This window comes from Carassius carassius, chromosome 16 (assembly GCF_963082965.1).
Source record: "Carassius carassius chromosome 16, fCarCar2.1, whole genome shotgun sequence".
NCBI classification, from domain to species: Eukaryota; Metazoa; Chordata; class Actinopteri; order Cypriniformes; family Cyprinidae; genus Carassius; species Carassius carassius.
In genome coordinates, this window is record NC_081770.1 from 3,824,425 (window position 1) to 3,881,943 (window position 57,519).

The window sequence follows — 57,519 nt, forward strand, 5'->3', positions numbered from 1 at the left end:
GGCGCTCACGGCCCAAGCGTGGGCCGCGGCCCTATGGTTAAGAATAGGTGGTCTACGTGATACGCCGTATACCCACTAGAAAAGACCAAGGATTTCCGTATACCCACTTAAAAAAGCGTGAGGATACGTAACAACTAGGTTTTGTGTCTGAACTTTAACACTTTCATTCATAAATTCACCCCGTCTGTGTTTGCGAAGCAATTGAATCGCGGAATCCAGTCACAAATGGAACTGGATAAAGCAGAATGTCACGGAATTTGGCTATTTTTGAATGAATACATCTACAATAGGGCTGTAAAATGAATCAAATATCGAAATGGACTAGTGCAGCGTTTCCCAAACTTTTTTTCCTGCGCACCCCCTTCTATGTCCCAACGGGGTTGGCGCACGCACCCCCAATCCCCACTTTTAAAAAAAAAAAGCAACAAAGCTTTCTTTTATCGCCATATAAAGAGTCATGTTTAATCATGCGCAAATAACCAGAACACGCATGACAATAAAAACATCAACAAAGTTTCAATATAATGCAACAAAGCTACGCACAAGCTTCCACTTTTAAGAGGACAAGTGACAGACACAGGCTCAGTAACAGAAAGCACAAAAAAGAAACATTGCTGCAATAGGCTAGGCCTATAAAGCAGCATCATCTCAACCCGTGGCTCGTCACGAATTCAAATGCGGCCCAACATGCTGAACACAATTAATGTTTTTTTTTTTTTATTTTTTTTTTTCAGTTTTAGGCTACAATTAATTTTTTTTACGTTAAATTATTTTGTGTTTCATATATTATTCTCAGACATGAGCAGACCTACTCACAGCATTTATTGAACACAAGCGCTTACTTTGGCAGAATTCAATTCAAATAGTCATCAACAGACATTAGTTCGGTAAAATTGAGCATCAGAATGGACAAATTTGTTTTTAAGGGAGAAAAAAAACAAAATGTGGAAAATGCCAGCGAATGAACACATAGAAAAAGTCAGAGTATCAGTAGTGAAGGAGAGTGTTGGATTTTCGGTTTGCCCCGCAACTAACTTGAAGAAGTTCAGGCAAATAGAAACACCATATACTACGTAGCAATCATCCTTAATTGAAGAAATGTGGCAAAACATCTCTAATATTATTAAATTTGAAAGTGCTTTCCATATTTGGATCAACATAGGCTACATTTGTGAACGCACATTTTCTGCAATGTCGCGTCAAGTCATGCTCCCGTGCGCGTCTTACAGACTGCATCTAAAGCCTATGTTAAACTTTCCGCGTCCGCGGGGATACCGTTATGGACCGCTAGGTAGGCGTGACGTAAACATCGTCATGAGAGAGTGTGTGCGGATGCTCCGAGAGGACGAACGCGTGCCTCCCATTTTTTATGACTGCACGGACAGGCGCCTGGTCAGTAGGCTTCAAAAGCACAATTGCATACGTGGAGGCAGTGTGAAGAAGCCCATTGCTACTCGAACCTGTGCAATCCGTCAATAAAAGAATGTAAAGACAACCAGATGTGCAATAATTCTGGGCAACTGTTTGTTCACATGTTTGTTGCAGAGCGGACCATCAGCGTGTGCTTTCGGAAGAATAAATGGAAGAAGTCCGCGTCCGCGCTGGCCGTGTCCGCGTCTGGATTGCTCATGCGGAAAGTATAACACAGGCTTTACAATCGCAACTTCATTGTGCTGTTTCTCCTTTCGAGCTGAATCTAGCTCCCGACAGCATCAGGTGTTGTATTTATATGGGGAGTATAATTATTTATTTATGTAAATGAATGTAATCGATTAGATATCATAATATTTATGCTATAATATTATAAATCAGGTTGGTTTGTATTGGTGACGTAATATGTAAATGATATGCGTGCGGCCCGCGAGACTTGCACTTGGACCACAGTGCGCCATGTGGAAAAAAAGGGTGAGAACCACTATAATACAACGGTTATGGAAATTAGAACGACAGTACATTGAATTAAATTGCAATGAAGTTACAAACGATTCACATCATTAAAGAGAATAAGCTCCGAAATAGATAAAATAAATAAAAACGAGGATCAATCTGAAACTTTCAAGTGCGAAAATTAAATTAGCCTACACATGATCCACAACATAATTTAGTTGCAAAGAGCATAGGCTCAAACATAAAATGAAATAAAAGAGGATGCATCTGGAACTTTTCGAGTGCAGCGCAAAAGTCGCTCAGCCTGCAGCGAGAGAGAGATTTCCTCAAGATTTTTTATTTGCTCATTTTCTTTCTCTATTCTCTTCGTCTCTGTTGCCTCCAAATCCTCACTCTCTCTTGGCCCCTCTCCTCCTGACTAACAATTTATCATAAGATGTCCCACTTGACAGTTTCCCTGATTTCAGCCAGTTAAGCATATTTATAATATATATTATGGAATAAATGAAACGAGTTGGCATGCATATAGCCTAGCCTACAGTAGTACATAAAAGAAGAACAGTTTCCATCAAAAACTAATAAATTATAGTTTTTTTATTTAAAATAAAAGTGATTACAAAGGAAATGTTTACTGTTCATGTTTTTATTGTATGGAAAAATCCCACTTAAAAAAACAGACCGCCATTACATTTTTCCTCTCGCGCACCCCCTGGTGGCAACTCCACACTTTGGGAATCCCTGGACTAGTGTATATGAATATTAAAGTTAAAAGAGACTACGATTGTTCTACGCGTCTCTGGGAATGAGCGCTCAATATATGTATTTTTGTCATTCAAATACACACGATGTTCGCTGTGTTTTCCGCTATGGTTTTCCCCCACCTCGACTCCGCCCTCGCCACGCCCCCAACTATGACTAGATGCCGACTGTATGTATAACCTCCGGGTGATATATTTTTGAAATTGTTAAATATCTTTGTCTGTGTAATATATGTTAATAAATCGTGCGTTTTTAATTTAGATGCAGTAAAAAAATGAAAAAAGATAAATAAGGGATGGCCCACTCTATCTGAAAGGTATACACGATCTCAGAATGTTTATTGGTATCAAATAATGATCAAGTCTTGCAAATAACACTTAATATGAACTGCATTTTAAATCGAAATGTTAGTGATGGATTGTAAAGTTAACAAAAGTAAAAAAGAAGAAAAAAAAACATTTAGGTATCAATAGAGTAAGGTAACCTTATAATTTAGATAGTGTAAGTGATATAGCGCGCATGCGCCGAGAGCACATCAAAACGGATGACAGGCCAAGAAAGGTTGTTTTAGTGACATTTAACATCATCTGCTCAGACCGCATCCTGTTGTTCTTCTGAAGCTCATTTAGCACATGAACCTTTTCCTGAAGACTGAGGGCAAGCTGCTGAAGCGCGCGCCTGAAAAGACTGTTATGGCCTTGAAGAGATTCGGCTGTTCCGTGTCTTAATACGTTTATAATAAATACTTTTTTTTTGAACTCATTAAAAAGCTTAAAACCACTAGATAAAAATGCGCCTCATATGCGCCATACACTGCATACCCCGCCCGTTTTTGTGCCACTAACACACACACACACAATCAATGGTGGAATAAATCTTATAACAGAGAAACATCGTATCCTTCAAAAGTAAAGTTCTTATTTACTTTATACATACATACAATGCATTAAACACAAATATAATGCATAAACAGAGCTTTAGAGCAGATCAATTCTCTCTGTGAGTCTTTGATATCATCGAAGTTGTTTGTTCGAACAGTTCGTTCAAATGAACCGATTCGATCGAGCGCAGGCGCGTTCCCGCGGCTTCTTGCGTGTTCTGTTTTTGTGCTTACTGCCATTTTCATCTAATCAGTACAATTCCGTTCTGTTGATTTAGAAGAAACAAAGGCGTTTATGTTTCCTGTGAGCAGCCGGGGACTGTTGTTCTCTTTGATGCATTTTCCTAGGTCTGTTTCCATTGTGTCAGAGTACATTAAAACAATAGGCAATAAAACAGAAAATTACAGATATTGTTTGTGTTAGAAGGTCATTATTTAAAATAAATAAAAAGCAAGAAGTAGAAAGAATAGACAAAGAACAGAAAATGCTAGTGTTAAAGGCTCTTTATCGTTTTAAATAAAATAACCAGTCAGAACAGAAACATAATGCATTAAAAAAAGCAGATACATTTGAATCATTCTAAAGAGATTTAGAAATGTACAGAGAGTGCTAATTAGAGTTAAAGGACTCAGCTGCTTGGATTTGAGTAAAAAAAAAAAGGATTTATATTTTGAAAGACAAAAAAAATCCGAAGAAAATTACATTTGTAAAATGACATTTCTTTCAACACTACAACAGAAAATTTCTTCTATACCATGAACAGACAATCCATTCAGCATAGGCCTATCTTTTGTAGCTAATAAATCCAGCACAATATGTACAAATTGAACATAGTTTATTTTCACCCCATGTAAACATTCTTAAAAGTGTGTTCAGTAGCTTTTATTTGCCTTAAACAGGTGAAGACAAAAATATTAAGAAATCAATAAATTAACAATGTTTGTATTGTGGAACACTAGTTTTAAACGGCAACAAGCAGTAAAAAAGAAAACATGAACAAGTCCCTGTACAATATTGGTGTTGCGCCAAATAGTGGTCACAGAGATAAACTATACACCATCTTCAACCACAATCTATAAACCATTTTCAAATAAATGGGACAAATTATACAAAGACGGGGCTGTCATTAATAACAACTGCTACAGACTTATAGTAATAGTCAATAGAAATGAAAACCATTTTCCTACACAACATTAATTAGCATTTGAAAATAAAGAACAAAGATTCATGCACTCATGTCTGACGTTTCAATGTTAAACTAAGAGAACTATACGGTCTAAAGTAAGAGCAGTTTTCCAATGGTTTGTGTTTACGATCTCTTGACATGTGCCAGTTTGAGGAAACTCCTTTTTTTATGCTGCATGTTCAGTCCAAGTTCTATGTTTGAGATTCATTTAAAAAAGTTGTTCGTACATGAGTCTTGGAAGCATAGGTTCCCTTCATCTGAACTTTTGACTCTCGTTCAGGATTTCTTCACAGGAAGACTGCAAGAAATGACAAGAAATGATATGAATGAATGTGAAGTACAGAGTAACGTGCAGAACAGGTTGAGATTGAATTATCAAGTTCAAATATTGCTTGTAAAATGCTAAACTTTAATTTCCAGTGTTCTCCAATAGCATCGGTCACTTGATCTTGTCAACAATGTTTTATGATATACTCAGAGATAGTTCACCCAAAAATGCTCCCAAAGGAAGCTCTCGGATTCCATCAGAAATATCTTAATTTGTGTTCTGAAGAAGAAACAAGGTCTTATGGGATTGAAACGACTTGAGGACATTGATGACAGAATTTTCATTTTCGAGTGAACCAAGACTTTGATTATTTTCAACTAAACAGCAACACAACAAAATGCTTTGTACACAGTTTCATTACATCTGTTTCTTATATTAGTATGAATTCCTGCGTATGTGTCACTCTCCGGATGTTTTGTGGAAAATTAAACAAAGACCATGTGTAGCTCGGCCACAATGGGAGAGGAAATGATAACTTCTTGAATTACAGCAATCTGGAATCACCAATAACAAAACACAAAGAACAACACATTGTAAATTCAGAAAACACCTCCAAGCATTGATTAAATCTTGCCTGATTGACTGAAAACTAACAAAGTCAACTGAACAAATTGACTTCAATTACTCTCAATTACTAATTTTTTTGGCTGTGTTGAACATCCCTAATGGTAAATAAATATGAAAGCAATGGGTAGTATTTTTTTTTACCTTTATTTAACCAAGAAGAGACTCATTGAGATTAAAAAGCTCTTTTTCAAGAGTGTCCTGGCCAAAATAGGCAGCAGTACAACCTTACATAGATACAGACACAAATACACGAAACTAATAGCTAATAAAACAACTGAAATAACAAATCCTTTTACGTCAACCAAAATCCATAACACATCAGGCCAAACATCTACAGCCAGATGTAGCTGCCTCCAACACAGTGAACATCCTTTTAAAAGCGGCCAGTGACATCATCTTATTAGGTTTTATAGTTTTCTGTAACTTGTTCCAGGAAGCAGCATTCTTAGACTGTTTTTTTCCCAGCTCATTTTTAATCTTTGGAACAGATGCAAGGAACATATCCTGGGAACGGAGATTGTAAGTCCTGATATTAATTACAGTGATGTAGGTCAGAAGGTATAGAATGGAAGAAGACCTAAAATGGTCTTGTATGTGAAGATACACCAGAGTTGAATCTCAAAATGTTTATATCTTGCAAATAACATTTCATATAAACTGCATTCAAATTGAAATGTTAGTGCTGGACCTTAAAGTTAACAAAAGTAAGGTAACCTTATAATTTACATTTTACCATACGTGTGTCCAAAATTTAGTCCAAAATGAAAATTCTGTTATATAATATACGTTTGCCATTTTCTACACTAGTTTTAATTTGCAAATTAAAAACATTTTAACACTTCATAAGTTGCAAAATGAAAATGTATTAACCAAACTGAGTAGATGCGTTTTCAGCATGCATTAAATATTGCATTTATGTATTGAAAAAATTTGTAAATTTGGTACAGAAAAACATTGCCATTTTACATATTTCATTGCCATTTTGCATATTACAATTCTAAATTAAATTTGCTACCCATATGCTTTCATAAATAAAAACTGTTAATAAATAAAACAGAATACAAACCAGTAACCTTTCAGAATTAACTTATCGTGAATGCGTGTGTGTGTTTAACATGAACAAGCCAATACAATTTCTAAACCTACCTCGTTTGGCAGAAAAGGTGTGTTATCCTTGAAGAAATCTGCGCAATGTCAGATTTTCACCTAGTCGTATCTTTTTTTTAAATAAAATAAAAAAAGTTGTAATGGTGTCTTCTTTTCTTGACAATTACTCTGCCAGCTCCAGTTGTACCGCGCTTAGGATTTAACGTTATCACAGCTGCTTAACATCACCTCAGTAACGTTAATATGCCGGATGCTTTACGACACGCTCAGTAACAAATTAATACACTTTTATTTATAAAACTGAAAGTGAGCACTGTAACACGTATCTCGAGTGACGATATGCTGAAAATGTTGAATGCGACGGCTCCGACATTTATTTGTGAAACAAGCCAAGCAGCAACTAATTAGTTAACGTTACAGTTTGTTAAATTTAACAAAACATTTTTTTTTTTCTTATAACGGAAGTGTAAGAATGGTTAACCTGTAATCAGACTTTAAAATGAAATTTTGAACGAGACTATCTGTGAATAATGGCGCCCTACTCAAGCACTGGTTTCGTGCCGATTGTCGACTGAGCTTCTTGTCCCCACAATGCAAAGTGTAATTATAAAATTATGGCAAAACACCTGTAAAAATGAAAATTTGTAAAATTCCTTAAAACGATTACGGTATATTGTACTGGACACGAAAATCGTGAGAGCAAAACACGTCACCGGTCAAAAGAAGAGGACATGTTCGGGAAAAACAGTATGTATGGTCACCCCATTTCAGCGAGTTAGATTGTTCGCTTAAACGATTCACTTTGATTCACCTTAAATTCCTCAATATAAAATTATCTGCGAATTCCCACTTGGGGAATACATAATTGTAAATGAAGCATTCACATTGAATTTTTTTAATCGAAATTTATTTGTATCAATTTGCTGCTGCGCATTGGATTGCATAGCAAACACAAGTGCCAATCTTTTCCACCAAACCAATAAACAATCGTTTGTGAATCAAATTAACGTTCGAAATCTGCGAGTCTGTTCGTTTTAAGTGATTCATTTTATTGGAACCGCACTCTCCACAAAGTGCCTGATGCATAGTTAAACAATATCTTCAGTAAAACACGATTCCTATAAATATGTTTTCAATGTTTTTGAGTTATGTAAAGTAGGTTTTTGTTGTATTAGGGCTCAAACATTTCAGCAATGTGCTCCAGTGAAATTCAAGGCGCACATCAATGCCCGTTGGAAAACAGCTTTGTTTTGGAAAACAGTAGTTAATCATTAGCAGGACCAGCCACCATGTCCACGAAAACAAATCCTACAAGGAGATCACAAGAGGACCAACGAACTCAAGACATCAGAGTAGAAATATAAACATTTATTAGTCTACTTATTGTACAGGTTTATAGTACAATCATAGTTAGCATTGTGGTTTTTTTTTAATAATGCAAAAGCCTTGTTTAATACTGTAAAATATTTTTGAGAACAGTGTATACAAAGTTCAAAAAGCAACCACATAATAAAAAAAACAGTCAAAACAAGTTTATGTAGGAGCAGTAACTGCATCCGAAACCGTGTTGTTATCACATTCACCTTTAGTATTGTTAGTGTCTTTCATGCAGCACATATTCCAAGATGTTTTGGTTGCGAAAAAATAGCAAAAGCAGTCCAAACCGCAGTTCATATTGGAGAGGAAAATAGCAATGTGCAGGAAGTTGTGCGCGACCAGTTTATAGTAACAGCTGTCATTATCTTCTAAGTTGTCATACTTGTTTTGCACGATGTATTTAACGATGTAACCCAAGTGTACGGGGAGAAAGCATACAACGAAAACAACTAAATTGGCCACGATGATAAACATGCACTGGATCTTCTCCGAACGTGTTCCGATGTCCAACTGTTTCCTTAAAGTGCAAACGACTGTAACAGAGCAGAACATCATGATGAGGAACGGCACCAGGAACCCGACGATGATCAACAACAATACGAAACGCAGCGACAATGCACTCTTGACCCTCTGGAAGCACATGGTCTTGTCGTTATCGGAGTCGGAAATGAAGTAAACCGGACTGATGGCGAGAATGGTGAACCATATGAGCGCACAAACCACCAGAGCCTTCCTGCAAGAGAAGATACTCCTGGCCTTCATGGGATACTTGATGGCCACGTACCGCACCACGCTTATGGCCGTGATCAGGAAGATACTCACATACATGTTGACGTAATAAACCCACAAAACAAAATTACACAGCCCCTTTAAATGCTTTTCCAATGGCCTGCTGTAGTAATGAATCTTAATGGGCATGGTCATCAACAGAGTACAGTCGGCGATGGCCATGTTGGTGATGTAGACGTTCATGTAGGTCCATTGGGCTCTGGGACGGCGGCAGAACATCACCAAGACGTAGATGTTCCCCAGGACCCCGAAAATGAAGGTGGGAATGGAAGTGGCTTTTTGTAGGTCCTCGACTATGGGGTTGATTTGGAGGGTGCAGTTGGACATCTTCATGAAATGAAAAAAGATTGGTTTTTCTCACTGATTTTGGTTTCACAAAGACTTAAGATTCTCGAGTAACACTGAGTTCAGAATAGAAGTCAGAATAGTGAGATACAAACTCCCTATTCTGAGGTTTTTCCTCACAACTGCAAGTTTATCTCGCAATTAAGATTTTCTTGCACTTCTGACTTTCGCCCACAATTGTGTTTATTTCTCACAACTATGATTTTCTTGCAAATCTCTCACAATTGCAAGTTTATATCTCGCAGTTATTTTTTTCCTCACAATTGCGAGATGTAAAGTCCTATTCTGAGGAAATTAAAATATTATTTTTCCAATTGAGAGCTTATATCCCACAATTCTTACTATTTTGACTTTTTTTCTCACAATTGCGAATTTATATCTTGAAACATCTTTTTTTCTCACAATTGCATGCTTATATCTTGCAATTCTGACTCTTTATTTTTGCAATTCAGATTTTTTTCTCATATTTTCATGTGCATACCTTGCAATTCTGACTTTCTCACAATTACACGTTTATATCTTGCAATTCTGACGTTTTTTTTTCACTCCATTGCAAATTGCAAGATATAAACCTGTAAAGTCCAATTCTGATTCAAATCAGAAGAGTTTATAGAGAGTTTATATTCTGCAATTCTGACTTCTCAGATTTGCACGTTTATTGTACAAAAGTCAGAACCGTTAACTCAGTAAAAAAAAGTCAGAATGACTTATGTGAAATGAAAAAGTAACTTTTTTTTTAATAGTTCACTAAAACGTTCTTTGGTGAGCCAAAAATGCCATCACTTCAAAGCATCCTTTGTATTCCAAGTCTTTGAAAAGTCATGCATCTGGCATGCATGTTTTTGCTCCATTTGTTGGCAGAGCAAAGCCAGAGCATGCAGTTTTTGAATTACATCAGCGCAGATAAATGATGTCGACGTTCTATTTTTAAATTCACTTTTCATTTAACCTTCTCACTTAACAAGCCTACAGCATATAAGAATAAGCAATGCGAATCTCCAACGACATACAAAACTCTTACCTTTTCTCCAGCACTAGAACGGTCTTTTCGTGAAGAAATCTAGAGAACTCTATTGATCTCGAGCACAGTAACTTTAAAGCTGTATTTACTCTACAGATGCCAAGTCCTAAATAACGGGTCATGCAGCGACTTGCTTTCTCAGACTCACTGAAGAGAGAAATATGACACGTTATTCAAGTTATTCCCTTAAGATGGCGATTAGATCAGCAGAGTGGGATTTTTCTGTCACGATGGGAATGAGACTCTCTTCGCGTGAACGCGCAGACAACACGTGGTTACGTGTTCTTGGTTTCCTCCAGGTCTCTTCTATTTGTGCACACCTTGCTCGGATGCCTTAAAAACCTACCAGATTAACGTCGTGCAAATCAGTTTTGAGCGTATTGAGACGTGACGGGCTCATAAAAATGAGAGATACTGACAGATTTGAACACATGCTAGGAACAAAATACATTTTCATGGAGTTGCATGTTTCTGTGCAATGCCACGGGATCAACATCAACCAAACTGACAGCGCGACCAAGTTAAAGTTGATTCCTGAACTCATGACTCGTATGAATCGGTTCTTTTTTGTGAATCCAAACAGAGCGACAGGTATAACATTTAAGATAATTCATAAATCTTACCCTTAAAATATAAGTCAGGCATTGAAGTGAATTGCGGTGTTTGTGATTCTTCTGAAAAAGACTTCATTAATTTGTTTTTAAAGCTTTTTTAGATTGTTTGACTACTCAAAAAAAGAATACAGGGGAATTGTGCATAATACATTTGTTTCCTGCTCGCTAAATTTCACATTCATTAGCAAAAGTTTGCTGGTTCTAAATTGATCCGACAAGTATCCAAAGTAAAGTTCTGTCAATCTTAAAACGATGTATTTCTGTATTCTTTGTGTCTTTGTAAGGAGTTCATTAATTTGTTTTCCTTTTGGTTGGTTTGTATGCGTCGAGTATGTCTATAATTGTAAAAAAAGAAAAGAGAAGCCAGTGAAAATTGATTCCTGAACTAATGACTCTTTTGAACCGGTTCTTTTAAAGTGAATCCAAACATATAGCGCTACCGTGAAGATTCGTTTCTGAACGAATGACTCTTTTGAACCGGTTCTTTTTAAGTGAATCCAAACATATAGCGCTACCGTGAAGATTCGTTTATGAACGAATGACTCTTTTGAACCGGTTCTTTTTAAGTGAATCCAAACATATAGCGCTACCGTGAAGATTCGTTTCTGAACGAATGACTCTTGTGAACCGGTTCTTTCAAGGGGTCCAAAACATGCGAGAAATTAACAACAGTCAACATTTAGAGACATAAAAATGTTAATATTGCATTATGCATATGCATTACACCCAATGCATTTTCACTTTCATTTCTAACTTTCACTGACTTGACTTTCCATATTTTAGAGTCGAGGGGGAAAAAAAGTGCCCATTTTATGCATTAATATGATTATGCCTGCCTGTAACAAAAGATGGACATCCTGAAAGTCACATAAACAAATTCTGTTAGTGATACATACAGATTGGGTTTACAGAGAGCCAAATAAACATCGGAAACGCTGCATTTCCTTAGCAGTTGATTTATTCAAACAATGCCAAAGCCAGTCTCACAGAGACCACTTTGAATTACACATTAGGCAATAAATATACCAAACAAGATGTTTACCAACATATTGATACAAAAACAACGACACCTCAATAGTGCAATATAAACCAATTATTAAAAGTTGGAATTCTTGCATTGTGGTTATTAGACAGTCGTTCAGGGGACTTTGAGGCCCGGCGACCGGATGAAATGTGCAAATCCATTTTAGCACGGATCAGTCACACAAGGGATCTCCATTTTAGGGAAAGCATGCATTCATTCGCACAAGATATTCCCAGGAAATCTGCAGTCCATCCATGTTTAATCCATCAGCATTTGCAGTTTAACTGAGGTGCAGCAATCCCATGATGCATTGCAAGTCAGTCCCAGCCCTGAGCGAGAGGTTCTTAGCACCATCCAATGCCCCAGACCCCCAATATAGCGCCCCCTTTAGGACTGGAGAGCGTCCCCACACTATAAAGTGCACTCGAACGGCTAAACGTCTCATCTCTTGAACATATTGCAACATATGAACACACACACACACACACACAAAATCATGCATTTTTTGGACCATGTTATTTTCGTCAAGTATCGCTATTCGTCTTGTTATGAGTCCTGAATGGAATCGCTCCATTTGGGTTTGCGCGAACATGCATGCTTGGCTTTAGCCACAAATCAGACATTTAACAATACCACATCCATCTTCTTGCACAATACAATCTTTTTTTTTTTTTTCATTTGGATTACGAAAAGACCAACATGTCGTCTACTTCGTCTCCTTTTTAGAGTATTAAAAGACAAGAAATATTACAATTATTTAAATACCTGATCTGAACATTTCTTCTGCATAGACTATACATACAGTAATACGAAGGGCTGGCTAGCTAGCTTAGCTCTTTTTTTTACCGTTAAACCAAAACCAGTAATATCGCAACCCCTTATACAACATCAATATTAGTCTCTCTTTTTTCGATGGTCGTAAATGATCAAATGAAGACGCTGCTATGAGTATGGGTTGGCTAGCTAGCTTAGCTCTTTTTTATCGTTAAAATGAAACCAGGAATATCACAAGCCCTTACACAACAAAAGAGGAAGAATGAAAACGAAAGAGGACCAAGATAAAGCAAGCCATCAAAAATAAGTTACTTGGGACAAAAGAAAATGGATGAAGGTTATTTGGGAAGTTTTTTGATGGTCAAACAAAGGTGCTGCAACAAGCAAGAGTTGGCTAGCTAGCTCTTTTTATCGTTGAACCCAAACCAGTAATATCGCAAAATCGTATTCTATATTTGCGACTATTTTTGGTGATAAAAGTGGTACAAAGGAGTAAGCGTTGTTTAGCTAGCTCAAGTTTTTTTAAATCATTAAACCGAAAACCAGTAATAGTGCAACCCTTGTACGGAAAAACGTAAAGAGAAAGGAGGAAACCGAAAGACTGATGAAAAAGACAGTCATCAAAATTACGGAAGTTAGGAAGAAAATAAAAAAGTTCTTCGCACTTTTTTTTTGGATTGTTGTAAAAGGTCAATGCAATGAGTAATAACTGACGAAATGCTTTCCCACAGAAGTAGTTAGTTTTTGTAGTCCTTTGTGAGTCCTCCGAGACAAACCGGTTGTCTTTGGTTGGTTCTGGGCGAGTTGCTGCAGAGCGAACATGAACCGAACGGCTGCGAGGGAAGACATGCCCGGGTTTAGTCAACACCAGCATCTCGTAAGCACTTGCCCTTTGGTGGTTTTCTTGGCACAGACACAGAAAAGGAAGTTCAGTTCGAGAGTTCTGGAGCTGGTGCATATGCAAATAAAGGTCCTTCCCAGCATTCCCTGCAGCGGCAGGGTTTCTTTTGGTGGTTCTTTCCAAAGCTCTGATGGATGAGATCTCTTACGTTTCTTTGTACCTGAATGGAAAAAATAATTAATATTACGTTACTTCCTGATGCTGCTTTGGGGTTCACACATGCACAAATCTTAATGTAACAAGACACCATTTACCCGCTTTGCAAGGTGAATTCGGGAAGCGCTCCGAGAGACGTCAGCTGCTCTTCTAAGGCCACGATACGAAGGCCGATATAGCCAGACGACAACAAAAGCAGAAACACCCTAAACAAGACAAAAACACGTCACTTTACACCTCAAAATGTTCTCAGCGTACAGTTAGTTTCAGGGCGTCTCATCACAACAATAGCATTCCCTTACAGCTGCAAGATGAGACTCGTTTGCCTGGCGATGACTTATATTTTGACAACTAGTCACGCTCAACTTAATCTAGCAACTGAGCTTATTATTGTCACTAATACTATGGATGAAGCAATACAGAGATTTAAGTTTGTACATGGCAGGATTGGTAATACTTGATTATTAATGCAGGAATATAACAGAAGTATATATTCGGCTTCTGTAAGAAACAAATCTAGGCAACCACTTATTTTTTTAAGAGTGCCACAGAATAAACGCGTTTTATTTACATTCAACACTAGCATTTCAGTCGTCCTGTAGTGTTTATGTTATCCGTTCGTGTGTTTAATCCAGCCTGTAGATTTCCTGGGAACTAGTGCTCTTGGGAACTAATTGTTTCTTGCAGCTCGAGGATTGTTTATGACACCGAGTCTGTGCCAATGTCATGGAGCATAATGTCAGCAGCGCTTGGCCGCCTCCTCCAAGAATCCTTTAAATACTGTCATGTGTCTTACTGAATCTTACTGTGGGAACCAAACCAAAAAACTGGTATTTTACTGGTATTGTACCCCACGAAAAGCCATTGAGCTAGTTTTGAGTAACAATCGGGCAGATTTTGTGTGTGAAAACCTGGCAACCCCGTTTGTCTTTCACACATCCAGTCTGGGTTTCTTCTTTAGTAACATTATATACAAGGTGTTGATTTCATCTCTAGCTCTTTGTATTCTCTTATGTAGACAACAGGTTCAGTAAAAGTATTAAGTAAGCTATTTTTCGGGTGTGGATGCTACTTGCAATCATCCTGATTATACTCATGTGTTTTTTTAAATACTTTTTCTAAAGTTTTGAACGTTGCCCCTAATTGCCATTTCTGGTCTCCCATCGGATTTATATATATATATATATATATATATATATATATATATATATATATATATATATATATATATATATTCACAAAGTACGTTAACGTTCTGGCCTTTGTCTCATTGAGATCTCGCAGACTAGTTTTTTTTCTACACTGGAAGTGTTTTAAATCTCCTCCCACTTTTTCATGGTTAGATGATTTACTGTCTTTTCTATTCACTGAAAACATTATGTTTGCTTTAAGAGATTCCACTGACAAATTCCTCTACCTGACACCATTTATCTTTATTTCTAATATTTATTTTTAATTGTTTCTGTTTTATTTAATGCTAGTAAATATCTACGGCGTAGTTATATATAAACTAGCCCATTCCAACTAAAAGTGTGAACACTCACAGGATTAAGTAGATGAGCAGCAGGGTGTTGAGGTTGCTGATTTCTCTTTGGATGAGGAGAGATCGCGCTCTGTCCGTCACGTTCCAGACCCACGAGCTTCCTGTGCAGAGAGGAAGCAGAAACATGGTTAGCCAATCAAACGCATCCTCACTCGGACTCATTCAGATGTGCAGTGTGTGTCGTACCGGTGTATTCCTCGCTCGAGCTCTCGTCTGGCGTCTGCGGCTGGCTTTTACTGGCAGTGTTTTCTGAAACACAGAAGCACACACGTCATCTTGTGTAAGTGCGGCAGCTGTGAGGTGTTTGAGAGCGGCGTGTACGCACCTGCAGCGAGTGGAGACGCAGACAGCTGGACGGGAGGACACAGCTCGTACGAGTCGTCCAGACTGGACTGGCTGGAGCTCTGCTGGGAGAGATGCAGGTTTAGTGTCAGCACGGATCGAGATCCAGACGAGCGCTGAGACTCACTTACCACCGGCTTGGCCTGATCGAAGCTGTTCTCGGCTGACGACAGGAGAGGGCTGCTGTTGGCACTGCCGTCCTGTCAGGAGCAGAGCGGCACGCGTCAGGAGCGAGTCAAACACATGAACACACAAGTCGAATCACACACACACACACTCACCAGCAGCTGAGGACAGACGGCTCGCAGCAGCTTATAACAGCCTTCTCTGTTCCTCAGAGACACGAACAAATACTGCAGAGGACAAACACATTCACAGACAACACTGAGGCTTCTCTTCAGTAAACGATATACTACACACACAAGGCCTTCTCAATGAAAATACACAAAATCAGATTTGAATACAAGCAAAACTCAAAATGAAAAAAAAAAAAAAAAAGTAAAAAAAAAAACCTCAAAATATAAATAAAATAATCACTCAAAATGTAAAAAAAAATGCACATTTCAATCTAAAACTTGTAATTTTTTTTTTAGGTTTTGTCCCTTATAAAAAAAAAACAATTAAATGTAACGTTCAAACTTTCACTTTGTTTTGTTTTTTGTGTGAGTTATTGCATTATTTTTTATAAAACAAATTTTATATTTATACATTTCGCAAAAATAATTACATTTTTTGCAATTATTAATCAAAATGTTTCATAAAACTATATATCATGATATGTGTGTAGACTGGTATGTTCCACTTTAAAAAAAAGTTTTTATTAATTAGCATTAATCAATGTGTATCAGAAAAAAAATTATTAATGACTAAAAATTACTGTAATACTTTAACAATTAGAATTGGTATGTTTCACAAATAAAATCTAAAATACATTTTTAGTAATTAATCAGTATGTCTTTAAAAAAAATCTGTCAATTGATACATTTTATTTATTAGCATTAATCAAAATGTATCAGTAAAATATTTTTTTTTAATCGGAATAAATCACTAAAAACATTTTTTCTCCAAATAATTAGCATTAAATCGGTATGTTTCACAAAAAAAAAAAAAAAAAAAAAAGTGTATTAATTGGCATTAATCAGCATAAAGTTTTTTTTTTTTCATTATTTTTCAGAGGACAATGTGCTCAATTGAGGCTCGGACCTTCTCTCCGTCTGTGGTCCGGACAGAGATGGCGTTTGGCACGAGCAGCGCTGTGTTCTGCTTCTTCAGGACGGTCACACTGGAGACGGGGACGATCAGCTGAAACACACACACACACACACACACACAGGGGTGTTATCCTGCGCTGAGAGGGCAGCTCTGAGCACACACACACACGAGCGAGCGGCTCCTCACCTTGGTGTCTTTGAGCAGCACAGAGGAGAAGAAGCACAGGCTGCTGTCGCTGATGTACAGACGGCCGTGGTAAGGCACTTCCTTCTGCAGCGCACAGATGTAAGCTGCACACACACACACACACGTGTGACGCCGCTGCTATCGAGTCTCACACTACACACACACACATCAATGTACAGGCTCTCACCGTGCAGCAGATCTTCAGTCTCCGGGATCTCTGGGAAGAGTTTGTGGAATGTTTTGTTGTGCTTCATAAAACTCTGAGAAGACAGACAATGAGCATTTAGAAACGTGTCATTCATGTTAGAGTTAGAGAAGAGGAATGAAAAGTCGTCTTACACTTCTTGAGTTGAGGCTGTCGCTTCTCTCTAAAGGACTGTCCACTTCCAGAGTGTGAGACCTGCCACCAAACATCCACATTTTAATACCAATAAAAAAGAAAACAAATGTTTTACTTTGTTTCTGGATTCTTTTAAAGATTTTAAAATGTATTTTAAAAGTAACTTAATTAAAAAATAGAATTTTTTCAAATAAATTCATGATGTATTTTGTAGAAATGTAATTTGTTTTGAAGTAAAACGAATACATTTTGTAATATATTTTCCTATAAAATGTATTAATTTCTCTCTTTACATAAAAAAACCCAGATACATTATTTTATATAAATATATGTATATTTAATTTGCTGTGGAGAAAATGTTTGTTTATTAGGGCTGGGACAACGCGTCGAGGTCATCGATGACGTCGACGCAAAATATGCGCATCGATTCGTCGACCTGTTTTTATTTCTCTAAAACACGTTTGCAAAACGTTTACCTTATGTGCGCTGAATATACGCGATGGCCGGATCAACATTCTGTCCAACGTTATATAACCAATCCAGGGGGTTTTCTGCATTGATCTTTTTTTTTGGCGGGTGTCAAAGCGTTATTTGATCGGTGAGTGACAGTGACAGAGCGCGTACGAGAGAGAGCCCCGGCTGCGCGCACACTCACAGTCTTCAAACAACACAAGCGCTTCTTGCTCTCTCTCTCGTGCATATTAATCAAAATCATTAAACGAGATAGAAAAAGGGCGAAACACCAAAGTTTCACTCACAGTCTTCAAACTACACGAGCGAGGAGCATTCAGAGATTTTTTTTTCTCCATGACAGGCTGCTGGCTCCCACTGTTAATTTTTATTTTTTGGAAAAGCACTCTCTGTATTAGCTTAAAGCCCTCAAGTTTACATTGGTTACTGTATTCTTTCAATTGCTCTAAACAAGTATTTTGGGTGAACTTTTTTATTGAATGCTAGACATCAAGTTGTTGTTATTTTCATCTGAAAGAAGAACTTTTTTCAGTAAGCTAGGCCCTATGTGTTCAGTAAGCTTGTTTCAGTAAGCTATGTGTTTTCAAGGCTTCAAGGTTTTATTGAATGCTGTCTCTGACTAAGAATACATTACTTTGCACTTGTATAGTCTTTTATTTTGTAATTTTAAGAGCAATAAACATATATTGCAATGTTAAGGAATTAATGTTTTTTTCATTCAGTTATGTTAATCAACATGTATAAATTGTTAGTAGTCAATTAATGGGGAGATAATCGAAATCGAATGGGCCTGGAAAAATTAATCGTTAGATTAATCGATGCATCGAAAAAATAATCGCTAGATTAATCGTTTAAAAAATAATCGTTTATCCCAGCCCTATTGTTTATATATTAGTAATCCTATATTTTAATACAAAACAATAATAATATAAACAATTTTTAAAAGAATATATTTATTCATAACTTAAAAATAATTACTTTAATAGTAAAAAATAAAATAAAAATAAAACCCAACAAAAAACTGATTTTAGATATCAATGATGACCTTTATAATCTATAAAGTATTTTTTTACTATATTTTAATGAATATTTAAAATACATTTTAGATAAAAAATTTTTTTACAAATAAATGTTTTATTTCATAAAATATTTATATTTTAATAAATATTTTAGTATTTAATTTACTGGATCTACTATTTTTAAAAACATACACTTTAAAACATTTAAAACACTTTATACAAAAAAAATAGACTAAATAAACCTTTACTTTAAATTTTTTCTTCTTGTTTAAATATTTGTATTCCTCTATATGAACACATCACAAATTTTAGCTATTGAAGCCTATTACAAAAACAGTATAAAACAAAAACAAAGTATTTTAAATTTACCCATTCATATCCAGTTTCCTAACAGTTAACAGTGTGGTATTGACCATTAGAGTAACGTATACTCTTAATTGTACTGGTTCAACACTACAGAGCGATGGCTCTCGTACCTGGGCGGGACCTGCCGGCTCAGGCTCTTGGTCTGCTGCTGAACTTCCAGCTGATTCTCCTCCAAACTCAATGCTTTCCTGCTCCCCAGCTTGCCTTTCGTCCTCCCCTTCTTGGCCTTGGCAGGAATCATCCCGGCGTCCACCGCATAGCTGCGAAAACATCCCCAAAACACTGTCAGCCTCATAACTGATGCTCACACCTCTCAACTTCACCCTTAAACAGCGGCTGGGTTTACAAGGCCATGCCAACGCTCATAAAACACGGACAGATGCCCAATACACCACACTTCGTTTCTTTAATAAGGTCAATAGCAGGAATAATGGCATCATATTAAGCAAACAGTGCAGCTTTACGAGTTTCTCTCGGTGCGATGATTCGAGTGTAATGGTTAACTCTATATTATACAACACACCAACGGCCCTTTACTCCAACCTCGATTACCCAACCACAGCTGTAAAAATTCATAAACACTACTGACTGAAAAACAACCTTCAAACGAAACCCTGCACCAATTTTAGCTTGTAAATTAAGAGTAAATTTCAAAAAGTTACACATCGAATGCAGCCTATTGAATGAAAACCTACTCCAAGGACATAAAAAGTGCGCTTCCACCATACCTGTAGATATCATTTCCATTCCTGCGAGATAATCGTAAACTGAATGATCGGTTCATCCTCAAAAGTGTACAGAATTGGCCTCAAGCCATAACACTGGAGTCGGACACTTGGCCAGAAGCAATAAGTACATTAAAATAAATCTAAGTCTAGTCATTCAACGAGTCTAAAAAACAGCTCTGGTCTACAGCCACGCTCCTGCTGCCTTCATCTGTATGCAAATGAGGGGTGGGGCTGTGGCTGAACCAATGGGAGGGGCTCCCTTCCACTGTATACAACAGAGTGGGCGGGGCTGAGGACAGAGTTCGTGTTCCAGTGGGAGCAGCTGCTTGTTCTATATGCAAATGTGAGTGGGCGGAGTCTCTGACCTCAGATGGTGTGACTGTGACTTGATGTAATGGAACACCTGCACGTCAAAACATGCTGAGAAACACAGCAGCTTATTAAAAGAAGTGAAAGCGAACAAGTTACAGTGAAATTACAGTACAGTGAAAAGAGTAAAGATTTATAGAAGCGAAAGTCAAATCGTTGGAATTCTTCACCTGAAAGGAACTCAAAGTAACCACAGTCTGCTTCCTCGTTCAGCTTCGAGGTTTGTGGGTAATCTGAGAGCCTTAAACGTCTGTTATGGTGGCTACATGCTAAGCTCAGCTACTGGAAAGCACGAGTCACCTTTCCCAGCAATCAGAGCAATTACATTTACGACTCAAGGACACAGGTGTGACTGGCTGAAATATAGGCTGAAAGACAGCATATGACATGCAATAAAAACACTCGTCATATGACCAGTGTGTATCACGCTTTCATGAATATGAATTACTTTCAAATTACTATAAATACCTTATATGTAATATTAGTTTTAGATAAAGTGTATAATTTATTATTTGTTTTACATATACAAACTCCAGATATACGTACAATATTACATATCATTATATTATAAATTATACTTCTTTAAATTTAGTTTTTTCTTTTAATTCCCTTTGGCAAAATTTATATTTTCAAACAATAATTTGTTTTAAATCTTTTTCCAAAAAAAAAAAAAAAAAAAAACATTTTTGGGTTGTATAAGAAAATACCAATATTTTAAATATTGATAAAGGCCAATAATATTTAAAATATTATAAAGAAATAAATTATTTGAATATTAATTTAATTTTAAAAAGCATGTTTATTCTTTATGAAAACAATATTAAAAGGCCAAATAAATACATTTTTAATACATGTACTTGCCACATATTTTAGACATTAGCAAAGTCTATAAAAAAATACTTACAATATCTAAATATTTATTTCAATTAACTAGGTTAAAAGACATGTCCTGTATGCCCGCTCAGTGTGTTTATTGCATGTCTTACACTAATAACTAGAGCTGAAACAACGAATCGATTTAATAGATAAAAATCGATTATTAAAATAGTTGTCAACTAATTAAGTCATCGATTCGTTGCTAAATAACTTTTATTTGCCGTAAGCGGCTCATTTCGTGCATATTTCAAATCTGCGGTGACCAAAGTGTGGCAGTAATGAGCCACCGGAGGTTTTACTCAGCCAGTACAACAGGAGAAGTAGCGAATAGCCAATAGCTGGCCTTGTTTTGTCACGTGCTTCCCGAGCAGCGTCTCTGCAGCCATAGACATCATATGATGTCTATGTCTGCAGCATTCAGCGTGATGTGGGAGTACTTTACATTGAGCCTTTAAAAAAAAGAAGAGTAACCTGTAAACTCTGCACTACTGCACTGTTTAAGGGGACGTTCACATATCGCGTCTTTTGCGCGCTCAAGTTCGTTATTTCCAACACCGCACCGAGTTAAAAACATTTAAACTTTTCAGAATGCCGCAACCGCACCGCGGGTCATGTGACAAGAACTAACCAATCAGCTTCATCCTTTCCCGTAACAACGTTAAAAGCTCAGTCAAGATGAAAGGAACAGCTGATCATAGCTGTATATGGATTTCCATTTTGAAATAAATTTAGTAGCAGAGCTACTGCAAGCGATTTATTTGAGCTGCAAATCCATTTATCCTTTGCTGAAATTTCCGCGTCTTCAAGGAGAGAGCACGTCATGGTTGCTTAGCAAAGGCAGACGCCTCAGGGGCGCTTCTGCGCGAGCGCTTTGGAAAGAAGGAGAAAGCGGTGCACCTAGCGTTTTCCACGCGTTTTTAGGCACGATATGTGAACGGCCCCTAAGACTTTTATTTGTGCAGATTCCCCAGTACAATGTTGTTTGCAAATGTTTAGTCGTAAAAGCTGATAACATTGCTTTTTAACAGTTAACATTTAAAGCTTTACAAACATGTTCTGTGATCAGTTTGTCGTTTACCAGTTCAAAATTCAGTCGTGCAGCCTAATTATGACTGAATGAGAGAGGTAAATGTAGATATTTGAAATGCACTTATTTTCTAAGTATTCACTGCTCTTTTTCACACAGCAGGTTTTTTGTGTGTGTCCTATTTTTTTTCTGGACAACCTTCTGATGGATTTTACTTTAAATTGTGAGTTCCATTCAGGTTTCATGCCATTGGCACTTTTTTTGAAGGATTGTTTACAATTTCACAGCAAAAGCTATAAAGCTGTTTCCCAGTAAATAATAAAATACAATGCACTGCAATTTTATTCTGTTTTATCCTTATTCTTCGTGAAAATATGTTCTGAAAGATTCCTTAAGCTTTGTTCAGGATGTTAAACTACTTTAGGAGCTCTAAGGACTGCCATGGTGAAAACATTATTTGAAATCTCCTTGTGAAATTTGCTAGAGTATGGGTCAGTGTTCTGATTGCAGAAGAGTTCGACAAAGGATTACTAACACAATAAAACAACTCCAGGTATATTTTTGATGAGGATATGACAGTGCAAAATGGTTACAATCTCTTAAATCTATGCTGAATGATAAAGACCATTTATTAATAATTTACTTGGGGAAAAAATGGAAAAAACTAAAATATAAGTACATAAACCGATTAATCGTAAAAATAATCGACAGATTACTCGATTATCAAAATAATCGTTAGTTGCAGCCCTACTAATAACGTCCAGCTACGATGGGCGTAACGATCACGAATGACTCAAATGTCACAGAAACATTCTGAGCTCATCTGCGGGGGAAGAGATGCTTTTACAGCATGCAAGAATACAAAAACCATTGCGACACAAGGACCTGGCAGCCACTGAAATAACATCTACAATTAGATGTTTAAGAGCTCAGCCAGCTTTTGTGAGGTTGGTTCGGTCTTCAAACTTTTGCATAAGGAAGCAAATCCATTTATGTGATATGCAAACACATTCAAATCAGATCCTTCAGATCTTTGGCACCCAATAAATGCTGATTAACGCTAAAAGAGACTTCCAAGATGTCTCATGTTGCTATAAGAAGCAGGAATGCCAGGAAATAAAGCAATCAATCTGTTCTTAATGTGATTTGCATACAATGACAAGATGGGGAAAGGTTTTTTCTGACCTTCATGAAAACATGCTACATATTCAGAATTTAATTGCGTAAGTAAACAATTAAAAATAACTTAGTTCATGTGAAACCAATGAGACTTGAACTGCTTTGGATGGATGAATTAATAAACATTACTCCATTTACTTTTCCATTCAGCCTAAAACAAGCCACACGAGACATTAAAACACTTAATATTGTAGAGCTATTTTAATACCCCTCAGATCTCATCCACACCGGCTTCACCTTTAACCACATCAATAAACCACAGCTCACACTCTCACGCTAGCAGCCAAACTACCCATCACACCAGCTGAAAGTCCTGTTTCTCGTGTCTGAGCTTGTGTATTCAAGCTAATCGCAGGATTCAGGAATCTGCCGCCAAGCTGTGGGCGTTTATAGGAAACGCAATCCAGCAAAGCCATTTGGAAAAGTCACCTGTAAACGAAAGTGCTTGCCTTAAATAAATAAAACGCACTGTTCAAACACTTTAATTCAATGCATTAGGATTTAAACAGTGTGTCAATCCGGTTTCGTAATGTTAGAACAATAAAAAAGGATCCTGAGATCCTGTTCAACAGTCTTGATCAAACCTCGCGATTTCCATTTACCCTAAAGACGCGCAGTGATTTAGAACGAAGACACCAAGCATCGAACATCCCCTGCAGAATCATCTGATGATAAAACAAAGCTCGCAAAGACACCACACAGCACAAAAGAAAGCAGATAAGCATCAAATGGTGACATGAGACGCTCCAGAAACACGCCAAACAAGGAAATGTGTCGAAGTTCAAGGCCCGTTCTCAGCGATAAACTTATCGCGCATGCCCTTGTGCTGGGAACTAAAGCTCAGTCTTCGCAAGTGAATAAACACATTTGATTAATTTGCATGAACAAAAACAAAACCAGTCAATGTTTTGCTCTTTAAAGCTGTTTGAATTCAATCTGCTAGCTATGAAAACAACCCCACCGAGCTAGCGGCCCAACAACACAATCGCAGCTGCTCACCTTCGTATATCAGAGCTAAAACGGTCGGAAACGTCTCTTACCTTCCCAAATCCTCACATGTGGCTGTATCCACATGGTTTAGGTCCTTCTCGCCATCCATCGACACGTCTTCTCAGAGCTAGCAACGGCTTAAACACTTCTGACCAGCTGAACTAGAGAACTGAGCAATGGGGTCTAAAGGTTAGCTTTACAGCTGCTCTGTTATGGAGAAAGTGAGATAGTGAGGCACAGAGAAGCCAAAGTGGGAGTCGAGGGAGGGATAAAGGATCCTCCACCGGCCCACTCCACTCACCTCCAACCGTGCCAGCTGGAGGAATCAACAATGCCCCATTTGGATGCCATTGAAGAAATGCAAACGACAGAAGACAAGACCCAAGATGTGCAAACAAAGGCCTCGCCAGTGGGCCACCTACTGTCTTTGTGGTGGGGTAGAGTGTTAACAAACACATGGGAAAACGGGAGAAAAACCACCTACAAGACCAGGACTTTTCTGCAAGGATCTGATTTGGCTTTAAGTATATCGTGAAGTTTCTGCGTGAACTGGAAAGTGCTTTCCAACAGCTTTGAGAGTGCCAAAAAATGGTTTGTTTGAAGTTAGATAAATACTACTAGAATTTAGACTCTTTTGATCAATTACAAACCCAAACACAAGACAATGTAAATACATGAAAAAATATCAATTTAAACTCAGTTTAAGCCTGTAAAAACACTAAATTCTGACGTTGAAAGCATAAAAAATGGTTAGATTGAGGTTAAATGCTATTATAATTTAAAAAAGTTTTTTTTTTTTTTTAATCGATTACAAATGCAGACAACAGATTCAAAACAAATACACAGACAAACTGGCCAAAATCCAGTATAATCTTGTAAAAACGCTAAAATCTGACTTTGAAAGTGCCCAATAATGGTTACTTTTACATCAAATAAAGAAATACTATTATTATTTACATACATTTTAATTCAATACAAATCTAAACACAATAAATGCAAAAAACAAAACAAAACAAAAACAATGGAAAACTGACCAAAATCCATTTCAAGCAAGTAAACTCTAAATTCTGACTCTGAAAGTGCCAAAAGAATGGTTACTTTTGGTTATGGTAACTAATACACAGAAAAACAAATCAAAATCAAGCTTATGCATGAAAAAAAAAAATTCTGACTTTCATTGGGTGAAAGTCAAAAAGATTACATTCTGATAATATTTGTTCATTTCACTTCTAAATCCAAACACAAATGAAAAATGAACATGACCAACTTACTTATACCCAGTTTATGTTTGAAAAGACAATGAAACACTAAAAATTACCCAGCACTACAAAAATTAATCAGTAATCAAGATCTCTGCATCTATTAATATCTAATAAGTTAAAATTTTCATCAAAACAGCTAAAACAATTTTTAATAAATTCAAACCGGTGTTATTTTCGTATCATTGAATTATTATTGTGTGGAATTAGCTTTTCACCAATTTGATTTTTTATTTTAATTTTACTTTTCTCTTTTTAATATCTATGGATTGTACTAATTTTTTCACTTTTAGTTTTAGTTATTTTAGGAAATTAAGTTAAACTACATGAGAAATCATGTAGCTGATTTTTTATTTTTTGCAGTTAACATTTACTTAGATTGCCGGTAACAAAAATTAATCAGACTTGCTTTACACAGTATATTGTTATTGCAATTATAAAAATTTTAAGAGACCTGTGACCACCTTAAGACGTGGGCAACACCAAGTTCAAGGTCAATTACCACTGAACCGTTTCTCCATCCGAACCCTGACCTCCTTGTGCCATTATAAATCGGGATGATTCATCCCTGGCCTAATGCACACTGCACATACACAAGCATTCAAGGCTGATGTCTGACAATGGAAATGCATTAGCTCATATACGTCCAGACCTGCAGTGTGAATCAGCCAAGACAGCTAAAAGATCCTTGTCCAGGCCTGAAAACATGCAGTTTATTTTTCAGGGCATTCTGTACTTCTGTTTAGAAACAAGACGCCATGTTCTAACAGAGAAGATTAAGTGTGGGTTTACTTGGTTTCATGAAGCAGACTAGCATAACATGATATGTAGAATATCAGGTCAGTTTTCATTACATAAGCATAATATTTCCACGCTCTGTAAAACACAAGGGTACTAGATCACCACTGGTTGATGGATGGGAGGAACTGTCGGCTGGAACGCATTCCAAGATCACTGCCAAGAAGCTGGCATGTAAATCAGAGATCAACAGGTTGAAATTTGCCAACGTTGCACACCAGGAAATCAAAGATCATTTTCAAGAAAGCCTCCGTAAGAGTTCACCAGCTGAGTAAGTCATGTATTTCCCAAATTGCTAAATGAATAGACTTGAGCAGAAGCACTCAAACCACACATAGAGAACAGGTCATTCATCAAACTGTGATAAATAAGCTGAGTGGGTGTTTGCTGAAAAAAGAAGGGAAATGAAAGTGATGTTAACCACATGAAAACTTGATCTTGAGCTATACCATTTAAATCAACAACAAACCACACCAAGTTGTCCTAGATCTCAAAAAAACAAAAACAAATCTAACTATAAAACTACATGAAGTCCAAAGTTCAAATCCATCTCTAAAAATATACCAAAACCTGGTCTGAAGACTTCAGGAGTTGCAAAAGAAACTAATCCAAAAACAAAGGTCAAACTCTTAAAACTTGGTGCAGCCATGAAGACAGAGTTAACGTCCACAAAGAAAGGTGTAGGACAAGGATTAGGCCTTGACATCTATCGAGCCATGATGTTAGTTCAAGAGCCAACACCAATCCATGTGGGCAAACAACAGCTTGCCACTTGTGGACTGGGGCCAACCCAATAACACAGAGGACATTTGTGCAAATCATGTGGCTTGAATGCATCAGTGTCACTTCTTCAGTCTAAACAGAAAGAGGTCTTTCTTTCCATGGACTAATAGAGTCCAAAAGTGGAAATTCCAACCAGGAATCAGATGAAACTGACATTATCTTCTTCGTTTGGCGCAGTTCTGATAGCTTAGGGGAATTTTGCTTTGGGGAAGTACATCAAGCAAGTATTGTTTTCAGTAAAGGTGCTGAAGAATGAGGGCACCAATATGTCATGGGTTCCTCAACCTGGATTTCACCAAATCAGCGTGAAATGCGGGGGACTGGAACGCTGAGACCCTTGCAGGCAACGGGTTCACAAAGATCTAAGATTGCTGATGGGAACTGATGTACTAAGAGGAAGAAAGACTTTAATCTGATAAATCTGAAAACCACATTCAAATTTACAAGGAGTGGTCCAAATGTACTCAAAATGGGAAATGACCTTCTAAACAACCTCGACTCTATCCAAACAACTTTCCATTTAAGTAGTAGCACCGCTCTAAAGCAGTTGTGCAAGACCTCAAGCATAATTTGTGTCCTTTACCGGATATCCATGGGAATGATAAGTGGTCAGGGCCCATAGTTTTCTTTACAAGGCTCGGAGAAGCGAATTCAATTCCACTGGGAAACAAAATTAGCCTAGACAGCTTGACCTAGCACACCACCTGGAACAAGCTTTTGGGATAAAAATAGATGCGGATAGATAACATGACCCATGTGTGCTGGAATACCAATACAACAGAGGGTCTATGAGATCATCTGTTTATCTGGAGAAATGCTTGACCATCTAAAGCACTTACTGGGCATTGTGATGTAACGTCGACACTTTCAAACTCGTAATCTAATTATGACACATCCCAGCTCCAAATTATGTTTAGGACCTTCACTGAAGACAAATCAATCTGGCCAAGAAAAGGTTCATTTGCATTTAAACTGCTCAAGTGAATGGAAATCTTGTACCTTGATGAAAGTTAGGAATCTGACGCATAACGGCGATGTGGATTGGTTTGTTTGTGTCACAACTGCAGATGAGGGCCGCACCATTCATGCTCCATGGGCATGAGAACAGCTGGTATATTAATGGGCATTTTCCATCAAATGGTTGAATGTAAATTAATGCAAGTCACAAGTAACCCGCTCACTGGATGCGAGTCAGGGAAATCAGCTCTAGTCTAAAACTAGCCCAGTAATTCCTTTACAATAGCATGAGTGATGTGATCCAGCTACAATACAGCCTTAATGACTTTAATAATAACAACACACAGAGCTTATATTACATTACACCGCAGGGCTGCTTTCAGGAGTTTGGAGGTTTTTAAGGTGACTTGCAATGTAAACAACAAAAAGAGAACGGTCAGATATGCATCATGCCATAGATTAACATACATATACAATATTATATATGCACCATGGTAATACCATAGGCATGGCATGCCCAAACACACACTGGTACTAGCAAATAAAAACAATATTACTATTATATACATGAAAACATGGTACAGCAATGGAAGATTGCATTTTACCACATTATTTTACTCTAAGAGTATTATCTTGTCAGACAATACCATGGTATTTTAACATGTACCATAGTAATTTATGCTAATCCAATGCTCTATCATGGTACCCATCCAAAAACACAGTGGTGTTAATTCAATGGTATTTTTTAAAATAAATAAACTGTACCACAGTAACAAAGAAGCGGTAAAAAAACATTAATAATTGGAATCATTTTATGATGTGTAAAAAACTGCGTGTAATAAAGCAATTTGTTTACTATAAAGACATATGAAGTCGTAAATAAATGATCTCTAATCTATTTGAATAAGATAAATCAATCAACAGGAAGCAATAATGTCATCACACGCGTGCACGCGCACGCATAGTAGGGTGGATTATAACTATAAAACTCCACCAATCTGACCTATATTCCACTATATTTCACAGCTCATCACAAACACTTATCAAAACCAACACACTAGCACCTTGTAATTATAATATGAACACAGCATTAACATATGTAAATGAGCTGCGTATGTGACGATCGGATGTCGACAGCTGATAGCGGTTATTCTTCTCACCTCTCCTTCATCAAATGCTTGATTCGCGATATGGCGCTCTCGTCGATCTTTCTCAGGAAGGTTTTCAGTCTCTCCCTCTTGTTTTCCAGCATTCTTCCTCAACGCAGATCGACGCACGCCGACAAACAGACGCCGTTTAACAAGGATGCGGTGATCCGGTTCCTCTTCGGCGTCTCATGAGCACGGCGTGATTAACGGAATGAGACAAGATCGGACCAAGCGCTGGTGACCAATCAGCGCGCATCTGATCAGGCGCAGTGTCCAATCGCGGCGCGGCAGGCGCGCTCGGACTCCGCCCATGCCCTTCTATGGGCAGGACGCGTGTCTGCATGCAACGTGGTGGTAGGCAGAGGAAGTCAGGGTGGAGAACTAGTGTAAAGGGCTGATTATACTCTGGGCGTTTGTGTTACAGACAGACCTTGTGTTTTCAACTCTGTTATCGCATGTTTTGATACGATCATGAGTTTGAACACGTTATGCGTGTCTAAATGTTCATTAGTGGTGGATCTGTGTGGAATAACTTACTATTATTATTACTGTCAAATATCTATGTTCAATTGATGCATAAATTAAACAGTTTGCATGCAATTTCATGATCAGACTCGTGCACTGCTGCACAAAATCCCATTTTAACACAGCTTCTCTCAGATCGTCTCATAGCTCTTGCACACATGACCACATTATCATGACCCGCTTACGCCCTTTTATGCATAAAACATTGTGTGTGTGTGCAGTCAGTGTTTGGAGGAAGGAGTTGACACAGCAGCTCGTGTTACACTCACTATCCGAACAGTGGAGCCACTGTACCAACTGAACAGGACAGATATCAGATCCACAGCCAGTTCTTCATATCTGACCTCTGAATGATCCTCATGAAGTCTTGTGTAATTTCATGAGCACAGTTTGTTCAGAAGAAATCTGAGGTTGGAAATGTGCGCTGTGGTTGATTTGTTGCTTGCAACATTGCTTCTGGTGAAAAGGAAGTGGCAAATACAGTATCTTACAACAAACACTACATTTTTATACAATAACATGCAATGCAAGCCTTCTCAAATAGCATTAATGCTTACTCTAAACTATTCTTTAGCAGCAAGCACTAATTCATCCAAAAATGAAAGTTTGATTAAAAAAACAAAAATCCTCACCTTCAGGCCATCTGAGAGGTGAAGAGTTTGTTTCTTCATCAGATTTGGAAAAATGTAGCATTCCATCATTAGCTCACCAATGGATGTGAATGGGTGCCGTCGGAATGAAAGTCCAAATAGATGATAAAGACATCACAATAATCCACAAGTAATCCATATAATCTTGTAATCCAATAAGTAATCTGATAAATCCGGTGAAGCCTAAGCAAAACTGCATTTGTGAGAAATAAATCCATTGTTAACCTGTTTTTAACTAAAATACACATCCACAATCCATAATAATGTTTCTTCCAGTGAAAAAGTGGTCTGGTCCGAATCAGGAGAGAAATCTGCACAGATCAAGCACTGTTTACAAGCCAAAACGGCTCTGGATTTTGATGTGAGAGACACCAGGAGATGGACTTTTTCACTGGAGGAAGCGTTATAATGGATAATGGATTTCTATTTTAGCCAGAAGCAAGTTTAAAACGTCTTAATGGTGGATTTGTTTCTTACAAACACGCAGCTTTCATCTTCTCCAGATGTTGACTGATGGACTGGAGTGGTGTGTATTACTTGTAATGTTTTTATCAGCGGTTTGGACTCTCATTCTGACGGCACCCATTCACATCCATTGGCGAGCAAGTGATGGTACGCTACATTTCTCCAAATCTATTGAAGAAACACATTAATCTACATCTGGGATGGCCTGAGGGTGAGCAAATTTTCAGCAAATGCTCACTTTCGGCCGAACTAATCCTTTAGATCATCTTAATATTTGATCAAACGCTGCATCTCTGGTGTGAAGAGCGTCCCCTTCGCCAGCTCTAGAGACAGATGGTCTCCAGGTCCTCGGCTTGTCGCTTCACTTCAGGTGTTCATCCTGCTCTCCAGTGTCACACATCAGATCTCTAGCTCAACTGGTTTTGGGTTTCCACTAAGCAGGGCCAGAAGCCGCTCACCTGTGCAGTGTTGCCTGGCTACCCTCATCTATAATTTAACACGGCAGACCCGACTGTAGACGGCCGCTGATGCCTTGCTCTTCACTCTGCAGGAGTCTGAGAGGACGACGATCCACCCAGAGCCCATGCAAAACGGAGAGGCCATGAGTCCAGACGCACAGGACTCCAGAGGACCGGCGGGGCACGAGGAGCACCAGGGAGCCGTCCCGTCAGCGCCGCCGCTGCCCCAGGAGCCTCAGCCGTGTCCGAGGCCCAGACTGGTGTTTCACACGCAGCTGGCACACGGGAGCCCCACGGGACGCATTCACGGCTTCACCAACGTCAGGGAGCTTTATGCCAAGATCGCAGAGGTCTTCGACATCTCCGCTTCTGAGGTACGGCGAGCCTTCAGGATTTTTTGGGTCAAAGGGGTGGTGTGTGGGTCATTTGTTTCTTGGAAAGTACACTGGAGTTTGGAGTTGAAGGTCGATAGATAATGTATCGCCATCGCATTAGTTATCTCGATTGTTACAGCTATTCAAATTGATAAAATATGTATTATATACACTATACATTTTTTTTATTTCTGTTACAAATTTATGAAAAATAATTATCTACGTGCTAGTGGCTAGCAGATGGGGGGAAATAAATAAATACAAATAATTAACATTTTCATATATGTCATTGGCTAGTAAACTACTGAAATAAATAAATAAATTAATATTTTCATATATCAGTGGCAGCTAGTAAACTCATAAAAATATATATATATATTAATTTATGCCAGTGGCCAGTTATAAAAACAAATAAATAAATAGAAGGATCATGTTTTCATATATGCTGTTGACTAGTAAATAAAATAAATAAATGTTAAGTGTCTTCATATGTGCCAGTAGCTAGGGGTACATGGGGTAAGGGAAAATTTATTATTTATTAAAAAATAATAAATAGACTATTTTTGTATAAGCCATTGGCTGGTAAGTGATAAATAAATTAAATTAACAAATTAATTATTAAAAATAATAAATATTTTTTTAATGTGCCAGTGGCTAGTAAATTTAAACAAACAAACAAATGTTCTACATCTAAAAAAATGAAAAAACATTAACATATTCCAAATGTTTTTAATATGAACATATGTTTTTAAATGTATTTGTGTAAAACATTAAATAATTTGAATTATTTATTAAAATTAAACTAAATGTATTAATTAAATCAAATAAACAAAAATGTTTTTTAGTTATGTGCCCCTGCTTGTTAATCACCAGATCAAGTTACATAACCAATCAGTTTTACCTGTAATCTTTTCTTCAGAACAACTATAAACAACTAATTGTAAAAATCACACAGCCTTCAGGAGAAAATGTCCTTCAAGAACCTGTTATCAAGACATTTTGGCCTTCTTGGAGGGGTCAAGGCTGGAAAAAATGTAGTTTTTATCTCAAACTAAACAAACATATGCTTCAGTTCGAGTCGAAAGTTCAATGTGAAGAAAGACTTCAAGGACACATGAGCTTTCAAACCGCTATAAACAATTATATCCTACTCACATTTATAGCTAAAGCTGAAAATATTTCATATTGTTTGTTTTGCTCACATGTTAAGTGTAAGTTTGTGCTAAAATTGAAAAGATTCTAGTGGAAATTAACAAGAAGACTCGTGCCCTAATTTCTAGCAAACAGGACTGTTAGCATCTGTTAGCATACTCTTATGAAAAAGAAGTTTATTCAAGTGTGCTATTAGTATACTTCTAATAAACTAAAAAAAATAGGAAAGTATGCTTTTAGTTTACTTTTTATGTACTTCTCATAAATGGGCTTTATTTACTCCTCAGAAATATACTTAAAATGACATTTAAGTATACTTGAATTATACTTACAAAAAGTCTATAAATATATTTGAGCTATACTCCTAGAATCTGTGTTTTCATTATTATACGGTAGAGGGCGCTAGTACACATCTTCTGTACAGAATTTCCCCCCAAAAAACCAACACATACTAGCACATGTAACACGATCATCTGACATGAAACCGCATCAAAACTGTAACGTTATGGAATAAAATGATGACAGATGAAGAGGTAATAATTACAGTCAAGCTTTGGGGTGTCGATCGAATCCATCTACGTTTTGATTATCATTCTAAATCCAATTCATCGTGTTTTTTCAGCTTTTTGTTCAAAATGTTATTTATTTTTTATGAAACACATTAAAGTGTTTAAAAAAGAATGCATGAAGCTAAAATAAAATGTTTTTGTTTACAAGCAGATACCCTGTTCTTTCTTTTGTTTTGTATGTTCAGATATTCATGTAGCAAAATATATACATATTAAAACCTAAATATGGACATAGTAGTATACTTAAAGTATGATGTAAAGTTGACTTAAAGAAAACTCATGAGTATACTTGCAGTATAAAACTACTAAACTAGTAGTTTACTGAGACTTTACTTCAAAGTATTTAATTAGTAAACTCTCAGTGTACCTATAAGTTCACTTTTAATATAATTGCAGTACAAACTACAAACACAGAGGTAAAATAGTTGTGTACTCAAAAGTTTGCTACTGTTATACTTAAAGTATACTTAAAAGTAGCCTACACTTTTATATACTAGAAAGTGGGCCAATTTAGTCCCAAGGAAGGAGTACTGAAACAGTACACTTACAAGTATACAACTAGAACACTGATATTTGTATACTACTTGCTACATAAAGTATACTTAAAAATATACTTGAACTTCACATAAGTATACTTAGTAAAATAAACTTGAAGTATACAACTTTTTGGTAAGGGTAGTTAAACACTGTAATATGAGTACAATTCAAGTTTTAATCAACTGTTTATACTAGCTTACCCATTTATATTCTAGCATAGTTAGCTTGAAAGTAGCCTACTAGTTGAACCCATAGACATCATGGTTGAACCACCACGGCGCCATCTTGTGTGCCGTCTTGCCGCGCTTATGATGGAAAACGGCGGGAAAGGTTCGGAGTGCGTTTTCCCTGTAGTCTGAGGCATGTTTGTGTATTTTTTCCCCGTCCAGATCCTCTTCTGCACGCTAAACTCGCACAAAGTGGACATGCAGAAGCTGCTGGGCGGTCAGATCGGTCTGGAGGACTTCATCTTCGCGCACGTGAGGGGAGAAACCAAAGAGGTGGAGGTCGTTAAAACCGAGGACGCGCTCGGCCTCACCATCACCGACAACGGCGCGGGATACGCCTTCATTAAAGTGCGCACTAGAGAGTTTCCTGGAGTGTCGCGAATCTGAACATTTCAGCCCCCAAAACGATCAATCAATGCATAAAATAAAACAACATATATAAATAAAATGAAACTACAATCCTGGAAAAAGTAAATAAATAATAAAAGTGATATTAAATAAATGGAACAATACAAATGAATAAATAAATTGAAAATAATAAATAAATGAACAAAAATAAATAACACAAGTCATGACCAGACAACTCAAAAGTCAAAGTTAAATGAACTTTATTTTATATCAAATGCATAGAAGTGCAGCATGCATTTTGCAATTAAATGTTACTTATAAATAAAAATAAAGGATGTCAATCTAAAAAAAGTATTTTTTTAAACAAAAACCTACGACCAGTTGCAAATAGTGAAATAAAAGTAATAGACATATATGCAAATGTAAAAATGTACAAAACTGGACACCAATGAAACGGTTTTATTATGCATTATTGTTTATTGTTCTACATAATTTAATACTTTATATAAATATGTATTTACATAATGTAATATAATATTGGTATTTGATATGATGTGTCTTGTTTTAGAGGATAAAGGAAGGCAGCACCATTGACCGAATCAAGACGGTGTGTGTGGGCGATCACATCGAGGCCATTAATGACCAGAGCATTGTGGGATGTCGACATTATGAAGTGGCCAAGATGCTAAAGGAGCAGCAGAGAGGAACACCATTCACCCTGCGCCTGGTCGAGCCCAAGAAAGCCTTCGGTAACATCTCATATCACATCTACACATGCTTCTGGCTTCATCAAAACCTCACACAGTAAACCGGACATCTATTAACATCAATCAACCGCCGGCTGGGTAGATTAAATATATATTTAAAATAAAAAAAATTAAATTGTAGTGGCCAATGTATTGAAGAGTAGAGCACCATCGTGTGGTAAACAGTGGTAAATTATAAAAAGCATTAATAATTTAATATATATAAAGATTAAAAATGTATATAAGACGTATTAAATATACTACATATATTTTAAAAAATATGGAATTTATTTACATATTCATACGAGTAGGATATTACTAGGCTATATATAAACTTTAGATTATTTAAATAGTTAGAAGTGTATTATTTAAATCATTGTAAATAATATATAAATAACCATAAATCCATAGTAAATTGATATTTATTAGACATTTATTTTTAATGAAATAATTAAATATTCAATTTAATTTATAATAATTTTAGCTGAGTAGCAGAATTTAAATAGCCTTTAGAATTACATCAAATCAATTCAATTCAATAGAAATGTTGATATGAAAATGCTTTGAATCAATGAATCATTGTATTGAATCCCCTTTATGATTCCTCTGAATAAACTGATTCACCGTTAGAAATATATATTTAATAATAAATGCATATTTACATATACACTGCTATGGGTAGTACATAACTAGACTTCAATATTATGTGTAAATTATGTATAATATCAATATTTATTATAAATGCATTTATTTATACATTTCTTTTACATACAAGTAAAACACACACATTCAGAAATGTTTCAGTAGCTCATGAACACAACACACAATCATTAATCAGATTCATATGATTACATTACAGTGACCTCAGACCACACACAGCATGTAGGACATAACAGTAACAAATAACTATTTTAAAGACCCACATACTCAATCATAATGCACATCTAACAAGGAATAGTGAATGAATCTTTCTCAGAAGAGACAAAAACAGCAGCTCATTTCTGTGTCTGACTTATTAGGGGCCTCTTTGCCTTAACTTTTGAACCTCAAGGCACAGAGGGAAAATAATAGTTTCCTCTGATTCATTTGCTCATGCAGTGTCAAATGGACGCAAAATTAAAAAATAAGGTTTCGGGGGGTTTTTTTGCCTTAAAACCTAATTTTTTCGAAATCATCCTAGACGGTTACTCTGAATTTTACCAAAATTGAGTCAGATCATCTTCAGAACATGCTGACAAAAAGTAATGGGATTCAAGTTGATTCGTACAACCGTTCTCGAATAATGCGTAACAAAATTCAATGAAAAGCATGCTAAATGGATCTGAGGCTATATCTCTGCAATGGCTTGTCACATTGAGACCAAACTTGGTGTATGTCATAAGAAGTATGAAAAGGTTTGGTGCTGTGCCACCTAGTGGTCAGGAGATATGAAAAATTGATATTTTTGCTTATAACTTCTGAATGGTTTGGCCGAAAATCTCTTTAGATTCATTCAGCATGCCAAGTCAAACAATGACCTATTTTTCCAGGTCAGTCATTTTGGGTGTTGGCCATTTTTTATTTTATAGTAAAATGCTATATTTTACGAACACATTGACTATTGTTAGAAAACTTGGTGTGGGTCATCAGCACTATACCCTGAAGGAGCCTGAGAAGTTTTGAGCCATTGCCACTTAGTGTTAAAATCCAATATTCACATGGTTATAACATTGGGTGTGGTCAACTTATTTTCAATGGAGCCACCTTTATAAACTCCTGAATCCTTGTCGAGTCCAGCGATACCAAATATGCCAGGTTTTGCTTTATGGTTTGTGCAACGTTGTATTTTAGTGCTTAAAAAATATTCGCCAATAACTTAGAAACCGTTACTCTGATCGACCCGAAACCAATGTAGGAAATTTAAAAACATACATGTAGCGAGCAGGCTACATGCTAATGTCCAATTGCCCAAATTTTGATAGTAAGTGGCAAAAAAATGCTGACAAAGTTGGCCATCAGTAATTTTTTTGATCATTTTTTAAAAAAAAATGATATATTTTTACCAAATTTGAAACACGCATGTATGGGCACACTCCAAGGACAGACAAAACATTTGGTTGGATTGTGCCTCTTAGTGGCGCTATAACTGAACAAAACATGAAATTCTCATTGACTACAACAGAGTATCATGATATAAAATGCTATACTTTATGAATACATTGGTGTACCATTGCCAAACTTTGTATGTACCACCGAGACCATGACTTGAAAGTACTCAAACAGTTTTAAGACAGTGCGACCTTGTGGACAAAGGTTATAATGACATTTTAAATAAATTATTTACATTTATGCATTTAGCAGACACTTTTATCCATTCAGACTATACTACTATTTTTTTTTTCTCTACCACTGAGCCACAGATAATATTTTTCTGTGAATTTTTCCTACTACAATGAGACTGGTATTAAAAGATTCCTTGAGAACAGTGATACAAATGTTGCCATGGTCAGCCAAACTTCCTGTCAGCCATTTGATTATCTTTAAAACCCTACTTTTTCGAACTCCTCCTAGACCATTGGTCTGATTTTTCCCAAAATCGAATCATACCATCTTCATATCACACCATCCTGACAAAAAGTTATGGATTTTGTGTCGATAGACAAAACCATTTACACATAGGCTACTACAGCAACGAATCTGAGGCATGATGCCAAAATGACACTTGAGGCTGTATCTCTGTAATGCTTTGGCATATTGACACCAATCTTGTGTGTGTGTGCCAATGTGATCTCACAAAGAACACACCACATCAATTTGATGAAAGTGCCACCTATTGGTCAAACGTGATAAGCCAATAAATCATATTACTAGAGGTTGCATTTATGATTTTTTCATTCCTTTTTGTCTCAGTTGGTCTTAAGCTTGCTTCTGTAGTGCTTGGCCCTGTAATTGCTGCTTGCAGCTATATTATTATTATTAAAATTACATCCATAAACTTTTTGTGAAATTTGGAGTCACTCATTAATTTTTTTGAGCTCTTTTCATATTTAAGGACAGAACTATAGTTTCCTACCAATATCCAGCGACTACGGCAATGAGATGGCAAAACAAAGCTACATCTTCGCCAGGGTTTTTCTAACGCATTATTTGAGAAAGCAGGTACAGTGCGTTTATGAACCACTGGCCTCCATAAACGAGCTGGTAATTGCCTCGTGCGCAGGGCTGAGTAATTACAGACCCAAATCAGTTAATGCTAATAATTAGCCGAGGTGCATTTTCTCTCACAGAAAAACAAACACTCATGTAAATCTCGGCCACGCTCGGCAGACTGAGCAAATGCTAAACGAGCCTCTGTTGTCTGCGACAGCCAATTACTGCCGTTAATAAACGAAAGGCCTTTGATTATCATTATAGCATTAGCTAATTGGATGTTTTAAGTGATGGATTAGTCTTTGTGAGAGAAGCTTGGGTAATTACGCTCCCGGGCGCGCGCTCAATTCCCTCATCGTGTTTAAGATCAAAGGAAAAATGGCCGCCATTGACTGCTAATGCTGTAGCTTGCTAACTAGCTACAAGTAGTTTAGCTTTTCTACTTTAGCATTGTATATTTCAAATATTATTGTCTCCTGAAGCAGCTTCAAAGCTTTTTCTTTGTAGCTTGTAGTGAGCTAACTCATGTTTTAAATATTTATCTTTTCTGTAGTTTAACTATATTGTAAATTAGAAGCTTCCCGAAAAAAACTGAGAGAACTGTATATACATACCGTGGCATGCAAACGTTTGTGAACCCCTTGCAGAATCTGTGAAAATGTGAGTAATTTTTACAAAATAAGAGAGATCATACAAAATGCATGCTATTTTTTTATTTAGTACTGTCCTGTTTACATAGAGTCCACAAGACCAAAAATCTCAAAATATCTCAAATATTATTTTTTGTTTATATATAAGTATCTAAATAAATAATATTGAAAATAGAGTAATGTTGGCCTGAGGAGGAAGATTTTAATAGAAAATGCTGAAAGTCAATGAATCATTGTTTTGAATCCCTTAATTTACTCCGCTAAATAAGTGAAGTGAGTGAAGTGACATCCAGCCAAGTATGGTGACCCATACTCAGAATTTGTGCTCTGCATTTAAGCCATCCGAAGTGCACACACACAGAGCAGTGAACACACACACACACACTGTGAGCACACACCCGGAGCAGTGGGCAGCCATTTATGCTGCGGCGCCCGGGAAGCAGTCAGGGGTTCGATGCCTTGCTCAAGGGCACCTAAGTCGTGGTATTGAGGGTGGAGTAAACTGACCATAGTATAGATTTTGTTTTTATCTCTAAATTTGTTAAAGTTTTTGTGATTTTCTTGTGTTTTTGACATTTTATTAGATTTTGTTCCTTTTAAAGTTTTTTTCTTTCAGCTTTAGTTTATTCAGCACATCAAGTTAACCTGCTATGAACAAAAAATATATATTAATAAAATATTAGGCTTACATTTACAGTAATACCAAAGTGGATATGAGTAGCACGATTTTTCTGAAGTTTCATAGCCATTAACAGGAAATCGAAGCTTGGAATTTTTTTTTCTTTAATCGCTATTGATGATTCAATCCATTTTTCTGGTTTCCCGCTGTGTCCAAATGGTCAATCCCTAATGCGCCAAAGCGGTTGAAAGGTTAAGTGTGTTTGTGTTTGTGTGTTGATCAGACATGATAGGCCAAAGGACGCGAGTGCCAAAGTCCAGCGAGGGCAAAATGGTTAGTGGGAAAGAGACGCTGCGGCTGCGCTCCAAAGGATCGGCCACACTGGAGGAAATCGTGAGTCAGGGTGCAAATCCCATGCCTTTTCAACATTAAGCTTGCTCTTTATTTCATCTCAAACCATATGTCTTCCAACAGCCCAGTGAGTTCGAAAACAAGGCCATCAAGAAGGTCGATGACCTCCTGGAGAGTTACATGGGGATTCGAGACCTCGAGCTTGGTGAGAGCCTTACCGTAAAAGGCCTGCGAGACTCAAGCAGAGCATCTGTGATTCCCAGAAATTCATGAGCATTAGAGAAAGCCCATGGGACCAACTGCTTCCAAAAAACAAATTATTGGAATAGTTCACCCAAAAATGACAATGTGCTAAAAACGAGCTCACCCTCAGGCCTTCTGAGATGTAGATGAGTTTGTTTCTTCACCAAGTTTGGAGAAATGCATCATTCCATCACTTGCTCAGCAGTGGATACTCTGCAGTGAATGGGTGCCGTTAGAATGAGAGTCCAAACAGCTGAAAAAACATAACCTTTCTGCATTGTTTTAAACTAAATGTAATATATCTATGCTGGAAACACCTCTACAGCATTTCAATGTTGATGATAATTGGATTCTATTAAAATCAACTTGTTAGGATATCTTAGATAGCATTGCCTCATTAATACCTACAAGTCATAAATTTATGATAAATCCTTGGCTAAATGATAATACAGTGTCCTCCGAAGGCAAGCAGAGAGATGTTCATTGTGATATTCTTAGAGACTCCCTATTTAGTTACCAAAACGCAGTTAGAAATGCAAAAAATACTTACTTCTCTAATATTATTAGGGCACATATTAACAATTCGAAAAAATGCATTTTTGAGCCTATTACTTCGACTATGCTGCAGGATATTATGCAAAAAATGAAGCCAACATTCTGTGCAAGTGATTTCAGACCTAGTCATTTGTTAAAGCAGACTTTTGTCTGTGTATCACTAAGTTTACCACATCTGATCAACAAAAGTTTTACTAGTGGAATATGTAGAGTTGAAACATACTGTGGTGACACCTCGGTGAAAGCGACCAAATTTAGCTTTAAGATGAAATGCATAATTATAGACCAATCTCTCAGATGTGCTTTGCCTCAAAAATTTTAGAAAAAGTTGCATTGCAACAACTACTTTCCTATCTAAGTGAAAATTATATAGGAGAAAGGTTTCAATCGAGGTCCAAAACTGAGACCGCATTATTGAAAGTGTTAAGTAATATCTTCTTGGCCTTAGACAAAGGAAATGGTGTTGCTTGATTTGAGGGCAGGTTTTGACATGATCGACCATAACGTCCTCATCTCCCGCCTTGAACATTCAGTAGGGCTAAAAAGTACAGCCCTGATATTGTTTCAGTCCTATTTGAGCGATAGATGTTTTTAAGTTAACTATAATAATAAAATCTCAGGTAAAAAACATCTTCCTTGGGGGGTTCCACAAGGCTCTGTCCTTTCTCCTGTACGGTTTTCTCCATACTTGCTCCCTCTGGGCAGCATTTTTAGAAAGTATGTAGTAAAATATGTAATACTTAGTCTTTGTGATGTAATCACAAAAAATGTAATACTTAGCCACATGTTTGTCTCGACCACACTCAGTACAAAATGTTGCGGCAAGGTTACTAAAAGGGTAATAAAATAAGAATCAATTAACTCTGTGAAAGTTTCTTTAAATCGGCTCTCGGTCCATTTTAGAATTGAATATAAACTTTTATTTTTTCATGTTCAAATCTTTAAACAACCAGGCCCCAACGTATTTGGCAAACCTTTTAATCCCAAATAATCCTCCTAGAACACTACAATCAGAGTATCAAAATCATTATATGTCGAGGTTTGTTTCCATTCTTGTACTTATGTAAAACACTTTGGTTCAACCTTGGTTGTGTTTTAAATGGTGCTATATAAATAAACAAGAACAAGAATCACTAATTCCCAGGTTATCCACACCACTCCAGTCCATCAGGTAACATCTTGAGAAGACAAAAGCAGAACCGAAACCATCATTAAGATGTTTTAAACTAAAATACAATCCATAATAGCGCTTCCTCCAGTGAAAAAAGTAATCTGGGTCGGAATCAGGAGAGAAATCTGGATTTTTTTGTGTGTGTGTGTGAGTTCTCAAGATGTGAACTGATGTACTGTAGTGGTGTGGATTATTGTGATGTTTTTATCAGCTGTTCGGACTCTCATTCTGACGGCACCCATTCACTGCAGAGCATCCATTCCTGAGCAATGAATGATTTTGTAGTGAAGTGAAGTGAAGTGACATTCAGCCAAGTACGGTGACCCATACTCAGAATTTGTGCTCTGCTTTTAACCCATCCAAAGTGCACACACACAGAGCAGTGAACACACACACACACACTGTGAACACACACCCAGAGCAGTGGGCAGCCATTTATGCTGCGGCGCCCGGGGAGCAGTTGGGGGTTCGTTGCCTTGCTCAAGGGCACCTAAGTCGTGGTATTGAAGGTGGAGAGAGAACTGTACATGCACTCCCCTCACCCACAATTCCTGCCGGCCCGAGGCTCGAACTCACAACCTTTCGATTGGGAGTCCGACTCTCTAACCATTAGGCCACGACTTCCCATCTCATTATCTCATTCATGTCCTACAGCGACTACCATCGTAGAAGCCGGGAAGAACAAGAAGAACCCGGATGATTTTGCCGAGGCACTCGACTCCGTTCTGGGTGACTTCGGTTTTCCTGATGTCTTTCTGTTTGACGTTTGGGGCGCTATGGGAGACGGGAAGAACGGACGCCTTTAAGAGGTAATGCATGGATTAAAGATATTTTATAGGGAAAAGGTCGTTACGTTTTGTCTTGTCGTCAATTTTTTTTTTTATAGCTATTACTTTGATACATTTTTATTAATACTTTTTATTTACATAGCTAAATTTAGGAATAACGTATGCTAGTTTTGCAATATACATAGTCAAATATAGAATAAAATAGGAAAATATTAAATTTTATTAATATTATTATGATATTAATACTTTTACCTTTTATATTCTATTTACACTTGTTTCCACATAGATTATGAAAACAATCTAATTACATTTTTCTGATTATACTTTAAATTATTCATTTGCATTTGATCAAAATGTGTGGCAGTTTTAATATATATTCTTGGTAATACATAGCAAATTTATTTAAAATATTAAACATTTTCAGTAACTGAGAACACAAAGCAGGTAATCTCAGGAATAGTTTATTTACGGTAGCTCTCAAACACACACACTTACAGAAAAACATTAGCAGGTGTTTCTTTCTGACCATTAGAAGCTTAACGTCAAATGCTACACGCTAACACTATCTCACACGAGCACATGCTTTTCCTGTCTGTGTTTTTCAGAGTACATCAGACATCTAAGAGACATTCAAGCTTGATTTGTGACGTCTGTCATCTGGTTTCATATACTCAATCCTCCCAATTCCCACCTTTATCCTGAGGAAGGAGAACGTCAAGGTATTAGCGGCTAATCGGCATGCTAACGCAAACAAGTGTGTAAAGCCGTATGATTAAGTAAGTCAAACTGTATTTCCCACCAATGTTTATAGTGAACTAGGATATAAACCAATCGTTTAAGTGTTTTACATGATAACTTTGACTTTTAGAAGTATTATGAACTAGTATATGTTAGCTTAGCTTAGACTAGCCTTTGCTTGATTTGATGTCTGTTGTGTTATGTATAAATACATTGTGTTACTGGTGAAATGAATGATCTTTTACGATTAATGACAGATCTTGTGACACGGTTAGCTTGTGTATATATGAATAATATTTAATAAATTCTGTGCACATCTAATGTGTATTTAACTTAAAAATCTACTAAATACGTATTGTATATCCTGTTTTACAACTGTTTTAGATGACTTGATGTGACATTTGAATATATGCAAAGATTAAAAACATACCACAAATGGACTTTTTGTACATTCACACTACAAAGAGAGCAACAAATGGCTCACAAATTTCCTTTAGACAAAGTGAAATAAAAAGTAAAAGTCCCTTTAATTTTCCCCATAGAGGAATTTTAACAAACTACTGTGAGCTACGCGCTCAAATTTCAATGTTAAGTCCTCTTTATTTTAAATGATAAAATAATGAAAATTAAAAATCATGTTAAACAGCAGAATTCCTGGTGAACAAACTACATTACCCATGATTCTGCAGAAAAATTACACCAATCAGAAAATGGCAACAAGTATATAACACCCAAAGGGCTCCCTCAAATCTGTGAATGGCCATGCTCTTTAGTCTTAAACTACTTAAATATTTGTGTGTGTGTGTGTGCATAACATGGTTAATTTGCAGCTAGTCATGCTAATGCTAATTAAGCATTAACAGTCATAGCCGTGAAATTGCAGAACGGGGATGCTTTTAGGAATTTAGTTGACATTACGTATCCTTAATTGTTTTCCTGTTAGCCAAGTGCACACTAAAATACAGAAGTTTATCATCATGATTACGGTCTGCAACCAAAACCCCCTTGTTTGTAGCCAACGTGTGTGAACTACTGAGAGGTTAAAGAACCCAAACGTGCTACTTAGACATTTAATCAAAGGCGAAACATGGAACTGTTGGCCAAAAAATGTTCTATAAATATAAAATTACCATAAATCAATGTTGTTTACATGCAGGAAATTGTCTTTAGTTTAAACTAGCTGATTAGACTCTTATCAGCAGAATAATTGGCTAAAGCAATCCAAATACAAGAGGGTTGAATAATGATTTTTATGCAGCAATGCTCAGGTTTACAAGCGATATGGAAACGGAGATCAAAACTCTGTCAGCATTTGATGCTAACCTCTCCTCACACAATAATAGCCAAATTTGTGCTGGTAATAATACTGGTTTAATCCCTCAGAAGACAAAAATGTTCCATGACAACAGAAAAAAACAAGAATCGCTTTTGTGTGTGGTCCTCAAAGTCTTATCAGAAAGGAAAAGGAGGGTGTTTGTTTAAGAAGCGAGCCGAAACTGTTCAGTCATCCCACATTAAGCCCAGTTTGCAGTTTTCTACTGTATGTTTTCACTGTAGCCATTGAGTATACAGTCTTGTCTTTTTATCAGATTTTTAAATATATTTTTGCTTTACATGAGAGTTCATTTTGTGATTTACATCCTAGTTGGTTGGTTTGGTTCATTGCTCTTAACTCTTTTAAAAATTCCTCTGGGGAAAACACTCCAGGAACAGCTGAAAGTGGGCGGGAGCTATTGTACAAAGGCTCCACCTCAAAACTGACATAATTTCCTTGTTGTTGGCTGTTTGGTTCATGGTTGGGGTTATCTCTTTAATGAAGACTTTTCCAGATACCCACATTTGCGGTCTTTGCACTTCATCACATACTTCTTTTCATTAACTGATGGGACACACTTATAGTGTTATAAAAAACATGTTTAAACTTTTAAATATCGGTGTAGTAGTACCTATACTAGATTGCATTGGAAAAGTTTCCGTGACTTTCGCAATCTTGGCAAGAAAGTCTCAAGATTTATTTCCAGATCATGATGCATGATGGGATACACTAAGCCTTATTCAAGATTGTGTGGATTTAGTGTGCATTGGCTCTCAAGCAGCCAAGACCGAAAATGTGGGTATTTGGACAAGGCATTAGATGGGAAATTAATGGGAAAAAACTTGAGGAGCTGCTGAAAAAGTGGGCAGACAGTATTATGCAAAGGCTCAACCCTCAAAATGACATCTTCAAACATCCTCCAACCAAATCAGTCACTTTTCATCATCCAATCATTGGTCACTGGTAAAATCCAAGCCCCACCCACTTTCCCACTCAAGCCTTCTTAAGCCACACAAGTTTCTACTGCATTTTCTTAGTAAACATTATTGCCCTTTTGTCATATTTTTTAATACCTTTTTGCTTTAAATCAGAGTTTGAAATGTTGTGATTGGTTTGGTTCATGGATTGGTTAAAACTCTTTAACGTAGACTTGAATGGTAAATGTATGCCGAAAACTCCGGGAACTGATGAAAAAGTGGGCAAGTACTATTGTGCAAAGGCTCCGCCCAAAACATCACCAAATGCCTCTTTTCCTTATCCAATCACCGGCCAACTGGAAAAACCGAGCCCCTCCCACTATTCTAGTTTCTACGCTACGTCTTCCTCAACAACTTCGCTCTTTTTCAAGTTCATGTGAGTTCATAATGTCTTGAGAGCTCAAATATACACTTCTTGTACGTGTCCAACTAGACTTTCTTGGCCAGGCCCGCCATCAGCAATTCTTCGAAAAGTAATGCATCAACAAAAGTGTTCAAAAGGTTGGTCACGCCCTTCATTGGGCGCCATATTAGACATCAAATTATTAATGAAGTAGAAAGTAAATGCTAGTCTTGGCTGCTAAATAGAATCAAATGGCGCAGTGCTGTCAGACACATTTAGAGATGTTTCCTCTTCTCTGGCTTTGTCTGGATTCGTCCGGACGTGATCCAAGCGGTCAAGCGTTCCTCCGAGAGAGGCTCGTGTGAGCTTGCGGAAGGATGTCGAAATGGTTGGATAGAGGCTGGCAATGGAGCTGCGGGACCAGTCCATCTTGGGAAACATGCGCTTCAGTATGGCACGTCGGAATAGGATGTAGACCCAGGGATCCAGGACCTGGTTCCCTGTCGCAAACCGAAGCCAGACAAGCAGTTGGCGAACATTGAGCTCGCTGCCCGACAGCACGGTCTGTGCAATAAAAACCTGTTGAGAGGAAAATAACGAGAGTGTGATAAGAGCAATGCCTAGCCAATGCTTGAACTCTACTTGAGTCAGTCAATAAAATAAACGCAATCACTGCGTCACAAACGTTACATTTTGAAATGTTTATCAACCAATGGATTTTTGAATATTATATAACATGAATATTTATCATTCTCATTGTCTCTAAATACAATGTTAAATAATCTGATGAGCCTTGTAATTTGTATAAAATGGGTGTAAATTATATTCCCACAATAAATATTAAAATGATTTATGTTTCATGTTTTGTTCAGGTTGTATTTATAATTCATAGGTGTAAAAAATATATAGATGTAAAAAAAAATATTAAATGTAGCTAATACTTCTGTGATGGATTTTCGTATTTTAGGACTAGTGTGAGTTTTGGTGCAAGGGAAAACAATAAAATATATACATAAAAAGGCAGATAATGACAGAATAATGATAAAAATATGTATATAAAAAATTTATTAAAAAAATTAACATTGATCATTTTATTTACTCAATATTTCTTTGATTGATTTAGAGTTTTGGACAAATAGAAAATCATACAAAATTATATAACATTTATAAAATATATTTAAATATTTAACAAAAATAAACCCAAATAAAACCTTTTTATTTATTTTTTTTTGTTAACAAAAAAAAAATGTAATTCATTTTTAAACTTTAATATTTGTGATGGATTTTCATATTTCAGTAAAAAAAAAAAACTCACATAAAAAGGTATTTTATTAAAATAAAATAAAAATTGCAAATAAAGTAAAAAACACAATCCTTGCTATATAAAAGTACCCACAGTCGGAAGAAACACAGTTGTCGTTCATTTAGCAGGCGACTGGCTAACGATGATTTTAAGTTTTGTTAGAAATCGGAAGTGTGTGTTTGTTGCTGAGGACTTCCTGTCCTTCCCTTCAACAGGAAATGGCTCTTTCCCACTAGTCTTATCAGCAGTTCTCACGCTACTCTTTCACATTCCTCGTTTGGCAGAACTCAGAGAGAAACTCTGAACATGTTATTTGACGAGCAATACGTCTGGTCTTGCCATCAGTAGTACACCTGCATGATGTTTGCGACATCTGGATGTAAAACAGGGATTGTTTGAATCCAATACAAACTAAAAGTCTGACGTGTCCACATAAATGCCTCGTTTTACCTTTTTAGTGGACTTGAGACTGTCCCAAACCTAGTAAGCTGCCTACATAGGTGCTATTTTAAAGCCAAACTTCAATGACTCATCCCAGAATGCATTACACTGAGCTTAACGAGAAACAAAATGAAAATGGTGGACGAGTTGCTGAAAGGTGTCACTATAAAATAGTTAAATGTAATTTAAGGCAGTATTTTATTCAATAATTGCATGTGATATGTATTTTTATGCTTATTAGAGTGTTAGCTTAGCCATATGCTAACATCAAACTCTACTGGAATCAATCGTCAAGCGGTTTATGTATTATTTATTCTAATTTCAATATAGAACTGCATAAAAATGGTAAGTAGTAAGTATTTATATTCATAATTTATAATTATTATAAATAGGTTAGCTTAATAATATTACTTAATGAAAGAATATTTGTAATAATAATAATTATAATAATTATTATTATTATTATTGGGTTATGTTGTTTATAATACTTAATACAAGAATGTTTTGGCATACTTAAATACTAAAAATAAAAAAAGATATTTACAAAATCTATAGTAATAATAATAATAATTATTATTATTATTACTACTATTATTTATTATACTTATTTTATTAATATTAATTATTTTATAATAACTGCTATTAATGGGTTGGTTTATATTACTTAGTTTAATGATATTACTTATATATATATATATATATATATATATTAGAGCCCGACCGATATATCGGCCGGCCGATATTATCGGCCGATATAAGCTAATTGCATTTAAATCGGCATCGGCGTTTATAACGGCCGATGAAACATGAGAAACAGAGTCTCATGCTTCACTCATGTTATGAGTGTTGCATAGTGTGCCCACCAGAGGGAGCTCTGCAGCTCCAGAGTTAACAACAGCGCCAGAAGTCCACTACAGAAGAAAGTGATCAACTGTTTTGACGGTGAGTCTGTCGTTCGTCATGTGAAATGATTGTAGATTTAGTTCATACCCTGTATATAAAAACTGTGTGGTAGTTCTAGCTAACGGTCCTATCATTATCACTTCTAAATATTCTGTAACATCACTTACAGCCGCTAATGCATTGCTATATTAGATTAGCCACAAAGCTAATACCATGTTTATCAGTGGAAGAGCGCGAACGTTAATAGGAGGTCAAACTATAACGTTAGCGTTTAACTTATTCTTATTCTATTGCGGTGTGTTTCCCACATAATGACCGCGTAATTGGGCCTTTCACACAGTACGCGGTATGCACGGCGTTTGCCGCTGGGCTCAGCGTTGCCCTTCAGATACAACGCGATTTGCGCTGCGCTATGGCGTAGGCGGAGTTTTAAAAACGTTTAGCGGGAGCTCTTTCATAGTCTGTTCCTCCTCCTTTCGGTCAGCAGCAAACATGTATCTGTCCCGTTGTAAGAAGCGAGCGATAGCGCTAGTCCTGCTGATGAGAATTAAGAGAGAAGCAAGGAAGAAGGGGCTACCCTCAGGTCCAGAGAACAATTTGGTGAATTCAGGCTGGTTACGTTACTCTAACGCTAATAGCTTCCTTTTTAGCAGGCCCCTTAAATGCTTGCTATTAACTTGTTAGAAGGTGGTTCTTCTCAAAATTGACAGCGGTGTGTTCATGACACTAACGTTAACCATTCAACTTCGAATTGATTCTGTAATCTTCCGGTAATAGTAGGCAAGACGATGTTTTGATTCAGACTGCACAAAGAGAAGAGGAGAAGAGAAGATATACGGGTCTGTTGTGAATGTGTCTGTGAGAGCAAATATAGTGTAGTTATAGTAACTACAGTAGGTGCGTCAGAAATGATTAAACCAGAGGGGACATGTAAATAAATGTGAGCTGAACAAGCGATTTTTTTTTTTTTTTACATATTGTTTCAAAGCAGCTTTACAGACATAACAGGAAAATGTTGAAATAATATTGTTAAATATAAGTAGGTAATACCTGTTGCTTGACAAATAAAAAAATATATATATATTTCTCATTTTTGCCAATGTAGGAGATCCCAGTTTATTATTATTATAATTCTAATGATGACATGAGTAATGATACATGGTGATATTATTAATACACATGCTTATTCTTTCTCTGTCTCTCTTTCTGCCCTACAGATGGCTGAAAAAGGTGAATGCTGTAGCAGCAAAGTGTGGGACTACTTCTGCAAATAGTTTAACTTTAGTATTATAATTTATTTACAGTAAACACACAGACTGTTAAAACCAGCTTCAACTGGAAGAAAGTAAAAGTGTTAAATGTTTAAAACCAGACTGTTTTTTGATCATTAAAAAATATATACTTTTGATGTGCAATTGTTTAGTCATTGAGACTGTAATCTAAGGCTTTTTTTTTTAACATAGTCCATTCTGGAAAATGGTTTATACAGCCCACATACATAGAACAGGCAGATATTTTGCTATTGAATGTTGTGTAAATGCAGTTTATAGGAAATGGGTCTAATATCCAGATTATTTTTCAAATCAAAATATCGGTAGCACTTTATTTTACAGTCCTGTTCCTCATGTACATACTATGTACTTATTATAGTAATTACAATAACTATGTAATAACTAGGTACTAACCCTGAACCTACCCCTAAACCTAACCCTACCCCATGTAGTTACCTTGTATTACCAGAACTTTCTTAGATATATACATTGTAAGTACACTATAAGTACATGTTAGTACACGTACTGTAAAATAAAGTGCAACCAAAATATCGGCTTCTAAATCGGCTCTTTTCAAGTTAATATCGGCATCGGCCCCCAAAAATCCATATCGGTCGGGCTCTAATATATATATATATATATACACACACACACACACACACACACACATATATACTTTTATTTTTAATAATTGTAATTATTATTGTTATGTATTTTGTAATGTTATTAGTTGAAGTAATTTTATAAATATTGCATTAATAGGTTTAATTATGTAATGGCATTTTCTAATTACAGTTAGGGTTAGGATAATGATGATTTGGTAATTATATATTACTTAAAGGACATTTTTATTGTGAATATTTTAAATAACAAAAACTGTAAATTGTACCCTTTATTTCACAAGTGACTTGTGACATTTTTTTTTTAAAAGGAGAGGAATTGAAAGTTACTTTTTCAACATTTTACCACAAATGTTGTTGATTTAGCTTAACCGAACCTTTAATACTCCTCTACAAGATTTCTTCTTGGCTACGATGTTGCCTACTTTGTAGGCGTATTACTAGGTTTTCGAAAAAGCTAATTTTGGTCAGTTGGCCAACACACTTAATATTCATTAATTGTCAATGAAGTTTATTCACTCACCAGTAGAGGGCACCAGCAGACAGAGGCGATGGTCATGATCAGGATCAGCTGCACCATCATCTCAACTTCATGGTCTCGCCTCCGTTGAGCACTGTCCTGTCCGCAACACACCCTCATTAGGGTGATGACGCTCACCGTGTTGAGCAAGAACGACATGGCCAGCGACAGCAAACCCACAAGTGAGAAGATCAAACCGAAGGTCATATCCAGCGGTTTGGAGCTGATGCTGAGGAAGCACCAGGAACCGGGGAACTGGAGACGGTAGCTTCCCAATCCGGCCAACGGCAGGAGACTGATGCAGCCAGCCGTTACCCAAACCATGGCCACCGTCGAACACGCTCTGCTGTTGGACATGGAGGTGGAGCGGGAGAAGGGTCGGTTGATGCCTACGAATCGCTCCACAGCCATCGTAGCTCCAAGAAGCAGCGGACAAAGGCCGTAGAAGACCATCGACATGCCCATGAAGTTGCATAAATGGCAATGAGGGTCCAGTTGGCGCCAGTTGAAGTGCGTAATGTGGAAGGACACCACGATGGACCCGGTGACCAACAGTCCCATGAAGTCGGTAAACACCAACCCTCCGAGGAAGAGTAGGAAGGAGGAGCGCACGCGGCTCTTGGTGCGGTGGAAGGTCTTGGCCAGAACCACCAAAGCGAAGAGGTTGGAGCTCAAGCCGACGGCGGTGAAGACCGCCGAGAAGTATGCCGGGGTGATGGTGTGGTTGAGTATGAAAGGCGTGCTGTTGATGGAGAAGCAAACTGGAGTCAGGTTGCTCGACGCTGATGTTTTGTTGATGTCGAACAGCGAGGAATCCATGATGGGGACTGCTGAAGTTGGGTTTATTTTATTCTATGAACCTGCGATGGAGAAAAAAAAACAATGCAAAAGATTAAGAAATGGTGCTTAGCACATCGATATATATAGGCAGTGTTGGGGGTAAATCATTACAAGGGACATGAGTAATCAGATTAATGTTTTTCAAGAGTAATCAGATTACTTTCTTCACAAGAAATCAGATCACTTTTTTGCAAATCTGCTAACTTTTAACAAGTAATCAGATTCATGTTTTTCACGAGTAATCAGATTAATGTTTCTCACGAGTAATCAGATTAATGTTTTTCACGAGTAATCAGATTAATGTTTTTCACAAGTAATCAGATTAATGTTTTTCACGAGTAATCAGATTAATGTTTCTCACGAGTAATCAGATTAATGTTTTTCACGAGTAATCAGATTAATGTTTTTCACAAGTAATCAGATTCATGTTTTACACAAGTAATCAGATTCATGTTTTTCACGAGTAATCAGATTCATGTTTCTCACGAGTAATCAGATTAATGCTTCTCACGAGTAATCAGATTAATGTTTCTCAAGAGTAATCAGATTAATGTTTTTCACGAGTAATCAGATTCATGTTTTTCACGAGTAATCAGATTCATGTTTTTCACGAGTAATCAGATTAATGTTTCTCACGAGTAATCAGATTAATGTTTCTCACGAGTAATCAGATTAATGTTTTTCACGAGTAATCAGATTAATGTTTTTCACGAGTAATCAGATTAATGTTTTTTACAAGTAATCAGATTCATGTTTTTCACGAGTAATCAGATTCATGTTTTTCACGAGTAATCAGATTCATGTTTCTCACGAGTAATCAGATTAATGTTTTTCACAAGTAATCAGATTCATGTTTCTCACGAGTAATCAGATTCATGTTTTTCACGAGTAATCAGATTAATGCTTCTCACAAGTAATCAGATTAATGCTTCTCACGAGTAATCAGATTAATGTTTCTCACGAGTAATCAGATTAATGTTTTTCACGAGTAATCAGATTAATGTTTCTCACGAGTAATCAGATTAATGTTTCTCACGAGTAATCAGATTAATGTTTCTCACGAGTAATCAGATTAATGTTTCTCACGAGTAATCAGATTAATGTTTTTCACAAGTAATCAGATTAATAACTAAAGTAACGCATTATTTATTAATTTACATTTTTATTTTCAAATAAGTAATGCCAGTTACTTTTTTCTCATTTATTGACTGACAGCTCTCCTGTTGAGAAAAATATCGAGTAAATCATGTTCCTGTAGTTCTGGACTAAATGTGAACATGCATTGACTCATCTCACTTGCAAAAATGGAAATCAAAATGGATTAAAAAAAATGGAAATCAAAAAATGAAAATCAAAATGGATTAAAAAAAAGAAATGAAAACTCTAAATAATGGCACAAACATGCAACAATAAATATGCAAAATAATACAAACATCCTTTATGTATTTAATCCCATTTTATTAACCAGTGTCTTCGCTGCTGACCTTCGATGATCCAGTTCATGATTTCATGTTTTTTATTGCTGAATAGTGTTTACTTTCTCTTTATGTAATCCAGAATGGCAGCCTGCTACTGTACAGATGCAACATTTCCTTCAGACTGACGCTTATTATACTTTTGGACAGGGCTTTTATGTTCACCAGGTGATTTAGCTAATACAACAAGAATAAACCATTAGCTAACATGATGTTAAAAAGTTACCATAGTTTAAAAACCTGTAATATCAAGTTAATACAGATGGAACACAAACTTGTGAAAGTTTATTTCTATTCTTCAGAAATTTTAATTTCGGTGTTGTGCAGTGTTGTGGCATCTTGGAAAACTCATTGATTTTTACTGTTGGTAGTACATATCTGTGGCGCCAGGATTGCACTATTATTATTATTTTAGTGATATTTAGTGATATAAAAAAATAAAAATTTACATTTAATCTTTTCATATACTTATTTTGTAATGTTTTATACCGTAGAACCATTCTTGCATTAATATAATTACTGTAACCCAATAACAATAATAATTATAAAAATCCTTAAGTTTTTGCATTTAAACTAACCTTTCAATATTAATAATTACAATAATTATTATTTAATATTTTAATTACATTAGAAAATAATCTTCCATCGGGTAATATAATTAGCCTAACATTTTATTATTATTATTATAATTATTATTATTGAATTACATTTTCCATTAAGTAGTTTAATTTATCTATTTTTATTATTATTATTATTATTATTTAACATTTACATATTAATACAATATAATGACCTTTTATTAATATAGTTTTTATTATTGTTATTATTATTATTAATAATATAATTATTAAATTGATTGTTTATCTTTATATTTTACAAAAGCAATATATGTGATTTTAATACACAACTACTCATTACTTACTGCTTTAATATAGATGCATATTTTGTATTCTAACTTCTGATTGGATAAGATTCATTCAAAGTTGACTGCACATATGTGCAATGACCAATGAAAGACTTTATTAGTCTAACATTAGTTGCTTATTAGTGTCAAACTTTCAATTGGGGCTACGAATTGCAGTGATTTTAATGCAGTTAAGATGGTTTCAGGCGCTCTCCTCATTAATATCCCTGAAACTCACTTTAATGTGTGTCCTTGATTGCTTCAGTTTGCATCATGCTAAAGCTAACACTGAAAATAATGCATGCTAATGCAAAAATTTGAACTGCGTTTGCAGAAGTTCAGTGGATCTGCATAAAAGCATCCAGATCTCAGGAATATTCTGAGTAAACACATGAATCCCAAAGGAATGTAAAGTGGATCCAAACTCCACATTGGCCATTAAACAGGAGTGTCTTCATCCACAAATGCGTTCAGATCAATACCGCAAGTGCCGAGATTAATCATCAGGCAAAAGCCTGAACATCTGAATACATCAGTGGTGTTTCCACTCGTAATGGTCGTTAATGAGGATCCGTACAGAAACCTGAGGCTGCTGATGGTGTTTGTGCATCTCTCTTAGTAGTGTTATTCTAAAACAAACTACATTAGCCAAACACAGAGCTTTCCACGGTGCGCTCCTAATCGAATTCCATCAAATGAGGCCCAGAAATCAGCTTAGCGAATATCAGCGCCAGAGAGTGGGCCGGGAAATCTGCAACTGGATTGCATGCGTGTTACCACATATAAGGTTTTCAGCATTTGGCTGCATGTGTGGAAATGTAAAACATCTGCAAAACAGACTATTTATTAAATATGATTATGGGTGTATGCTGTTTTGTTGTATAATTAGATTATTACATGACTCCGTATTGTAAAAACTCTTACAGAAAATAAAGGTTCGTGCAAGGACTCTTCAAGAGCTGTTTTAATATGTATGTGTTTAATTGAAGTTTCTTCGGATGAGTGATTTCTGGTGGGTTTTTACACACTAGAACATGAGAGTTTTCTGAAGAACTAGACATTGAACGAGACGGGCCTTGAACAGATTATTAGGAAATGCATCAAATGTTAGATAACAGGTTAAAAAACACAAAGTAGGCTGCTAGGAGGTAAGGGAACTCAATCATTTATAAATAGCCTACTTTTAATATATTTAATGTATTTATTTAATATGTAAAAAGGCTACTTTCCCTCTCCCATGCACAAATGCAGCTCAAACTTACTATTAAACTAATATTTAAAATATGTATCTTATATTTTTAAAAAAAGTATACACCAAATAAAAAATATGACTCATATTTGACACAATTTTATGATTTAATTACAAATGTATTTAATTAGAGTAATATATATATATATATATATATTTCTTTTTTTTGTGCTAATTTTAATTAGCCTACTTATATTCATGGAACGTTTTATTTCTAAAACGTTTTAGTTTGACATACATGTAAAGTTCTTTAAATGTTACTAAGTGTCTTTTTTAAGTGGACGTTTGAACGTTCTAAAAACAAATACCACAAATAAATAGAACGTTAGCAAAACGTTCTTATAACGTCAGTTATCGGATCTTTAACAGTTCTTAAAACGTTTTCACAAACACGAAAGTATGTTTTGTTGTTTTAAATCAGTTTGTACATCTATTAAAGTGGTTCAAACGCTCGAAACGCTTTTTACAAGCGTTCCTTCTGACTAAAACGTTTAAACTTTGTACTAACGTTACTTAGCCAACTGCAGACTTAGTTTTGGCATTAAGCTATTGTGGTTGACACGTTTACAAAAATACCGATATTTTTTGCAGAAATGTTTAGCATCCATAACGCATAAAAGTCCCGCATAGTACATCCAAACAAAGAAAGAAAAAACAACCCAATTGCGCAGTTTACTTCCTCAACTAAAGTCAAAAGCGAAACGCACATGAAGACGTGAGAAGTCAAAGCGTCGAAGTTTACCTGAGCACGTGTTCCTTCAGTCTGTCGATCCGCGGGTCTCAAGCTCTGCCTCACATCACTTCCATCCTGAGAACACGATTCAACTCCGCTTAAATACACACATGACTGTGAGGATGAGACACACCACCCTGTTCCTCCTTCATCCACTCTGTTCACGGAAGGACTCTCTGGATCTCCGCCAAAACTTCGACCGCTAAATCAATAGCAGAATCTGAGGGCTTTAAGTAGGCGACCAATGCAGTGCGGGCAGAAATGATCTGTGATGTTTGTATAAACAGATGGTCTCTAAATGGTCTGTTTGTGTGTGTGTATATCATGAGCGGTTATTGGTTCTAGGAAAATGCTTTTGCATCTTTATATTTTAATAATTCACGACTTGTGGAAATGGAAGAGCTTTATAAAGCACCAGAGGCCAGTGACTAATGACTGTTTGTGATAATGACGAACAGATCTCAAGATACTGTCAATGTCCTGAGCATCAAGTGATCAAAAACTTGGGAAACAATGTCTTTTAAAAATCAGTGTGGCGTCAATGTTAAGGAACGTTCTCAGAATGTTCTGAAAAGGTTCTCTCAAAGGTTTGTCAACAAACGTTCTTCCACTTAACATGAGATAATGTTTGTTGATTTAGCTGGTCTTTTCTAGCACACGTACGTCTGCAAAATGTCTGTTGAAGATCTTTTGATCTGGAAAGCATCTGCTGCGTGCATAAACATATTAAAGACATCCAATTTAAGCCTACTCAATTTGACATCTGATAGGAAATAAACAATAGATGTATTGCATCTTTTTAAAAACATTTTATACCTTATGTAAGTTAGATGTTCATATCCCACATGGAAAGAACCTGTATAAACATATATGTTTCAATATAGGTTTTGATATATGTTTTTAATATATGTGACATATGTAAAATTGGCCGTTTTCCTATATTATATGTACATATATGCACACACACACACACACACACATATATATATATATATATATACATACATATCTATGAACATAT

General features: G+C 36.4%; 4 protein-coding genes across 9 annotated transcripts; 1 reads left to right on the forward strand and 3 right to left on the reverse strand.

The window, feature by feature from the left end:
• Positions 1 to 8,181: 8,181 nt before the first annotated feature.
• gpr35.1 (G protein-coupled receptor 35, tandem duplicate 1) lies at positions 8,182 to 10,543 on the reverse strand. The gene is made up of 2 exons (XM_059568663.1): positions 10,248 to 10,543; positions 8,182 to 9,208 (listed from the first exon to the last, which is right to left on the reverse strand). Exon 2 carries the CDS (start codon positions 9,206 to 9,208, stop codon positions 8,249 to 8,251), a length of 960 nt encoding a protein of 319 aa, XP_059424646.1. The 5' UTR covers positions 10,248 to 10,543; the 3' UTR covers positions 8,182 to 8,248.
• Positions 10,544 to 11,801: 1,258 nt separating this feature from the next.
• On the reverse strand, positions 11,802 to 29,528 carry si:zfos-943e10.1 (GRAM domain-containing protein 2B). Of its 5 annotated transcripts, none has more exons than XM_059568957.1 (13): positions 29,322 to 29,528; positions 19,306 to 19,455; positions 17,339 to 17,399; positions 17,187 to 17,259; positions 17,000 to 17,103; positions 16,805 to 16,903; positions 15,883 to 15,954; positions 15,733 to 15,801; positions 15,585 to 15,666; positions 15,446 to 15,508; positions 15,261 to 15,360; positions 13,815 to 13,922; positions 11,802 to 13,720 (listed from the first exon to the last, which is right to left on the reverse strand). In XM_059568957.1, exons 1-13 carry the CDS (start codon positions 29,411 to 29,413, stop codon positions 13,705 to 13,707), a joined length of 1,089 nt encoding a protein of 362 aa, XP_059424940.1. In that variant the 5' UTR covers positions 29,414 to 29,528; the 3' UTR covers positions 11,802 to 13,704. The 5 variants fall into 5 exon arrangements, with proteins under 5 accessions (XP_059424940.1, XP_059424941.1, XP_059424942.1 ...); XM_059568958.1 differs by having other exon boundaries at positions 15,585 to 15,663; positions 29,322 to 29,527; XM_059568959.1 differs by lacking the exon at positions 29,322 to 29,528 and adding an exon at positions 24,415 to 24,573.
• Positions 29,529 to 31,158: 1,630 nt separating this feature from the next.
• gipc3 (GIPC PDZ domain containing family, member 3) lies at positions 31,159 to 44,040 on the forward strand. 2 transcript variants are annotated; one of them, XM_059568962.1, is made up of 7 exons: positions 31,159 to 31,781; positions 34,429 to 34,614; positions 35,183 to 35,363; positions 40,042 to 40,151; positions 40,233 to 40,314; positions 42,733 to 42,887; positions 43,472 to 44,040. In XM_059568962.1, the coding sequence occupies exons 1-6, from the start codon at positions 31,533 to 31,535 to the stop codon at positions 42,882 to 42,884; spliced, it is 960 nt and encodes a 319-aa protein (XP_059424945.1). In that variant the 5' UTR covers positions 31,159 to 31,532; the 3' UTR covers positions 42,885 to 42,887; positions 43,472 to 44,040. The 2 variants fall into 2 exon arrangements, with proteins under 2 accessions (XP_059424945.1, XP_059424946.1); XM_059568963.1 differs by lacking the exon at positions 34,429 to 34,614.
• Positions 44,041 to 46,342: 2,302 nt separating this feature from the next.
• Positions 46,343 to 56,780, reverse strand: LOC132159462 (thromboxane A2 receptor-like). The gene is made up of 3 exons (XM_059568964.1): positions 56,508 to 56,780; positions 51,301 to 52,157; positions 46,343 to 46,818 (listed from the first exon to the last, which is right to left on the reverse strand). The coding sequence occupies exons 2-3, from the start codon at positions 52,114 to 52,116 to the stop codon at positions 46,477 to 46,479; spliced, it is 1,158 nt and encodes a 385-aa protein (XP_059424947.1). The 5' UTR covers positions 52,117 to 52,157; positions 56,508 to 56,780; the 3' UTR covers positions 46,343 to 46,476.
• Between the last annotated feature and the right edge of the window lie 739 nt (positions 56,781 to 57,519).

What these genes read in the sequence shown, in the direction of transcription:
- gipc3 (XM_059568962.1), top strand. Translation starts at nt 31,533, where the DNA reads ATGCAAAACGGAGAGGCCATGAGTCCAGACGCACAGGACTCCAGAGGA. An exon ending in TCGACATCTCCGCTTCTGAG is followed by an intron (nt 31,782 to 34,428) that starts GTACGGCGAGCC and finishes TTCCCCGTCCAG; the next exon opens with ATCCTCTTCTGCACGCTAAA. An exon ending in CGAGCCCAAGAAAGCCTTCG is followed by an intron (nt 35,364 to 40,041) that starts GTAACATCTCAT and finishes TGTGTTGATCAG; the next exon opens with ACATGATAGGCCAAAGGACG.
- LOC132159462 (XM_059568964.1), bottom strand. Translation starts at nt 52,116, where the DNA reads ATGGATTCCTCGCTGTTCGACATCAACAAAACATCAGCGTCGAGCAAC. An exon ending in TCTGCTGGTGCCCTCTACTG is followed by an intron (nt 46,819 to 51,300) that starts GTGAGTGAATAA and finishes TCCTCTCAACAG; the next exon opens with GTTTTTATTGCACAGACCGT.
- gpr35.1 (XM_059568663.1), bottom strand. Translation starts at nt 9,208, where the DNA reads ATGTCCAACTGCACCCTCCAAATCAACCCCATAGTCGAGGACCTACAA.
- si:zfos-943e10.1 (XM_059568957.1), bottom strand. Translation starts at nt 29,413, where the DNA reads ATGCTGGAAAACAAGAGGGAGAGACTGAAAACCTTCCTGAGAAAGATC. An exon ending in AAGCATTTGATGAAGGAGAG is followed by an intron (nt 19,456 to 29,321) that starts GTGAGAAGAATA and finishes ATGTTTTCGCAG; the next exon opens with CTATGCGGTGGACGCCGGGA. An exon ending in GGACCACAGACGGAGAGAAG is followed by an intron (nt 15,955 to 16,804) that starts GTCCGAGCCTCA and finishes TGTCCTCTGCAG; the next exon opens with TATTTGTTCGTGTCTCTGAG.